Source organism: Hemicordylus capensis, chromosome 1 (assembly GCF_027244095.1).
Source record: "Hemicordylus capensis ecotype Gifberg chromosome 1, rHemCap1.1.pri, whole genome shotgun sequence".
Taxonomy (NCBI): Eukaryota; Metazoa; Chordata; class Lepidosauria; order Squamata; family Cordylidae; genus Hemicordylus; species Hemicordylus capensis.
In genome coordinates, this window is record NC_069657.1 from 177,729,996 (window position 1) to 177,802,084 (window position 72,089).

The following is a 72,089-nucleotide window of genomic DNA, read 5'->3' on the forward strand; positions in this document are numbered from 1 at the left end:
CATATATAAAGTGCATTACGTAGTAGAGTCTAGGGCTATTCTCATGAGCAGCAAAAATCGGGTTAGGAGAGCCTAGCCCGATTTTTGCTGCTCGTGTAAACCACTGGGCTCGCAGGCGAGCCCGGTGGCTTACAAGCGGCTAGCCCACTTTTGTAGCCCTCCTCTAAAACCATGTTTGTGGAGTGAGCGCTCCGCAAATCTGGTTTTACAGATCATGAGTAGCCGCGGCATGGCTCCGAGGTGTGGCTCCTCATGAGTAGACCCCCGGAGGGGAGGAGAAAAGCCGCCTCCTTCCCAGAATGTAGCAGGGAAGGATGTAACATCATGACAGCAGTTAATACTGGGTCTCCCCAGTATGCCCAATGCACTCGCGCAGGGCATACTGGAGCTTCCGGTGGCCGTGCAGCCCCTGAGCTCCGCAGCCCCTGCCAGCTCCGTCATGGAGCTGGTAATCATGTGGGCAGCTGATCCGGCCACCCAGGGCTCCCTCCCTGCTTGTGTGCGGGGAAAGCCAGCTTAGCCTGCTCTCCCCACGCACCCTCCAAAACTGGGTCTCACTGATTGTGAGACCTGGGCTCTCTGTAAAAAATAAACACGTCTCTGCATAACTTATTTCTCCATAAAAGATGTCAGAATAGGGTCCCATGTTATACCAGTGAAAGTGACTTGTCCTACTGTTGATTTTGCAAGATAAAGCACCAACACACAAACAGAGACACAGAATTCAACAAACTATTTCAATTGCTCAGAAAAAGACTATATTTCACCTAGAAGAATTCAACCCATTCTATGCTAGAAAATTAAAGAAAAATCACATCCTCAGGTGTAAAGTTCTCAGGTTTTCCCTTTTGGTCATTAGTGATGCAATGGTAAGGTAGAAATGCTATTTTATTCTAATCAAGTGGACTCTTTGCTCATCTAGTGTCTGGAATAAAAATGACTCACTTTCAAAGTAACCTCTTTTTATCATACCTTGAAAATTGATAATAGGGTTGCAAACTGACCAGGAAAAAAACACCAGAACTTGCCTGTTCATATGCACTTAGCAGCTTCATCAGCTTGATCTTAAAAAAAAACCAAAGGTAAAGCCTTTCATGTCATCATTGCTTGCTAACGTCTACAGATCATAGTGCTGTGCTGTACAGGGCACAGGAGCAGGGGCTGATTGTAAAAGGTGGCAACCCTAGCCTACAGCTATTCTGTAAAATTTCAATCTGATAAGTACCTTTGGTAAGATTCCAGTGGGCTTAACTGCTGTCATGATGTTACATCCTTCCCTGCTACATTCTGGGAAGGAAAAATGGTGGCTGGATGAGTGGCTAACAGACAAGCAGTGCTTCTAAGCACTTCTGTCACTGCCCACAGAGCCGTCAGCTTTTCCAAGTTTAAGGCAACAAAAATACATTGTGCTGTGATGTTAGGTAAGCTCTCTACCGGACCTAAATTTTCTGCTCCACCACCCAAAGTGACAGGGGTTTCAAACCCACGCTAAACATTAAATAATGGCAGCATTCCGGCAAAATGCTTCATTCTAAAATTTCAGCCCTAGGCCTATGTGAAGCCACATCACACAGTCAGACATTTATGGTAGCTAAGAAGAGAACAGGTGACTATATATTAAAAGTCAAAGTGAAATATTGGTGGAACACGACTTACAATGGTATGAAATTGGACAGCAAGTCCATGAATCTTTGCTCACTTTTCATCACCTGCCTCTCCCCCTTCCCCACTTTGCATGACAGCCTGACTAACCTGCAAAGCAGAGGTAGGCTTGTCAAGCTTTCCGAATGCAGAATACTGAAAAGGTCAGAGTAGTATAGTATGACAGGACATGTAAGTCATTATAATTCTGATACCTCATTTGTAATGAGAACGAGGGTGAGGGCAAATGATTGTAAAATGCATTTTAAAACCTGGGAAAACTTGGTCGTTCTGTTGAGAGCAAATTTCTCATCCCTGCCTATAGTGCCATTTCTAGGCAATTCGACTGTAGCACTACTGACCCTGCTGACCAGCTCTGCTCATGAGTAAGCCTAAGGAGTGCAAACCTGCTTATGTTGCCAACTGTTGTGTTTGTGCTTGTGAACATACATCATTGTTGCTTCCTTCTCGGGGAGCAAAGCACTTAATGCCAGTGCTGTCATCCCATTTCCCTCCTGCTTCCCAGGAGAGGGGAGCAAGGGACAGAATGAGAGGAGAGGAGAGCTGGTCTTGTGGTAGCAAGCATGACTTGTCCCCTTAGCTAAGCAGGGTCTGCCCTGGTTGAATCTGAATGGGAGACGTGATGTGTGAGCACTGCAAGATATTCCCCTCAGGGGATGAAGCTGCCCTGGGAAGAGCAGAAGGTTCCAAGTTCCCTCCCTGGCTTCTCCAAGATAGGGCTGAGAGAGATTCCTGCCTGCAACCTTGAAGAAGCCACTGCCAGTCTGTGAAGACAATACTGAGCTAGATGGACCAATGGTCTGACTCAGTATATGGCAGCTTCCTATGTTCCTAATGGGAAGAGGGAACGCCTCTGTGTGACTGTGCTGCTTGAGAGGCTGACAAATGGGATGGAACATGGTGGCGTTCCTGTTGCCGGGCAACTGCATTGCTGGATTGGAAACAGGAGGGGTGAGGCTGGTGCTCAGAGAGGTGCCCAGTGAGAAGTACAACAGGCATGGAGCAGGTATGATCCTGGGCGCATCTGCACCGCCTGTGATTGTGGTTTCAAACTGCAGTTATGGAGGCATCCTGGTTCGGACATAACTCTTCAGTGCCAAAATGGAGGTCTCAGCAGTGAACCTTTCCGAACCGAAGGAACAAATTGGATTTTGGTGAAGCTAATCACAGGTCACCTTTGCCCCGAAACCATGGTTTAACGAATTCAGAGGTACTGGAGTGCCACCCCTCTGCGGTTTCATATTACGTCTGAATCTGGCCATAGCTTCTCTTCTCTTCATCACAAATGATATGTGAAACTCAGAGGGTTAAAAAAAAAGTGTAGCAATTACTTTTAAAAAATGATACAAAGAGAATATGTATTGAGTTAGGAGGAAGTGAAATAGATCATCATAACCATTTTTATTTGTTAGCCTCCACATAACAAATTGTTCTCTGGGTGGCTCACAACAGAGGATTAAAACATACAATTAAAACACAACAGATTAAATCATAACAAACAAAAGAAGAAGAAAAGAAAACACAAAACACAGCATAAAACAGCTTAAAAACTCATTTTTAATATAGTTAAAAATCCCATCAAAATTGACAACCAAAATTTACAAGGTCTCAGTGAACAAAACGGTCTTTACCTGGCGTCTAAAAGAACAAAGTGATGAAGCCAGGCGAACCTAACTGGGGAGGCTATTCCATAATAGGGGTGCAATCACCAAATAGGCCCTCTCCCTGGTAGCCACCCACCTCACCTCATTTGGCAGGGGCATCCAAAGGAGGACCTCCAAAGAAGATCTTAAAGTTTGGGTAGGGACATGTGGGGCGAGGCACTCTCTCAGGTAACCTGGTCCAAAGCCAATTAGGGCTTTTAAAGGTTAAAACCAGCACTTTGGTTTTTGAATTGGGCCTACACTTTGAGGCTATTCACACAATGGGGCAAAATCGGGATAGCGGAGGCTAGCCCGATTTTGCCCTATCGTGTGAACCACTGGGCAAAGTTGTGAGACCGGGGGTTCCTAGGCAGGTAACCCGCCTAAGTACCCCTGCCCTTAAACCAGGTTTGCGGCGCAAGCGCTCCACAAACCTGGTTTTAATAATCGTGAGAAGCTGCGGCGCGGCATTGCGACGTGCCTACTCATGAGGAGACCCCCGGAAGGGAGGCGAAAAGCCACCTCCCGGCTCCGGGGGTCTCACCAGCATGCCCTGTGCACTCGCGCAGGGCATGCTGGAGCTTGAGGGGGTCAATTGGTCCCCGCTCCCCCCAGCCCCCCCTGGCTCCGTCACAGAGCTGACAATTGTGTGGGCGGCCGATCTGGCCACCCAGGGCTCCCTCTCCACTCGTGTGCGGGGAGAGTGGGCTTAGCCCGCTCTCCCCGCTCACTACCCCAAACCAGGTCTCACTGATCGTGAGACCCGGTCCTTTGAATTGGGCCTGGAAGTGGACTGGGAGCCAGTGCAGTTGATGAAGCACTGGTGTGATATGATCAAAAAGCCCAGTTAATAATCTTGCAGCCCTATTGTGTACCAGCTGTAGTTTTTGGACCATTTTCAAAGGCAGCCCCATGTACAACGCATTGCAGTAATCTAAGTGAGAGGTTACCAGAGCATGTGTAACTGTGGCCAAGCTATCTCTGTCCAGGTAAGGTCGCAGTTGGTGTATCAGCGGAGCTGATAAAAGGTGCTCCGAGCCACAGAGGCCACTTGAGACTGTAGAAGAGGGAGCATAAGTATGTTTTTTTTGTGTGTGTGTGGTTGGCCTAAATCTGACATATAGAGGTCATTCACACAATCGAAAACTGTGTTCTACCCAGGTTTGGGAGCTGTGTGTACTCCCAATTTTTGATTGTGTGGAAGCGAGGTAAGAGGAAAACCTGGGTAGAAGTGATTGTGTGGAAGCAAGGTGGGAGAAAAAGCTACCCAGGTTTTCCTCTAACCTTGCTTCCACACAAGCACTTCTACCCAGGCTTTCCTCTAACCTTGCTTCCACACAATCAAAAATTGGAAGTACACACAGCTCCCAAACCCGGGTAGAACACAGTTTTCGATTGTGTGAATGACCTCATAATGAGGCAGGTCTCACGATCCATGAGACCTGCTTCTGTAAGAACTGCGGGGAGAGCGGGCTAAGCCCGCTCTCCCCGCAGACAAGCAGGCAGGGAGCCCTGGGTGGCTGGATTGGCCGCCCACACAATGGCCGGCTCCGAGATGGAGCCGGTGGGGAATGGGGGGAGTGGGGGCCGCATGGCCCCCGCAAGCCCCAGTATGCCCTGCGCGAGCCGCTCAGGGCATACTGGGGAGATCCCCGACCCGGGAGGCTGCTTTTAAGCCTCCCGGACAGGGGTCTACTCATGAGTGGGCGCGGCGCGAAGGCGTGCCACGGCTACTCACTATAGCAAAAAGTAGGTTTGCAGGAGCGCTTGCTCCACAAACCTGCTTTTTATGAGGGGTTCTTGAGCAGGTTTGCCACTCCAGAACCACCAGGCTCGGCTGCGAGCCTGGTGGTTCTGACGATCAACAAAAATTGGGCTAGCCTCTGCTAGCTCGATTTTTGTTGATCGTGAGAAGCGCCCCAATGTGTTGTGAACAAGCAGTACCAACATACATCAAGCATGATTTGCTGCATGTTCTAGCAGTTCCTTGAAACAAATCTTGAATGAAAGAGATCAGTTTTCTCTCAGTGCTTATCAGTAATGTGTGAAGCAAAGCTATGACACTGGCAAGGGGCGGGTGGAAAAAAGAAATCGTTGCTGTGTTGTTCTAGAACTGGGGTTCCCAGCCAGTGCTACTCCAGATGTTACTGAACTACAACTCCCATAACCCCCCAGCTACAATTTATTGTGGCTGGGGATGATGGGTGTTGTAGTTGATTTTAAAATGGGCCCCTCGCTGCTATATATACACACACACACCAGGGGTGCACAACTCCGATGCCCTGGTGGGCCAAAACCAACCATGAATTGGCTTGTGGGGGCTGAGGTCAATTTTTAGGGTGTTGATTATTAGACACCCTAAACTGATATTAACACTTAATATCAGTTAGTTAATTAATTAAATTAATTAGAATTAGAGTGAAATTAATTAAAATGAATTTAATTAAAATTTAACTTTTGAAGTTCTGACAGGCCAAGATTAATTTAATTTAAATTGAATTAAATTAAAATGAATTCTAAAAACTCATAAATACAATATAATCTGTACAAAATATGTAACAATGTAAACTGCATTGCTCCTCCTTTCCACCTTTGCCAAATCATCCCACTTAACATGGGATGTTCAGTGGATCATAAGTGGGGGGGGGGAGGGAAGAGGAGTTTTTCTCTTAATTTTCCATTTAAAAAATTACACTTTGATTCTCCGCCACACACTTTTTGATTCTTCACAACAACCCCACCAGTGTGGAAGATGAGTGAGAAAGGGGATGGGGGAGGCAGGGGGTAGGGGGGAAAAGAGGGGATGGGGTAGGCTTGATGAGAGGGAGAGAGAAATAAAGAGGAAAAGGTGATGGGGCAGGCTAGAGAAGAGGGATGGAGGGAGAGAGAACCATTGGCAGCATTTCCTGAACTTTACCTGCCTTGCATGTGGAAGGAGCACTAATAAGAGAGAGAGAAAAGGAAAGAAAGAAGATGGAGCAGCAGGCTTTGAGGGAGTGAGGGAAAGGTTCAAGCTTTACGAGAGGTAGAGAGAGAAAGAAGGAAAGAAGATGGGGCAAGTTTGGTGAGACAAAAGAGAGCGGGGACGCAGTCTCAAAGGGGAGAGAGGTGTCAGTGAGAGATGTAGTTGGGGCCAGGGAAGAAATCAGTGTGGGTCTCCCCCCCTTCACTTTGGGGCTCTTTTCCCTCCACCCGCTCTCCTCCCCCTGCCCACTGGCCTCTCTGGCAGCTACAGCTGCCTTTAGCTCCCGAGCCCTCCTCGGGGCTCGCTTTCCCTCTTGCAGACCACTTCTCTCTCTACTTATCTCCGAGCACCTCCGCTCCTGCCGCTGGGGCAGGAGCTTCCTGGAAATGAGGGTGCATTCAGAGCAGGAGCCAAGGTGCTTGAAGAGCGGTAGAGAGAGAAGTAGTCTGCAAGAAGGAAAGCGAGCGCCAAGGAGGGCTTGGGAGCGAAAGGCAGCCGTAACTGCCAGAGAAGTGGGTGGGCGGGGGGAAGCGTTTTTCTTGCTCCTCAGAGCAGCCGAGGCTTGCTACTGGTCTGGAGCTTCTTCTCACCACTTCTCCTTGTCTCCTCCTTCTCTGTTCCTTCAAGTGCTTTTTTTTTTTGCAATGCCCCCCACTGGCACCACCAAGGTCACTGCTGCCTAGCTTCCCGCACCTCAGCATGCCTGCTACTCCTGTTGCTCACAGCGCACATGAGGCAGGCAGGTGGCTGATGACCCACCCCACCGGATCCCCACCTGGACCGGAAGCGACAGGGTGCGCAGGCACAGCTGGTCTGTTCTTGCCGTTTGAAGGCAGGGAAAGCCCTCTCCCATTGTGTCCTCACTACACCGAGGCCCTCAGCTATTGCGCAGCTCCCGGGCTGGCTGCAAATCAGGTGGGCACCGTGGGGTGTGTGTGCCCTACCCTGTCATGTGCCATGGGAACACTGGCCTCCTGGGGGGGGGGGGGCTTGAGGCAGTCAGGCCGGGAGCCAACTGTCTCCCTTTGCCTAATGAATAGTACGCCCCTGCTCCTGGTGATTGTTTGGCTTTGCCCCTTGGTGTGTTCTTGGTTTTCCTAGCCCTAGCTTTGGACTTGTGCGCCCTAGGGACTGCTGTCCATGGCTAAGCTGCTTGACAGTGGGCTTCTCAGAGGCATCTGTCTAGCCACTGTGGAAAGCAGGATCCTGGACTAGTTGAACTTTTGGTCTGATCCACCAGGGCTCTTTAGCGGATTTCTCATGGACAGAAATTTAGTGACATTTCCCCCACCATTTTAGCTTGGCCTGCTAATTTTCTGCTTGTCAGCTAGTTGTTAAGCATACAGGAGCCCCTGACAGGAACAGCAAGTAACTTTACAAGCAGACATATTCAGGTCTACTTCTAGTGAATAATCTTTTACTCAGAAGCAGATATTCCAGTATCGAACACATAGGTATCTTCTGTTATAAATCAATAATGTTAAAATTGCATTTCCCCCCCTCTTTAAAATCTGTGTGTGTGTGGACTGAGATTGGACGCTTGTGTGGAAAAAGCCATGATTTGCATGCACATGTGTCTTTTACAGCTGTCACAATACTCATGTGATGTTCATGAGCTGAAAACATCCCATCAGAAGTTACTCATACCAAATCAGGAGCCATACAAAGAAACTAGAACATGAAATTAGAAGCCTGGTACAAAGTCATCTGGGAGTCCACAGAAATCTAGCTGATCACCCATGTGTGTCTTAGGCGTGGCTTATTTATCCCAGCCTGGTTTCTAATGAAACACAAGACGCTTGGGGCTGCCTCACTGGCTGTGAAGCCAGGTGGGTGGAGTTTAACGAACCATTGCAGTTTGCACCTGCCTGGCTCTGCATCTCGCATCCAGGAAGTAACCCTTTACTCCCCACCCAGAGCACAGTGTGAATTTCAGCTGGACACCCGATTAGGAGCTGGGTAGGAATTTTTTGGCTTTCATTAAACTGGCCAGTGACAGAGCTCTTCTTTGCCTACCTCAGACTATGCTCTATAGGTAGCTTCTTTCCATGGCCACAATGGCAGGCACCGTGAGGAATGGGAAAATAGGATTATCATCGGTGAGACCCATGTTTGCTGTGATGAGGAATCCTGGGTCATCCCTGGATCAGGGCCTGCACAACTTTGGCCCTCCAGATGTTTTTGGACTATAACTCCCATCATCCTCAGCTACTGTGGCCAATAGAGATTATGGGAGTTGTAGAACTGCAGGAGGGCTGAAGTAGTGCAGCCCTGCTTTAGATGCTTGATGACTTAGGAAGTGCTGGTTGGGGGCTTCCTCCATTCTAGTGGGGCACTGCTAACATGAAAGGCTTGATGACTTGTGGTGGGGAGGATGCCTTCTGCACATACCTTGACTTTATCTGCCAAGAGGAACAGCAATCAGCCATAGGGTAACAATGCTGTTCTGAACAGGGTATGTTGCCCAGTATGATTTGGGTCTGGCCTTTTCCTGTAGGTGGCAAGTCACTAGTTTCCACACTGTAGAGCAGTGCAGAGCAAATCCCTTTGCTGTGTTTGTAAATAAAGTTATGGGCCTTTCCTCCAATTACACCTCATGTCTTCATTGGTCTCGGTGCAAGCTTGCTATACACTTGGGATAATCATAATCAGGCTGCAGCCAGACTAAGGGACAGCAAACAGGACCAAAGCAGTTTAAGACCTTGAGTGGGCCCCAAAAGATCTAGTCAGGTATTGGATCCTGGCTGGTCAGTTTATATCACTGAAGCAATGCAGGAAAAATTAAAATGTGAGGGCACTGAACACTTCATGTCTTGAAATGCAATCCTGTAAAATGTGAGGTGTTGGTGATGAGTGAGTTAATTGTAATTTCTGTTATTTATTTCCTTTTTCAGGCAAAATACAATAGAAAGCTGGGCCTAAATTTTGTTTCCAGCTAACCTCACAAGGATAGCTTGAACAGTCTTTTAAAAAGGAAAAAAAAACCCAATATGGTGCATTAATTATTCTTTCATTTTGCAAAATGTCAAACTCCCTGTGATCCTTTTAATTTCTATGGGTGTTCCAAACTGAAGAGCTGTCTAGATGTTCTTTTAATTGAGTAGTACACCGTGTGGTAAATGCAGATTTAAGTACGGCTAGTAAAAATGAAATAACACTTATGAAGTATAAATATTTTCAACTTCGACTCTTATTTAATATGATATACAGCATAAAATCTGTTTAATTCACTAACTATTTTAACTGGTGAGTTTTTTCTCCTTTCATCTGTACAGTTATTTTGTCATGATAGTGACATATTTGTGTCTCAGAGTTCAGGAAAGGTCACTGGCAGGTCAATCTCTTTAAAACCTGAGGAAGTAACATTAAGAGTTATTACTATGTGTAGGAGCAACAAGAATAAAAATATTAACAATGGTCACATCCTCACGACCACTTTTTTTGGTCCTGGAAGTAAGCTAGGATCGGTGGGTGCATCCAGATCAGACTATCACTAGCGCAGCTGTGTTCTTGCTGTGTGCTCTCCACATGGTCCCAGCGAATGTCTCTAGAAGAGTAGGCCACAGTAACCATTAGTCTCCAGGGTCCCACATGGAATCCCAGTTGCCCTTACTACTGCCCTCACCCTGGAAAGGCTTTAGTATATCATCAGTCAAGCTCCCAAAGTCGGAGTGGGTGGCTGAAGCAGCTCCAACCACACTTGGCTGCACTTGACACTCTCCAGAGAGCTTCAGCAACACTCGGCTCCACCACAGATATGAGGCAGCTGCCGAAGAGAGCCCCAGCCACCGTAATCCCTTCCTTGCCATGGGAGATCATCCCAGATCACCCTGGTAGGGAGTGGGGAGGCAGGCACACTGAAAGGGACTAGACTGACAGAAGGACTGTGCAATCATATGATTAAAATATCTCCCTCAAAGCATTTTTACACGTGCATTTATCATACTGGATGGAAAAGAAAACAAGAGAAGGGTCATTTACACAACAAACAGTTCATGGACAGCAAACAGCAGTGTAATATCACTTATCATCATTTATGTGGAGACTGCTCCATGCTGTGAACTGCTGACTTGTTCGGCACTAAAGACCAAACTAAACATGCTAGGGGAAATGTATGTTTCCATCCACAAGGTAAATTGCAGTTTCAGAGCATGATTCTGGGACAGGGAAAGGGCTAAACTCCGTCTAGTGCCATCATCCGATCTGATTGGCCTTTCCTGTGGATATTAATTTAAAAACAAACATGGAAGTTGCTATATACCGATCTCCCACATGGAGTTTCGTTTGGGCCTTACTGGATGCAGTTTGTGTCAAGGTGGGTGCGTGTCCTTTCTACCCTGCATGTGACATATGAGGTTGGCACTGTTGGTAACTGCCTGTACATGCAGAGGGCTAAATTGCACAGTCTTCCCTTCCATTTTTGTGAGGAAGAACAATCATGTAAATTGGCCTCACTGTATGAAAAGCTGGTCACTAATTAGATCCAATGAGCCCAAAATTGCAGGAACTTCCAATTGCAGGTGACCTGCTTCCCAGGAAGGGTTTCCATCTGAAGCACTATCTGTGCATGTGGTTTGAGTTAAAGATCAACTATTAGTATTGTGCTATATGTTGTTATAAAAGAACTGTGTGTGTGTGTGTGTGTGTGTGTGTGTGTGTGTGTGTGAGAGAGAGAGAGAGAGAGAGAGAGAGAATTTGGCCAAAGTTTCTTCATGAGAACAAAATAAGATATTGAGGCTCTTCTCAAGATCAGTGAGAAGAGCCTGGATGGGGTTTGTGGAGAGAGTGGGCTTAGCCCGCAGACAGTCAGCCATCCTTGGGTGACCGCAGCGGCTGCTAACTCAACTGCTAACACAACTGCTGGCTCCGTCACGGAGCCAGAGGGGGCTTGGGAATTCGGGGGCCGCACGCCTCCCAGTAGTTCCAGCATGCCCTGAGCGAGTGTGCAAGGCATGCTGGAGAGACCCCTGAGCTGGGAGGCTGCTTTTTAGCCTCTTGGTCGGGGGGCCTCCTCGTTAGTTGCCATGGCGCAGAGCCATGCCTCAGCAGCACATGATCCAGTAACCCCAGTTAGTGGAGCACTCGCTCTGCTAACCTGGGCTAAGGGAAGGGGAGGTTTGGGCAGTTTGCTGCCGGGAGCCACTTGGCTCCCATGGCAGCACATGGCCGCCAAAAAGCAGGCTAGGGCCCCTTAGCCCGCTTTTTGGTGGTCATGAGAATCGCCTCATTGTCAAAAGGCAGCAGGTTATGAGAGACCCACGTCTCACATGTGGACTACAAAAGTTTCCCTTCCATGTTGAGCGTTCAGTAGCAGGCTAGAAATTCAGAGGAAAGGGGAAGAAAGAGCATTTCTGGTATTGGGTGGGTGCAAACCTTATTATTGATTATCCTATCTATAATGATAGTAGGAACCATACTGCCGTATGAGTAAGTGGATGGAGGAAAGCAGTAAGGGGAAAACCCAAGAGAACTGAAACCTCGGGGAGTAAATTTAGTTATAAAATTTATGAAGTTTTGCAACTTCTGAAGAGGCAATTGTGGAATTCAGGGAGATTTTCTCCCCATGTTCTAGAAATCTGGTCAGCCTAGGAAAAGAGAAAATTTTCCCACATTCAGTGCTTGCCTCTTCACACAAGCACAGCATGTGGGGAGAACTAGGGAATGTGGATAGCTGGTGCATTAGCACAGTTGGCATTGTTAGCCAGTGTGCTTCAATCTCCCCCTGTACACATTCAGACATGAATGCCCGAAGAAAGCAAAACAGTTTCCTATACTGGTTGTGTGATGGAAGCAAGCATAACTAGCTTCTCTCTTCTCTCAATCAACTCAGCCCCCATTTTCCACCACAGGACTGACCTCCACTGCCAGCAATATCCCTAACATTGTGAGGGATGTGCACAGAACCATGAGGCAGGGTTGGGGAAAGGTGTTCCGATTCCTATTTCTCTGAACAGGTGGGGTCATGACAGACCACATCCTACCCTGCCTTATCCTCCTGGTTAGGTAGACCACAGCTGTTTACTAGGGTTGCACAAAACAGACCCCGTTCTGAATGAGTAGCCACCTTGGTGCTTTGGGGACCCCCTGTCTCATTTCAGGATAAGGAAGGGGGTAGTTCCACGACTTTGTCCAGGTTCAGAGCCAGCATTTCAGTCCATCTTCCTCTCCTTTCCTCCCTTGTAGGTACTGACCAGGCATAGGAAGAAAGCAGACTGACTGAATACAGAATTTCATCTGAATACAAGAAGGTAGCGGCATCAAAGTAGCAGCATTTTAAAATGATTTGTCGAAGTTGTTTGTTATTATTGTCATTATTCCCCGCAGTCCTGGGAAACCTGTCATTTTGAAGTGACTTTGAGGAACATCCCCCTACCCCACAAAAACAAAATCCTTAGAAAGGTGATTTTGGGGAAGTGGCCGAAAAAAGACAGGCATTCCCTGAAAATCCTGTGTCTTTCCAAGAACTGCAGTTGGTCGGGAGCGAGACAGACACTTCTGGAAATAATTTTTAAATGACATGGTGGAAGACACTGCTATCTTGCTGCAGTCAAATACAAAAGAAAACCAGCTTGTCTCCTGATCATCCCTGTTAAGAACATACAGGTGGGGGAGGGGTCAGGTGATGGAGGAAAGGAGGGGACAAATAGCTTTAGAAGTGAATTGATCTGGCCTGGGGTTGCTTTGTTTTGTTTTGGAATTCTAGTTTCAGTGGCCAAATCTGACCAAAAGTCTTCTAAATTGAATTGGTCATTGAAGCATCACACAGTCCTACTATCCACACACTACATTGTGTGTGTAGGCGTCTTTATATATGTGCATTTTTGTGCATGAATGAGTGCACTGGAGGCTCCTCTTTAGGGCCAAATGCAGCCAGGCCCTCACAAGAAAAAAAAAGGAAAGGAATTAAATTAAACTAGCTGACCCGAGTGCCGCCACCGCAGCCGGGCCGCCCCCACCCCACCACACCACCACTACCACGCTGTCGGGCGGGCTGGGGCCCGCCGCCGCGTGCCACTGCCGGGCCGAGTGCCGAGTCCCGCCGCCATGGCCAGGCCGCCCCCGCCCTGCCGCACCACCACTACTGCGCTGTCGGGCGGGGCGGGCCGCCCCTGCCACCTCACATCTGCGGCCGGGCTGGGGCCTGCCGCCTCCTGGCCCGCCGCCGCCTCCTGGGCCACCGCCTGGCCTGCGGTGCGGCCAGGCCCGCCGCCTCGCCTCCGCGGCCGGGCCCGCCTGGCTTCCCGGCCATGGCCGCCGCCGCTGTTCTCCTGGGTGCGCCAGCCAATCAGGCGCCCCGCAGCCCAGCCAATCAGCTGGGCTGCCAGGATGCATTTTTCCCTGGCACACCCAGGAGAATTAAATATATAGATATTTAATTGCATTAAATCAATTAAACAAAGACTTCTGTGTGACCTTAATCCTTGCTGACTATTTAGTTTTATTTTGGTTTTCCCATTGCTTCTCTTATGTCTGAATCATGAGTCTAAGCTCTTGCTGGCAGAGGAAGTTTGGACTTGCAGATTACAGATCACATGACAAGATTTGTCTTGTTCCAGACTGGCTTCTCTTGTCTTGGCCCCCATAGGCAGGAGAAGCCCCATGGAAACTGCTGAGTTTTCAAATGATCAGCCAACAGGATTTTTCAGTAAACAGGAATTCTCAGCCAATCACATAAAGCACAGTGTCATAAAAGCATAAAACCACCCAGAGATGAAAGTTTGGGCGATATAGAAGTTTGATAGATAGATAGATAGATAGATAGATAGATAGATAGATAGATAGATAGATAGATAATCTTGAGTAGGACTGGGCCCCAGGGCTGGCTCTAGGGGATCTGGCGCCCAGATGCAACACTCTGTTGAGCGCCCTTCGTTATCGTGAAAAATAAAAATTTGGAATACAATTAGTGTGTATTCAAAATTTAATACACAAAGATTTTATGTAATTATGTACATAATATTGTATATAATATAATTATGTATAATTATTTTTATTTTATTATTATTTTGCATTTATATCCCGCTCTTCGTCCAAGGAGCCCAGAGTGGTGTACTACATACTTAGGTTTCTCCTCACAACAAGCCTGTGAAGTAGGTTAGACTGAGAGAGAAGTTACTGGCCCAGAGTCACCCAGCTAGTTTCATGGCTGAATGGGGATTTGAACTCAGGTCTCCCCAGTCCTAGTCCAGCACTCTAACCACTACACCACGCTGGCTCAAATAGTCCCTACCTATGCCTGTAAATTCCACTCAATTAACTCAAAATAATCATACTGAAAATTAAATTGAACATTATACTGCATTAAGCAACTAAAACATACTGCATTTTTTGCATTTTTGCCCTGGATTTTACAGGCACTGCATGTTTTGCATTCAATACTCTGCTATCCCCAGAATCACAGACACAGAGTGATTCCATGCCTGGTATCTCCCCATTTCATAAAACACATCCCCCATAAGCACCCCCTCCATTTCTGCTTACTGTTTTTGAAATAGGAATGATAAAGGATGCTTCTTCTTTGAAATGAGACTGTGCCTGTGGTCTTGCTCACTCCCCATGTCTCCTTTCTCCTAGCCCAGAGCAAGCAAGGGGAGGAGGAGAGCCTCTGGTCAAGTTTGAGAGTCCCTTCGCAAAACAAAGAGAGTCCCTTTGTTTTGACTTGATGACTTGTTGACTCAGACTGAGCCAGAGCCCAGAGGGGGCAGCTGGGAGAACAAAGGGAAGCCACCCCACCCACCCCCACCTCTGTGAGTCTGTCGGTCTTTGCATTGCAATCCACTTCGGAATCCATTTAGCTGCTTGCAGAGGATTCCCTGTCCTGAAAGAGACAGAAAAGCCTGTTGCTTTTCTTCAAGTTCCATTGGCACCTTCCCAGACTCCAGTGGGTGGCGCTCCGATGCTACGCATCTCTTGCTTCATAGAAAAAGCCGGCCCTGCTGGGCCCTCAGACCAACTTCTGATTGGTCAACTTTCCACTGTGAGGACTCAGCCATGCATGCAGGGACCAATTGGCATTTTGGGAAGAAAAGGCACAGTTCTAAAGAATAGATTACAGTAGAACCTCATTATCTGCTAGTAGGCTTTTTTTTTTTTTTCCAAATTTGTGTTAGTATTGGCAACTCCTACAGAAGCTATTTCTGCAGAATTTTGCCCCACCCCCATGTTTTTCACATTATTAACCCAGGGGAAGGGCCTGTAACAGAAGGGCCTGTAACAGGAAGCCCAGTAGGTGAATTATTTAAGGTACTAGGCCTAGCATAGTCCACTCCGGACTTTATTTTCAAAGTTGTGTTCCATTTAGTGTTGCCAACTCCTACTTTAGCTATTCTTGGAGGATCCCTTCCCCCGCCAATGCTTTTCGCAATATTAACCCAGGGAAAGGGCCTGAATGCTTCTCAAAGCAGGTTACATAGCAAAAGGAATGATAAAATGGATCTCTGTGCCCCCAGATGGCTCTCCCCAAGAAAGACTGTATTATTAAAAAAAAAAAACCTGACCAATGCTTATAACAGCAGTGCATACAAATATCATTTACATATTGTCTGTTTTTATGAGCTTGCAGTAGAATAAAATATCCACCTTGTTTCGCTGTGTTGCAAAGGTGTTCAGACTCCAAAATGATAAATGCGCATTCTCCTGCCCTCAACAATAATACATTATTGTGTGGTCTGTTGTTCCTTCTGGTTGCATCAAAATAAGATCTTGTAAAATGAATCATGGGGAATTGTTTTAAATTATGCCCTTTTGGCCTGCCAATGAAGTGCTTACTAATTCTTAAATCCTAAAAAAATGGGGTAAATCCAAGTATGATTTGAAATCAGATTGATGTTCAATATGTATTTGAATATATTGTCTGCAATTTTGTGTATTTTCTGTCTTGATGTAGATCTTTTGGCAAGGTAATCCTAATCTAATTATTTGTGAGAAAGAAATTGTATTTGTCCACTTGTCTGAGAACTTGAATAGCTTCTTGAACACTCACATTATAGCCATTATGACTAACAGCTAGTGAGGTGGGTTCAAACTCGCTTTGAAAGGGTTTGCGGAGCCAGCGGGGGCTTAGGAGTTCGGGGCCCGTGTGGCTTCTGGAAGTTCCAGCATGCCCTGCGTGAGCACGCAGAGCATGCTGGAGAGACCCCCAAGCCCGGAGGCTGCTTTTTAGCCTCCCGGGTCAGGGGGTCTTCTCTTAAGTTACCGTGGTGCAGCAGCACACGATCCGTGAACCCTGGTTAGCAGAGTGCTTGTTCTGCTAACCTGGGCAAAGGGGAGGGCTTCTCAAGCAGCTTGGCCACTTGTAAACCACCGGGCTCACCTGCGAGCCTGGTGGTTTACACAAGCAGCAAAAATCAGGCTAGGCTCTCCGTGAGAATAGCCTCAGTTACATACTTCTCTCTCTCAATGAATTTGTCTAATCTGTGTTTATATTCTCTAAACTGTGCTAAATTGTTGTCTGTATATCCTTGGATGGACCTGCCAGTAGGGGAATTATGGGTCCTTGAGGGGGTGTTAGAGACCATAAGAAATTGCCTTCTACTTTGTCTATGTTTTTCTATTTGTGTGTAGTGTAGGAGAGGCTTTATCTTTGGGAAATATGGCAGCTGGTGTTCAATATTGTGAATAATAGTATTTACTAGCTAACCCCACATCTGTGCAGTTGTGCACTGAGCCTGTGGCATCCCCCCGCAACTATCTCGCTCGCTCGCTCCCCCGCAGCACTCTCGCTCGCTCGCTCACCCTCGCAGCGTGTTTGCTCACTCCCCCGTAGCGCTCTCGCTTGCTCGCACCCCCGTAGCGCTCTCGCTCGCTCGCACCCCCGTAGTGCTCTTGCTCGCTTGCACCCCCATAGCACTCTCGCTCGCTTGCACCCCTGCAGCGCTCTCGCTCTCTCACTCCCCCGCAGCGCTCTTGCTCACTCGCTCTCCCCCGCAGCTCGCTCACCAGTCACTCGCTCTCCCCCCCTCAGCTCGGTCACTCACTCTCCCCCCGCCAGCTCACTCGCTCGCTCTCCCTCACCAGCTCGCTCGCTCGCTCTCCCCCCAACACCTCGCTCGCTCGCTCTCCCCCGCCAGCTCGCTCGCTCGCTCTCCCCCGCCAGCTCGCTTGCTCACTCTCCCCCCGCAGCTCGCTCGCTCTCTCTCCCCTGCCAGCTCACTAGCTCTACCCCCACAGCTCGCTCGCTCTCCCCCCCAACTCTCTCCCCGTGCAGCTCTCCCCATCCCGCCGTCGCCTCCCACTTCCTCCTCCAGGCTTGTAGGGCTTTGCCCACCGTCTGCCCACCTCCTCGCTGCTGCCATTATTTCTCCCCACCACCGCCTCCTCTTCCTGGCCAACAAGCCTTCGCCCGCCATCCACCCACCTCTTCCAGCCAGAGGGGCTTCGGTTGCCTACCCTCCACCTCTGCATCCCGACCACCGCCGTTATTTCTCTCTGCTTCAATGCTGGAACTCTTACACGCTCTAGAGCATCTGCGCATTAGTACTTGATTGCTCCCATCACCTCAGAGATCTCCCCACCCTCACCTGGGCTGCGCTCCTGCTCCTCCTCCATCCCGTTGCTTCCATCCTCCTCACCCTTCTTGGTCGTGGCTGCAGCATTGCTGCGACCCAGAGGCATATCTAGGGAAAATAGTGCCTAGCGCAAGCACTGAAATTGCGCCCCCTGTCCAAGCATCTGACACCCATCTGATTGGTACATAGTGCCAAACCATCTGATTGGTACATAGTGACACCCATCTGATTGGTACATAGTGCCAAACTGAATATGTGTACAGTGACTTATATTATATTATTTTTTTTAAAAAAAAATTAAATTATTTTATTTTATTTTTTTAAATAATTTAAAAAAATTAGCTGTAGCCCCTTCGGGTGGCTTCCTAAAGGCTGTGGGGGGGTCTGCAAAGGTTTCCCCTCCCCTCTCTGGCCTCTAGGGCCTCGCAGGGACCATTTCAGCATGTGCGGTGGCCATTTTTAAAAAAAAAAATTTTTTTTTTAATGGCCACTGAAAACAAAATGGCGACTGTGCATGCTGAAATGGCCTCTGTGAGGCCGGGCATGGCCTAGGGCCTCACAGAGGCCATTTGAGCATGCGCGGTGGCCATTTTGTTTTCAACAGTCATTTTAATTTTTTTTTAATTTTAGAAAAATGGCGCCCCCCTTCAAGTGGTGCCCGGGGCACGTGCCCTGCCTGCCCTATCCCTAGATACGCCCCTGCTGTGACCTATTAGCCAAGCTGCAGCCCCCTATCCCCAGAGATCTCCCCACCCTCATCTGAACCCCACTCCTGCTCCTCCCTCCAGGAGCAGCAGCAGTGGTTGACCAGGCCGTTTCTCACTGCTGCCACCACCATGACTGCTCATTCCCCTCAGGCCGCTGACAGGCCCTAGGCCCATCCCTTGCCTGCCTGCCTGCCTCTGACAATGGCCTCGGTAGCCCCAAACAGCAGCAGTGGTTGACTGGGCCCTTCCTTGCTGCCAATAGGCACTGCCATGGCCATTTATTCCCCTCAGGCCGCTGACAGCCTTGGGCTCATCCCTCGTCCTTCCTTCTGTCTTTCTTCCCCTCCCTTCTCTCTCTCTCTCTCTCTCTCTCTCCCCCTCCCTGAGTTAACAGATCTTGTTCATCTCATTTCCTCATCTAATTCACACAACGGCAGCCTCCTTCTCCTGAAGGGGCTCTTTCCTCCCTCATGACTCCTCTCTTCACAGACCGCTGCCCACTATCCTTTTATATATAGACTAGCAATTTTCAGCCCATTAAATTAACGGGCGCTAATAGACTGCCCCCGCCCCGTCTCCCGCGGGGCCGAGTGCGGCCGCCAGTGGGCCCAGTCCTTCCCAGTGTGTGGTGTCCGCCGCCATCGGGGCCAGTCGCCCCGCAGCGACCGCTGCCGCCTCACCCGCACTCTCGCTGCGGCGGCTGTCACCGCCATCGGAGCCAGTCACCCCACCGCGGCCACCGCCACCTCTGGCCGAGGCCGCGGCTCCGCCGGCGCCTCGCCCGCACTCTCCTCCCGGCATTGGCGGCGGCCGCTTCTCCTCCGCCGCTTCTCCTCCTCCCGGCCCCAACATGGCCGCCCGTCTCTGGGCGGCCGAGAAAGACACGGGCCGGAAAGGACACGGGATCACGCTCAAGCTGATAATTATAGAGGATAGATTCATCTCTACAATCAATAGCAATAGCAATAGCAATAGCAATAGCAATAGCACTTACATTTATATACCGCTTTATAGCCAGAGCTCTCTAAGTGGTTTACAATGATTTTAGCATATTGCCCCCAACATTCTGGGTACTCATTTTACCGACCTCGGAAGGATGGAAGGCTGAGTCAACCTTGAGCCCCTGGTCAGGATCGAACTTGTAACCTTCTGGTTACAGGGCAGCAGTTTTACCACTGCGCCACCAGATCAAGAACATCTTCCAACCAGTAACAGTTGCATTCTAACTGACCTTAACCATCACAGGCTCCTCCTCCCTATCTGCATAGGGAATCTCCACTGCCCAATCACCACAGTGCCACAGGCTCCTCCTCCCTATCTGCATATGGAATCCCCACTGCCCAATCACCATGGTGCTTCTGCTCTCACAGGCTCCTTCTCCCTATCTGCTTATGGAATCCCCACTGCCCAATCAGGTGCTTCTGCTTGCAAACTCTGTCAGCCAATCGCCTTGTTTCTACCATGTCCCCACGCATGGCCCGTCTTGGAGAATTATTAATACAGATATTATGTTTCTGGGTGTTAAAAGTACCTCATAGATACAATTTTATGAACCATGACAACCTACTGTAAGGTATGTTAGTTGGAGCAATGGAATTAATCAATATCAGTTGGCTACCTACTAAGTTCACGCAGATGCTATACTATTACCCTTTGAATCTTTAATGGCTTCTCATTGGCATACAGTAGTTATCCAAAAATGTATAAGCACCACCATCACCCGCCCCAACGTATGGTGTGCTGTAGTGGCATGACAAAAAACGCAAATTGGCCCCACCAACTTCAGATTTCATAAGCCACCACTGGTACGGTCATTTGTTTCCTGGACTAGATCTCTCAAATGTAGCTTACAGATTGTGTATGAACATATTATGTGAATAACTAAATGTGTGTACACTTACACAGATTTCTAGTTCTACAAAATGTCACTTTGCTGTTATAGGGAGAGATATTGCAAATTTATGTCTGAGGTGCCTTACTTAAGGCTGCCTTCATACATAATGGCAAACGCAAGGCAAACATGCCATAGGTTAAAATTTTTGTTAGTGCAAAAATGCAGAAAACTATGGTTTCATCACTGAACCGCAGGTCAGTTTTAGCGCCGAAATCTGAATTGTCACCTTAGGTCTGTAGTGAGTTTTGCTGGCGAGACTTCAGGTTTGAAGGAAGCATCGTGTTGTCTGTATTCTGCCACCATGTTGTGCCGCCAGGGTTAAGGGTAGGAAGCTCCTCCTCCTCTCCCAATGAAATGGCTGTCGTGGCTGTCCTCATGGCCACGCATGCAGCCCGTGACTCCCCCTTTGTAGTCTCCCAGACTTCATATCGGATTGCCGGGGAGCACGCGCAGGGGAGGGAGGAGATGGAGGCAAACTGCAGGTCTATGGGGCCTGCAGTTTGGCTTTATGTGCAAAGATGACCTCATCCTAGGTAATATGCTCAAAACTGAGATGAGTGTTAGCATTTCCTGGCTCATAGCTTGCACTATTAACTACTACACTTTTCAAACTGCTCTTAATAAACATCAATATCATCCTAGGAAATCATGCAAAATGACCATCAGCAGTGGCTGAAGTGACACATGAGCCGCTGAACTCGTTGGGAAACTACCCCAGAATCCGGCCACTCTACAACTGGAGATAGAAACGAGACTATTTTTGTTTTGTGCAAAAATATTGTAAGTCCACAAGCTGTAAGTTCTACTTTGTTTTCATCACCAAGCATGTTGATTTTAGGCTTGTCATCTTGAGATCCTACCTTTTGCATCTAAAAGGTGGAATGCCTAAATATTAACCCATAATCCATCACTGTACACATACTAATTACTTTCTGTCCTCCCTTTCCCTTGTCATCCAGGTCCAACACAAGCTTTTTTTTTTTTTAGAGTTAGTACATTCATTTGTGCTGCTAGTTGCTATGCTCCACTGCGTCTTTGTATGATCTGCATGGTCTCTGTCCCCCAGAGAAAATTTGTGCATGCATACAGTATGTGAACTTTAGATAAATAAATAAACACATGAAACAGCTTCCAGATAATTGAAAGCGAGTGAAGGAGGGAAGCAGAAAAGAAAACAATTTCTCAGGGGAGAAGCAGGCTGAGGTGGCAGGTATGATTAAAATCCATATGATTTATGAGTAGGTGCATTACTAACATGACATCCTTTCCATTTTTGTTTGTTTTAGTGCATTTGACAATAAAGTTTCCATTTTTTCCTTCCTTTCCTATCGTTTCCTCCCACACACCCCTTGCTGCAGGTTTTGCTCAAGAGTTAGCCACTCAGGAATTCCTGGTGCCTGACTGAGCAGTAATTTAGCAAGCTCTCTTGTGCTCTTTTCCTGTCAGCATTAACATGTCAATTCATTTTAATAGTCTGGGCATGCTCAGTGGGCATGCATTTTTCTCAGTAGGTATCCCATGAGCCCACCCTGCAGTGCAGAAGTGTGTTATAGCTTGTCTCCGGTTGCAGAGACTTCGGCAGGTTTATTTTCGTTGTGGCCGAGTTTATTTGTTAAGACAAAGCATGGAACAAGGGAGAAAATAATGTAGAAAATTGAGCTCTTAAAATATTAACTGGGTTATTTATATATGTGTAATTGGTAATTTATGACGTGCGCAGAGTAGAAAATAAAGCCTATTTTAGCCTCATATTATCACATGGCACAGATTTAAACAATATGTTCTGTCACTTCCTCTGATTCTTTTTTTCAATTATATGATCTCATGCCACATTGGAAATTATCTGTAAACATGATTAATAGTTGAAGTGCCTCTTCTATTAAATCAGAATTTGGTTGCCATTATTTTCCAATAGAGTTGGATCTAATACGGTGCCTTTCAATTATTAAAAAAGAGATGATAGCATATTTGTTTTTAAGTGAAATATTCAGCTGCATTTGTTCATGCATAATAAGCTGCAGATAAAGAAAGTTTAGATTTAAAAGAAAGTAACCGAAATGATGCCCCCACAGCCCACTCTCTGTGCTACCAAAACTCCTGACACTTAAAATGGCATCTTTCCAGATGAACCACAATTAAACAAAGATATTTGGGATATACAGTAATTAAACTTTTGGCGTAATTAAACTCTTATAAACACTGTTATCATGCTCCTTGTGCCCTAAATACTTCTCAAGGGCAGCAGGACATTATCATGCTTAAACAGCCTCAAAAGGCTCTGATCTTAATTTCATTCTTTAAAGGGACCATGTTATTTTTAAGATGTTGCTGGTCTCAGTTGTTGGGTGTGTTGTTTTTTTTGCGGGTGGGGGGGCGGAGCTGTTGTCTGGTTTGGCATGCACTACAGAAAATATACACGGCAGTAAGCTCGTGTGAGAATACTTCAGAGTTTGGGCATAATTACAGAAGCGTAGGTAGGGAACAATGTTTGGAATGTGAAGTTTGACATGGGGATACCCTTTAGGTTGACCATATATGGTAGGAACTTGTTTCTTTTAAAATGTGGAATCTAGGAAGCATCTTAAAACAAAACAAAACACAAACACAAAAGCAACAGTTCGTATTTGACACAACATAATGAAAATATTTCTGGCAAATGTCTACACCAGAAATAAAGATATGGAACGGCATTAGCAAGATGCAAAGTCCCCCCAAACCCATGTGTTCTTACTTATTTATTTCATTTCCATACTGCCTCAATTCAAAGAACTAATCTCTAGGCAGTGCACAAATTTTAAAACAATACTTAAGAATATTAGGAACAGTTGAAGCAAGTAAAAACAATTCAAACATATCCAGAAGAATTAAAACACAGATTGGAGCTATGCTGTGCAGTGTACACCCATTCACATGAAGGCATGCTAGAGAGGCGATGCATCCACCCTCCCACTTGGAGACAATTTCTAGAGACTCTGGGGAGGGAGCTGAATCCTGAAGAATGACAATTCTAGCAACATGAATGTGGCGGGGGGTGGGGGGGACGGAACAAGGCATCCCCAAAAGGCAAAAACTGGGACAGTGATTTTCCAGGCACAGATTCCAGAAAATAGGGCCCATCCCTGGTAAACAGGGAGAGTTGGAACCTATGGACAAGGCCTTCTTGGTAGCAGCACCCAGATTAATTCCTTGTTGTGAGTGATTCAGCTGGCCCATGTACAAAGCATGCTGTTCACATGGCACACATTTGGTATGGGCAACTGGACAAACAAATGGTACTAGTTTGCTATAGGTAACAATGGCTGAAGTTGTGGTCCTTGCTTGGAATTAGGATGCCAGACTTACAAAGTGTTGGTGCTATATGAGAAGCACCGGTGCTGCTGTTGAGTTCCCAACTGGAGCAGCACTGGCTCTTGCACAAAGGGGGAGAAATTTGGTGGTTCCCCTTCCCCCGGAAAGCACTCTGAGCAACCTATGTATATGCCCCTGCTCTGGGTGATTCCTGCTCCTTATGTAGAACCTGCATTTTGTTAGTCTAGGTGTCTATTTAAATCTGTCTTGTATGCAATTATGAAATGTGAAATGGTGCTCAGAGGCGAATATGAGTGTGATAAAGACACTTCCTATTTTTAAGACTGGTATTATATAGAAATAAGCCAAAATGATACCCCTTGCTTCATAAATTGATAAGTTGGCAGTCATTCCAGTGATTTTCAGAAAGACACAAAAGACATGAAGCTGGCAAGGAACTTATTGTCAGCAGTTATTATGCACTAGTTTACAATCAACTCGAAGTCCCATACACTCATTATGTTCAATGCATGTATAGGCTATATACACCATATGCACGTACGGATCTGTATGCACATACAGTTATTCATGAGTTAAACACTTGTATAGCAGTACAAATCCTATCTGGGTACAGACCCCCCCACACTGTGACATCACCCTCTTCCCAGGGGGGAAGAACCTCATCAAAAGGGCTTGGGAGCACCACCAGGGAGTATGGAACCACCAAACTTGGGGACCAATAGAACAGGCAACAGACCATAAGTATAGATTTGGTTTCTTTTATTTTCATGTACAAGAAGTAGGTTCTTGTCAACACTCCCTGTCTTTTTAAAATTTAATTAATTAATTAATTAATTAATTAGAAACATTTAATATACTGCCCACTCCAAAGACTCCGGGCAGTGTACAAAAACTTGCAAAACAAGACAACATTAAAATTACATTCTAAATTAAAAACTAAAGTAACTAACAAAAAAGAAAATGCCAAATAGGTAAACTACAGGGCAAAAGCCTGGCAAAAAAGAAAAGTCTTCAATAGAGACTAAAAATCAGTAAGGAAGGGGCTAAATGAATCTGAAGGGGAAGAGAGTTCCAAAGAAGTGGGGCAGCAACCGAAAAGGCCCTTTCACGGGTCCTAGTGCCCCGAACCTCTCAGAAATCAGAGACTGACAAAAGGGCCATTTGAGATGATCTAACAAGATGGGATGTAACTGGGTGGGAGAGGTAGGTCCGTAGGTAGACAGGCGCCAAACCCCTCAAGGCTTTGAAGGTCAGAATCAGGACCTAAAATTGAACTCGGAAGCAAATAGGCAACCAGTGCAATGACTGCAGGAGAGGTGTTACCCTGTCATATTTTCTGGCACCCATGAGTAGGTGAGCTGCTGCATTCTGGACCTGTTGTAGCTTCCTGATCATCCTCAAAGGTAACCCTTCTTAGTCTCTCAACCTTGCCTACCTTCTTGCTTCAGAGGCAGATGGTTCCCGGTTCTCTTCCCTTCAGAGCAGTTGTGTAACTCCCTCAGGTAGGGCCAGCATCCTCACCGGGACACCCTCCATCCTCAGTATCTTACCACCAGTCATGGGGTCCAGTTGTCCCAGAGCCATTGGCTTATGGCCACCTCCAACATGAAATGGTCCCCCTCCTCCTTCCTTCTCTCTTCTTGATCCAATTGATCCTCTTGAAATAGGCCACCCCCTTCCTGTGGGTGTGATTCCTGCTTCCACAGCAATTGTCTCAATTGTGGCTTGTCATTTCATCTGTCAGCTCCTCACCCGACAGCCAAACCTCTGAATGGGGTGGGGGAGTTGCTCTTGTGAGGAGCTGTCTTGAGGCACTATTGCTTCTCAAGCCATTCATCTGAGGTCTCTGTTGGGGATGTCATCTCACACTCCCCCTGCATCTGAGGGGATCTGTAACTGGTTTGGAGGCCCTTTATGGGCCTCTGAACCGGTTCGACAGCAGGGGGTGTCTAACTTTAAGAACTGGCAACGGTGCACTTACCTCTCCCACTGCTTTCCCGCTGCCGGCACACTCAGGCGCATTGGAGACTTCCGGACATATCCGGACAACAGGGCAACAGGAAGGTATGCTGCCGTCCCCATGGGCTTTGAAAAAAATGATGCCGGCGGAGTGGGGGGGGGGGAGAAGCAGTGGGAGGGGTAAGTGCAGCCTCCCCCACTCTTAAAGTAGCACCCACACACACACCTTCAAGCGTCCCCTGCATGGTCCTGTGCACATCCCTAGTACAGTCATTCACACAAAAACATGTACATGGGCTGGTTTCAACAAGATGGCTGCCAGGACACATGAGAAAGATGGGCGTGCACCATACAGGTACAACATAATTGTATCTGTACATGCTGGACAAGCACACCCTACCCATATTCCATCCCCAGCATTTTACCAAAGAAGGAGGACCAACATATCAAGCTGTCCTACCCAGCTGCCGCCTCACACACTCGCACACTCGCTGCCTCCTGCCTTGACGTTTGCAAATACATGGCCACCAATTGGGAGCGTGCCCAGCTCTCCTATCCAAATTGGATGCTTCTCCTACTCTGATGGCAATTGTGTGAATGAGCCTACTGTCTGAACAGGGCTAGTCTTCCTCTCTTCTCTTCCCATTTGCAGTTGAGAGAAGGGATGTGGATGTTAGCAGCAGTTACCATGTCCTGGTCATCTTTAAAATTTATTAAAGTTGACAGAGTCATAACTCCAGTGAAACCCAGAATTATATTAAAATCCCCCCCCCCCGTGAAAGTCAACAACTTCTATATACAGTATGCCATTTGGCTATCTGAAATAATCTATGAACTGTTCAATAATGGCATTGGCATCTGTGTGGATCTTTTGAAATATGGCTTTTGTGGGCTCAGGTGGTTGAAATCAACATGGAAAATACACACTGTGATCTCCCCCTTAAATGCAACTATGTAATCAGATTTCAGGTCATCTTGTCTACCTTAGTTACAGCTTTATGGAGATTAATTAGTTTTTTAGCCCCCAGTCACATGATCTTTTCTGACTGCTACTTAGCTACACTTGGAAAATGCCCCCTGCCCCAGAGGACAGATTAAATTTTAGTATTGGTTGCCTTCTTTCTTTGATTTAAAGGTAGATTGTTATAGTCAGAGTTCAATTATTGTGTTGTTAATTATCCATGTACCATTATCCTGCCTCTGGAAAAAAAATAAAGTTAATGTTTGAAGAAAGTGTAAGAGGAAGCAAATGATGAAAGTGATTTAAAAACAGAAAGAATGTCTCCAACTTTATTCAGCTGCACACCCTTTTTCTCCTTTTAAGATATTGGCTGTAGGTCTACTTTTTAATGTACAGCTGCATCATTTCATTACATTGTTAATGTATTCTTCGTTTTTATATACTATATACCATCACTACACACACACACTCACTTTTGATCCCTTTCTTCTCTTTCAGAGAGATAGCAGAGAGATATGACTTTGTGTGCAAATGATTAATTTTTAATATTATATATCTATTATTACTAGTGCTTAGTTTTATTGAGTGACATTAATCTCTGTCAAAAGACATGTCTTTACATCTATCCCTCAGAAAATAACACAATATCCAAAGATGTTAAACAGTGTAGATCTGTCTTCTGTCTTTTTCAGTGTGTGTTGTAGTTATGAGAGGATGCAGGAAAGCTTGAGGCACTGAAACTATTGATACCACCTCAGTTTGGAAACAGCAAGCTCAAAATATTAATTTTCCCAGCTTATGCCATCTGAAAGAAATCATAACAAGTGTCCTTGCCCTAAAATTCTTACTATGGGTGGAATGCAAAAGAAGACTATGATGACCTTTATCTTCTTGGTCTCCATTCATTAGGTCAAGAAGTGTATAAAGTTTTGTAATGTTTGTGCATCCACCATCTTGAATCGGGATGGATGGCATCATCACAAACTGCACCGTTGAGGTGTCCCTATGTGCAGAGGTGCTCTTACCCTGGAATTTGGGGCCAATGTCCAGGGCCTCCACAGCTCCTGGGGGCTCCCAAATCCTCTTTAGTCTGTCCAAGGTGGTGTGGTCTCCTGGCAGAGCATGATGATGCTTAATTTGCAGGGGACGGGGGCCTCCAAAGGCCTTTAGGTACAGGCTCCAAAATTACCTGGGTGCCCATCTGCCTATGTGTCCCCTACAACAAGGAGAGCTGGTCTTGTGGTAGCAAGCATGACTTGTCCCCAGGGTCCACCCTGGTTGCATATGAATGAGAGACTTGATGTATGAGCACTGTGAGATATTACCCTTAGGGGATGGAGCCACTCTGGAAAGAGCATCTAGGTTCCAAGTTCCCTCTCTGGCATCTCCAAGATAGGGCTGAGAGAGATTCCTGCCTGCAACTTTGGAGAAGCCACTGCCAGTCTGTGTAGACAATACTGAGCTAGATGGACCTAATGTCTGACTCAGTATATGGCAGCTTCCTATGTTCTACGTTCTATGTTCTTGGTACCCAATTTTGTTCATATTGGTTGAGGAATTGCAAAGTTGACAGGGGACACACACACACACGGACACATGAAGTGCCGTGTGATCTCATAAGCCTGCTGGAATGTCGGCTAAAAATGGAATTAGATCTGACATCCAATACATTGATGAAGTTGGGGACATGTCCCCTTATTAAAATATTATAAATGGATGCTCACACCATTCACACATTTCTTGCTTTGAGCCAAATGGACAGCTTTCTGCCAACACAGAGGCATTATCAGAGGACAAATTGCCAACTGATTGGTAGAGCCATTGTGCCAGCTATATATTTGGGTTGGTGGTTATTACTGCTGATATGTAATTTCCAGTAGAGCCCATATAACAATTTGCTTTAATGAACTAGACTCTGTTTAGTGAGGTATGATAAAATGTATGGGACAGGCCAACATAGCTCTTCAGGCTGTTCAGTGCTCAGGTGTTCCAAACTCTTAATACTTACTCAGAAATCAAAATTATCATTTTGCCTTGCCTGTGGAGCTTGGATTTTTGTCTTTGGCTGTAACCCCAGACTTCTGCCAATGAAGACATCCCTCCATGCCTATACATGGAAAGAAGCCAACATTGATGCTATCATAAGGGATTCAGCTGAGCATATGCTGAGAAAATTGTGGCATCCATACTGCACATGGGGTAGGGCTGACTGAACACACTGGTACATTGAAGATAATGGTCGTGAAAAGGAAACATAGGGTTGCTGAAAATGTCATTCAGGGATGTGCTAATGGTTATTTCCTGGCTCAGGTTTTCAACACATTCTGTTCCTCTACTTCTGTTGCTTGGCTGCCTGGCTATAAGTAAAACAGAAGCTGTTCTATATCCTCTCCCCCACCCGCCCCATCTTTCCAAACCAGAGGGAGACAGGAGAGATACATTCAAAAGGAAACATGTCCGACTGATAAGGTTATCCATTTTAAAAATCCCATCTCCATCTTGGGACAAATTTATCAGTTTGTTTGATCTCCATTAGGATAGGAGATTAAACAAATGCAGGAAAAGGAAATCAGACTTGAAATAGGACATATAAATGCCAAGAGGCAGAACTCCACAGAAATAAAAAGAAAACAGATTTTGTATTTTGCAGCTAAAGCTCAAGTTTTGGCATACATTCTGAATTCTGGTGTCAGGTTTTGTGAAGAGAAACTGAAATTTGAAGTCCTAAAATACAGTCTCCATATAAAACTTGTTTTCCAACCCTAAAAAAGAATGTTTTGTGTTTAGAAGTGAATTCCCCAGTTTTGATCATAGAAAATTCAGTTCATGTGTATAAAGTTTCGGAATATAGATAAAACAGGTGGGGTACGCTTTATGTAGTGCTCATGGAAGCAGATTTTGTGGCTCTAGTACTCTGTGAAGTTGCACTACCGTGCAGGCGCGTAACAATGATAGGGCAAGGGGAGACAGTTGTCTGGGGGCCCCACTGCCTGGAGGGGCCCCCCAGAGGCACCTCAAGTGACTCCCCATTGCCCCCTGCCCAGCCCCAAGGCCCCTCAGCCACTTGCCCTCTTCTCCGTCTCTCCTGCTTGTTCTGCTGGCCGCAATCGAAGCAGCAGGCAAGCTGCCAAGAGCTCCTTTTCTCCCGCCTCTCAGCTGATCGGCGGGTGGGCGGGGCTTCCACGGAGGCCTCCGTGTAGGCCGCAGTGAAGCCTGAACTCGAGTAGGGCCCAAGCAAGCCAGGAAGGAGGAGGCAGCCAGAGTGTTCTCTGCAGCAGAAGACCACTTGCGGCCCTGCTTAACCCAGACCAGCATTTGCCAGGTAGAGTGTGAACTCCTTTTTGTGGTTACCTTTCCCGCCCCCCCCCCCCCCATATATAGGGATCTGCTTGCCATAGGGCTTGGATAGGGGGGAGGAGGGACCGAGAAGTCTCTGAATATTTATTTTGAAACAGCTTGGAAAATTTGCTGGCTTAAAAAAAACTATCTAAAAAGTCCTATAAGTGGCTTGTTTCATGGCAGAAAATTGCAAAAACTTCTGGAACAGTATTTTATTAATTTTATTTATTCATTCATTCATTTATAAATGCACTTATGTTCAAGTTGTTTTGCAACCCAGAAGGTCTGAGTGAGAACTGTGAAGCATGTGTGGTGCTTTTATTTTATTTTTCTTGTGTGTGAACTGCTCCCCAATAACTTGCAGGGACTTCAGGGTCAATCTGGCCAACATGTGAATGCAGCACCTCCATTCCAGAGGAGATGTGTCTTAAGGGGCTTTAAAAGCCTCCTGTGAAAAACCTCCTGCAATCAAACTTGACTGAATTTGTTCAGAATTCTGGGAAAACAAACATAGGCTCACCCTGCATGGTTGAAAATCTCCTTTGCTAATCTGCAGTGAGGGGCCCATTTTAATAATTCATCTTTCTAGTGTGTTCTAGGCATTAAAAGTAATACAAATGTATAGTACTCAATGTATATCACTATATATTGTGACGTGTGTGTGTGTATTCAGTGAAATGTATTTGCAGGCAGCATACTTATTTTGGAATATCAGACTTAAATCCTTGGGGGCCTGGGGTGTGCGGAGGCCCTGGACTTTGGTGGGGGGGCCCATTTTAAAATCTTGTCTCTGGGCCCACTCCAACCTTGCTACGCCCCTGCTACCGTTAGCAGAAACATAACAAACAGAATGCATATTGCACAAGGAACTCCTCATTAGTACATATATGGGCTGGGGCAAGAGGGTTAAGAACTAGTTTGGAACAGTTTTCCCTCTAATTTTTTTCATTTGTGTGTGGAATGAGTTTTCTTCTGGGTGGCAGTATCAAGGCAGTGTGTGTGCACATGTGCATTCAGAGTGGGGCCTTCCTGATTCAACCTGAGTGGGATCCAAAATTAACTGAGTGGATATCAAAAAAAAACTTGTGAGTGGGCACATGTGCACATGCCTTAGAGGGAACACTGGTCTGGAACAGAGGCCAGTTATTTGGCACAGCAACTGTAACGACATCCCTCTGCTAGTATAGGAGCATTTATTCTAGCTCAAGACTAGTTTGGATGCTACCCACAACACAGAAATCACAGAAATGATGTCAGAAATGAAACCAAGCAAGGGGGAAAAAGGGGGGGGGAACACCTAAGGTAAGAGCTAAATGGGAGTTAGTGAACTTGTTTGGACAATATGTGTGACTTGTCCCAGCCACCATGCGATGAGAGAGATAAGTATATATGTCCAGATCATCCTGGCATTCTGTTCCGCATTGTGTAAATTGCCCCTAACACACAATAAATAACAGTATAACGTAGTATTTGAATCTACATTTAAATACTAAATGTAGGGTTATAATGATAAATCTTCCCCCAGACAATTATGTGGTTATGGAATGATGCAAGGGGAGAGGGTGGAATGTACAAACTCACACCCTACATTGTGCGGTACACAGAGCTGGTTGGATAGAACATGAATTGTCCTCTTTGCTAAGCAGGTTCCACCTTGGTTTGCATTTAGATGGGAGACTACAGGTGAATGCTGTAAGATATTCCCCCTAGGGGATGGGGCCATAGCTCAGTGGAAGAGCATCTACATGCTTGCATTCAGGAGGTACCAAGTTCTATCCTTAGCATCTCCAGGGAGGACTGGGAGAGACTCCTGCTTAAAATCTCAGAGAACTGCTGCCAATCAGTGAAGACAATACTGAGCTAGATGACCAAGGGTTTAGAACATAACAACATAAGAACAACCTTGCTGGATCAGGCCCAAGGCCTATCTAGTCCAGCATCCTGTTTCACAGAGTGGCCCACCAGATACCTCTGGGAAGCCCACAGGCAAGAGGTGAGCGCATGCCCTCTCTCTTGCTGTTGCTCCCCTGCAACTGGTATTGAGAGCCATCTTGCGTTTGAGGCTGGAGGTAGGCAGCCTATAATCACTAGACTAGTAGCCATTGATGGAACTGTCCTCCATGAACTTGTCTAAGCTCCTTTTAAAGCCATCCAAACTAGTGGCCATCACCGCATCTCGTGGAAGAGAATCCCATAGATTAATTATGTGCTGTGTGAAAAAGTACTTCCTTTTGTTGGTCATACATTTCCTGGTCTTACATTTCATGGTTCTAGAGCACTGAGACAGGGAGAAAAATTTCTTTCTCTCCACTCTCTACTCGATACATTTTTTATACACCTCTCTCATATCTCCCCATAGTCGCCTCTTTTCCAAACTAAAAAGCCCCAGATGCTGTAGCTTTGCCTCATAAGGAAGGTGCTCCAGGCCCCTGATCATTTTGGTTGCCCTCTTCTGTACCTCTTCTGGTTCTGTGATATCTTTTTTGTGGTATGGGGACCAGACCTGTACACAGAACTCCAAATGTGGCTGCACCATAGATTTATATAAGGGCATTATAATGTTAGTATTTTTATTTTCAATGCCCTTCCTAAGATCCCTAGCATGGAATTTGCCTTTTTTTTACAGCTGCCAAGCACTGAGTTGACACTTTCAACAAGCTGTTGACCAGGACCCCAAGATCTCTCTCCTGGTCAGTAAATGACAGCTCAGACACTCCAAATGCATATATGTGAAATTGGGCTTTTTGCTCCAGTATGCTTCACTTTACATTAGCTTATACTGAACCACATTTACCATTTTGTCACACACTCACCCAGTTTGAGAGATCCTTTTAGAGCTCCTCACAATCTGGTTTTTTTCTATTCATTTTGACTGTGAATAGAAATGCACAGAAATTCATTTTTTCCTATTCACTCCATCCCAATAAGGGATGGAAAAAGAGAGTTTGAGGAGCATATAGCTTGAAGTGTTAAGGGGAATAACAAAAACTTCCCTAAATATATCAGAAGCAGAAAATTTGCCAGGGAGGCAGTTGGACCATTAGATGATGAGAGCATGAAAGGAAGATAAGGAGATTGCAGAGAAGCTGAATTAGTTTTTTGCATCTGTCTTCACGGTGGAGATTACTAGACCTTTATACCCACTCCAGAACTGAGCTTCTTCAGATTGGAGGCTGAAGAACTGGGCCAATTTGAGGTGATGAGAGAGAATGTTCTAAACTATCTTGAAAAACTGAAAAGTAACAAATTGCATCCACCCAAGAATTCTGTAGGAACTCATATGTGAAATTGCTGATCTAGCAAAAATATGGTACTTTCCCCTACCATCAGGCTCTCTACCAGAGGACTGGAAAGTAGCTCATGTCAGTCCGATTTTCAAAAAGGGATCCAGAGGGGATCTAGTTAGCTTAACTTCTGCACCAGGTAAATTGGTGAAAAGCCTACTTAAGGACAAAATTGTTAAACATATAGAAGAACAGGCCTTGCTGAAGGAGAACCAACATGGCTTCTGCAAGGGCAAGTCTTGCCTCATTAACATTTTGGAGTTATTTGAGAATGTCCAGGCCTGTGGATAAAGGTGATCCAGTTGACATAGTATTCTTAGACTTCCAAAAAATATTTTACAATCTTTACCTCCAAAGGCTCTTGAATAATCTTACGTGTCATGGGATAAGAAGACAGCTGTGGTTGTCAGCTAATTAAAGTTTTTAAGCTCTGTCCTCCAAGAAATTACTTGTTCTATGGGGGTTTCAATGAAAGGTTAAAAAATTGATTAAAATTCACCTGCTTGTCCATTTCTTTTGTGGGTTAAGTAGTAGGAAGCACCCATCATGCCCTACCATTCCACCCACATTGATGTCCCTAGGAGCTCCCCATGGGGAACAATGGGGTGCTTTGAGTTTTCTCATTCTTTCCCCCCATATACCAATAGGGATGTGCATGAACATGTTTGGAGGCCCTTTTATGGGCCTCAGAACAGGTTCAAACACCAGGCAGTTCAAAGTGTTCAATGGCGGGGGGGGGGTGCTTTAAGGGCAGGGAAGGATGCACTTACTCCCTCCCCCCACATTTCCCCCTCTGGCACTTGCTGAAAAACCTGTCCAGTGGGGCAAAAGCATACCTCCCTGTCTCCCCGTCCACTCCTCGGACCGAAAGTAACAGGAAGTAGCGTGTGCACTCTGGTCCGAGGAGCGGACAGGGTGGCAGGGAGGTATGCTGCTGTTCCTCTGGACCAGTTTTTCAGTGAGCACTGATGGGGGAAATGCGGCCGGGCGGGGGATAAGTGCATCCTCCTCTGCCCTTAAAGTTATCACCCCACACCGTTGAACCAGCCCCCGCCGGTTCCGTGCACATCCCTATATACTAATGGCTGGAACAAGCTGCATTCACAGAGTGCACACACAGATTTTGCATTGTAATTTGCAATGCATTTTGAAACCCTGCCTTGAAAAACACTGCAGAAGCACACAGCAGAAGGGATTATGTCCCTCCCAACACAGAACACACATTTCAAACACAGTGCAAAAATGGCCAGAAAAGAATTACTGATCCAGAATCCACTGCCAGCCACAGTGCCTGCACTGCAGTAACATCATTGGCACAAGTTGCTCTCTCACTCCTTACTTCCTAGCATTGAAACACCTGCCACAGCAGCACACTTAGCTAGCAGAAAGCATAGTCATAAACTCAACTATAGCAACTTAAGCCACATTTTGACTGAGTACACCTTGCAGTGTAGATTGCAGAGCAGACCAGAGCAGTGAGTGAAGCTCACTGTCTCGAGGCAAGACATGGAGCTCATCACAGCAATCACCAAGAAATATTACAGAGACAGAGAGCTGTCACTGCCCATTTCTCATCTCACAAACAAAACAAGCCACAACTCAAGGAAAGAAGGCACACAAGTTCTGCCTTTGTCAATCTGAGATCCAGCAAAACCGGTTAGTTATAGCATCAACAGTACAGCATATTATACTTGATGCTTTAAAAACCACAAAATTAAACCTTCCTTGATTCCTTCCTCCCATCTTGATGTATCTTCTTCAAGAGAGGCACACTATAAGGGCTCTCTCCACCTCCCAGTACCTTTGAATACATTTTGAAACTTCCTCCTTTTGTGATCCTCATTCCCTTCAATGAGGGCACAGTTGTACATGACAACACTTGATTTGTATGATAACAAGCCACCCAAGAAGCAAGGAGATCGCAAGCCAATCGGAAGCCAGTGCCAGAAAACCAATCAACAAGGGAAAGACAGACCTCCAAAATGACACTTGAAACATCAAAACGTTTTGACCATGGTTGTTCTGTTCTGAGCTCAAAACAGGCCCTTTATTTAAAGGGCATTTTGTTTCCAGCTCAACACACTTGAAATGGCCCGTTTTGAAATGTTTTGACATCAAAATCTTCTGCACATCCTTAAGTCCTCTTTCTTGTCATCAAAACATACCTGGTAGCAGTAGTAGGGGACTTACAGTAAGGATGGCCAGTACCAGTTTCCCACCAGCAAGTGCCAAGATGCCAATGACACAGTGAGGATGTCCTCGCAAGCAGCCAACACCGGGCTAGAGCAGCTAAGTCTGGGCTTGGCTGTCCATCAGAACCACCGGCAGCTGTGTGGCTCCTGGTGGTGTGTTGGCAGCAAATCTGCTGAGGGAACCTGCTGGTTAGCTGAGGTTAAGGGCTCGAGCCTGCCCTTAATCCCGGCTAACTACTTGTGTGTCAGCACCGGCTGCTCCCAGCCAGCACTGACACAGGCTCTCGGCCATCACCGGGGGGATCCCCACAATACACTTGTGGGAATTCCAGGGGCCAGGATGATGCACCCCAGCCCACAAATCTCTGCACTACCTGGGGCAGCAGTGGCTCATCTGGGCACATGATCCACATGACCAGCAACTCTTCTGGATCAGCTGCAAGGACGTTAAGCTGCTGCAGCCTTCCCCGCCGCCCACCCTCAAGCCTGCTCACGGGATCATGAGAAGGGACTCAATAGTTTTCAGGGCCTGCAAGTGTCTAGGATGCTGTTGTGGAAATGTTTAGCAGCACTGCAGCCACCAGGAGCCCAGGTATCATTAGTAAGGGGCCCTTGGAAACTACATATTAAGGGGTTCTGGTGTCCTGGACCATAGAGGTGCTGACACTTGCTCTTTCAGTTGCCACTGTCACATATGTTTGAATGGGAAAGGGAAAGGACTGTGAAGATGAAGGGCTGGTCCTGGGGCAGGTGAGAATCTGTGATGTAATTGTCTCCACATGTGGAGGGGTTTGAACTTGGCTTGCAATGAGCCCAGGAATTCCAAAATGGGAGAGCTCATTTCTGCTTCTCCATTATGAAATTCAGTGCCATCCCTACAGAGTTATGAGAGATACAAAACCAGATCAGACACCAGTTGGCCAATCCTTTCCCTTTGTTCTCTCCAGTATTTACTTATATGAAAATTCTGCACTTTAAATGACAGGCTGGGTGATGCTGCAGATTTCAAATAATCTTACAATTTTGCTCATTTGAAATAAGGTAAATAATAATAGGAACCCTGCGAAGAAAAGTCTATTGAGTAGAATAACTGATGCTTTTTAAGAGTGCATCCTTTGATGATACCTGTTAGCTACTAATGTGGTCAAGCTAACAATGTTTCATTGATACTGGGCCCAGTTCACTAATATTTATTGCTGTCTTTAATGTGGAGTCAGCCCTTTACCAAAGCAGAAGACACAAGTATTTATGATTATTAGTACAATATTGAAGCATCCTGAACCAATTACTGATCCAATTAACTGTGTCATTATTATCTTCTGAATAGAGCTTGATTTGTCAGTGATAAATATGAAGCAATTAAACCACCTTTTTACATAATAAAACACTGCAGGTGTTTATTCTTAAGGCTTTATGGATACCAACAACCAATAGATTTAATTAAAAATCCCTTGCAATAAATGGGAATTTCATTAAATTGTTCTAACATTAGTGTATCTTTGTAGTCAGTGCTGCTGAAAGATATGATTAGACTTCCTTTTGCTTAAAAGCTGCACTAAGTGACCAAACAATATGACTCCAGTGTCCTAATCTTCCAAATAATTAACAAGTCTTCTTTAAGGAACATTTGATTGGCTTGTAAGATTATTACTTTGATCTAGAGGGAAAACTGGTTTACTTTAATGTTTTTTGGAAGAAAATGAATGTTCTTATTAACAAAAATATGCAGATTACAGCACATTTTATACACACATTTACTAGAAAATAAGTCCCATTGAATCTATGGGGATTTACTTTTGCAAATATATTGGCTGACATCCTGCACAGCCTTATGAGGGTAGAATTAGAGCTTCATCCTCGGAAGGAGTGACTAAACTAATGGCACACGAGGCTTGCTTTACAGCACAGGGGAGGTGGGAGCAGAGGGGGAATTTGATTTTCACTTCTCTCCCCCTCCACAAAAGCCCTTTTCACATCTAGCAATATGTCCATATATCTGTAAAGTAGTATTTGTTACATCAAAGAAATCCTGATCATCACAGTCTGGGCTGCCAAAATGCTTCATTTCAGAATAATGCTATTGAACTGGAACTCCTCCTTATAGCAGCCTGTCTTCATTCCCTACAAGGTAAAAGTAGTACTAGAGAAAGTTGCATTGCAATGGATCTTTGGAGACATTTAAGATGTCCTTGTAGTGGTTCAAAGTTCTCATAATGTAAACATATTTTCTTTTGATGGAAGTTAACACGTGCAGATTGCCTCACCCCATTGCAAAGAATGGCAAAACTATTCTGGGGAGCTCTGAGTGTGCACTGAAGTTCCATATTGGAAACAGTTTTGTTAATTAATTTATTTATTTTAGTGAATATACACAGAAGAGCACATAATTTTGCTTCAGGCTGACTATTAATTTGCATATTCCCACTACCGGTGCCCATATAAACACACTCTATTAATCATCAGCCCTTATTGAAAAAGAAGGAAAAGTGCAAGTGGAGTGATACACATGGAAACTATTATCTTGAACTGGGAAATCTACATAAGATTTTCTAGAAAGATGCATGTATTTATCTATGGTCAGACTAGTGCTGTGGAGTTAGAGAACACGCTGGCTTCAAAATATATATATTGATACCAGCAGCAATCCTTATGGTTACATAGGATGCATGTTGCCAATATGATATATAGCTTCACAATCCATCCTAAAACATGGAGTAGAGGATGAAATACAGATGTTACCAGGACCAGCATGGAAGTGTTCCTAGATGAGCAGCAACCATACCACCAGGGATTAGATGAATGGGGCCTGAGCGACATCTTTTGAGACCCAATGAAGATCCTAGGACCCTGAATCTAGAAGACAACCTCCCCACCCCCATACCTACACACACCTCTATGAACCTGAAGTCTTATACATTAATCTCAAACTGAAATTACATGGAACAAGACAAGACAATATGAAAAAAAATTGGTCAAGCAAGCATCTTCAATCTTCATCTGAGGGTCAACATACACGTGCTGCTTGATTATGTGCAGTTTATAAAATGCAGTCTTAGAAATCCTTTAATTTAAAGCATAAGATCTGTGTGTGTGCTAGGGGAAAGCTTCTCCAAGTGTCCCTTTTATGTCACTTCTCTCCTGACAATTGTCCTTCCCAGCTACATTTACCTGCTGAGTATCAATGCCTGTATTTTCCCCTGTGTGACATTGATTTTTTTCTTCTTACGTGCAGAAACGTAATGAAAAGCACAGCTACATCCTGTTTGACCATGACATATAGAACAATGTAGTTGAGATGCCCGGTTTGAAAGCATTATGCAAATTCAGATTTGATTATTTTGACTATTGACACCCTGGTCTCAAACATGTTTCCATAGAACGTTGGTGTCACTTAGACTTACTTCCAAGAAACTATGCTTAGGATTTCCTGACTGGATCAGGGAAGTCCAGAAGGTGAAACTTTGATCATTCAGGACTTTTAGAAAAATACATAGTGGAGGTGACAAGATTTTGGCAAAGTCTCTTGTTCGGCTGATTCTATTGTCTACTTTCAATGGCACCTGAGTATTAGGTAGCTCATTAGACTGGTGTCTGAATATATACTGTAGAAAATAGCAGCTGTGAAGAAGAAAAATATAATTCACTAATATAATATAATATAATATAATATAATATAATATAATATAATATAATATAATATAATATAATACAATATAAGGAAGTGAACACATGTGTCATATATTGATAGGCATTTACCTTCAAAGTCTGAAGCAGGAACCAGTAAAATTTATGACTCACACATGTATGCAGTGTGAACGTGTTTGTGTTGACACAGAAAAAATATGGTTGTTTCGGAATTGTTAGTTTTTCATTCTGCAAGTGGTGCCTATATTTTTTGGTCTTAATTGGACTAAAGTTAATTGGACTAAAATTGGACTTAATTGGAAGAACAGGCATTCCCATTCTTCTAATAAGAACATGCTGCTGTAGAATTTGTAAAGTGGAGCACACAATTCATAAAATTACTGGCATAGTGTTTCTTAACCTTGGGCCCCCAGATGTTGTTGGACTACAACTCCCAGAATCCCCAGACATGGCCTTTGTGGCTGGGGATTCTGGGAGTTGTAGTCCAACATCTGGGGGCCCAAGGTTAAGAAACCATCTACTTTATTTTACTTGGGAATGCTTGAAAGCTACATACCAGCAAGGACATCTGAGTATACCTGCTGATACCATTGACAACTCCCCACCTGACTTGTTTTTCCTTCTTTTTTCCATTGCTGGTGATGCAAAAGAAACTTCTGTGCTTGCTTAAGGCATCTTTATGATTAAAAAGTGCACTTTTGACAATATAAAACAAATGTTAGTGTGTTAACATATATATTAGAAAGAAATTCATTTTTTAAACACAGAAAAATGAGAACTTGGTTCCAGATAACAATTAATTCAAACTAAGTGAAGCAATAACCCCAGGAATACATTCATGAAGTACAATTAAATATATTAACAATAAGTGGCTTGGTTGGAAACACCTATTCCCTTCACGGATAAAATAAAACCTGCCTTCTGCAAATGCCAAAATAAGTTAAATGAAGATGCTTTTAACAAGGTTATTACTTAAGCAATGACAGGTTTACAGATTTTAGCACCACTGGGTTTTCACAGGAGCTGCAGCAAGTGCTAAAATAACACACACCTTCAGGTTCATTAAATTCACCCGCATGATGAAAGAACTGATATTTTGCTATATTACTATTGTGCCTCAAAGAACTGTCTATAAATAAGGCACACTAATAACAACTATTTTAAGTGCCCAAAACAACAATATAATTCTTCTGAGCTTATCTGCTCAGAGAATGGGGCAGATGAAGATGTGTATAAGCCAAAATATTAATTCTACAGCATTTTATTTAATTGCTACCAAGTGTTTAGTCATTCATTTATCATGGAGATGCTCTATAGCTCCATCCTACATGGTTTTGTTTTTTGTTTTGGTTAAAAAAAGAAGTAGAAATCTGGATAAAATAAAAGGAACATGATAAAGGAATGACATCTGTGGGTTTTCACCCTCTAAATATTTACTTTTAATTTAAACAAACAAACAAACAAAAACCCCTGAAATATACAGCTATTTTAATATGAACTGGATTTATTAGTAGTAATAAACTATGTGGTGGTAATAATAGTATAAGCAGTACCTTGTGATTGGTATTCTCATAATTGAGAATTGCCATGAAAACCAACACATATAGTCTGTTTGGGAGAGGACCAGTGCTGGCGAAAAAGCAGAATTTCTAATAAATCAATAGAGCATGGCCTTTAGAGACCTAGAAGACATATGGATGGTAATAGAGTATCTCAGGTTGTCTTGTGAATGATTCCATCTGGATGAGGGCTTGGTGTTATTCACAGCCTTCTTCTCCCCTAAAACACCTTCAATCTTATCCACAGCCTCGATCTCAAATGTCAGACCACCTGGGATATGCAGCTGTCAGGCTGAAAGGGGAGCTGCCTGGGAGTAGCCCAAGCCTCGCTCATCAAGCAGATACTGTCACTGACAAGCAGGCAAGGCGAGGTGCATGAGGGTGACAGGAGTATCAAGGGCAGGGAAAAGTGCATGACTTTGGATTTCAGATGCAACAGAAAATATACATGCAGATATATAAATATATATACGATACTTGAACTATGTGTTCCTGTAAACATGGTGACATCTAATAGATTTAGTGCTTTCATGCACATCAGTATTTCTAAGCCTCTGACATTTGTCAGCCAACATTTATTTCTATGTGAGGGGACTGATTCTGCTTGCCTTGACACCTTAGTAAGTCTGCAGCGAACTCACTGCAGTCCCACTAGCAGAAAAGGGAGATAAGGGTAGGTTCGTGTTTTTCATTTTGGTTTAAAACATTCTGTGACCCTATCACAATGACAGGCCTTTCTCTACAGTAATAAATACTATTCCAGGAATAAACGTCGCTTCAATTCAAATTCAGCGTAAGATGTCTTTTTCTATTACTTTTGTGATTTGCATAGAAATAGAATGGGCCCTCTCTTGGCGTGCTAACTGTGCACACCTGACTGTTCTAAATTAGTCAGGTTCAACAGGAACCTTCATTAGTAAGGGTGCAAGCAAAGACACAATCACCCATTGTCAGGTACACTGGCCAAAGCCAGACAGGCATGTCAGAGGCTGTCCAGAAGCAGGTCAGAGAAACAACGCATGGTGGAGGGCTGTCTCCTAATACCATGGAAAATATCGCAACAATGGTGGTTTCACTTGAACCACTGCTCCTCCACACAACGGCCCTGGCACTAATGGATTGCAACATTTATGTGTTACATAAGGGACTAAACCTGACTGAGAAAACCTGATCAGTATTATAACTCCTGGCTTTTATTCTCCAAAAGGGGGAAAAAATGGTCATGAGCTTCCAGGGAACAACATAACAAGCTGTTTCATGACAAGAATGAAAAAAACTGCCCCTGCCTTGCGCTCATACTCTATGTATGTCACTGATGAAGGGGGTAGGATTACAAATCATGAGCATAAAAATGGTCTCCTAAAATTTCCGATACATCATAAGTTAGGCACCAAGACACATTTTGAAATATAACATAGATGAACATTTCACCATGTACTGTAATGGTGATGGATTTTGTCTATGACAAAGCAGATCAGGTCCCGGTCTGCTGCCTGTGGAGCAAGCCGTATCTTCTTGGGAGGTTTGTTATCATACAAATCAAGTGTTGTCATGGGGGGGGAGGGAGGGGGAATACAAAAGGAGGGAGTTTTGAAATGTATTCAATGGGACTGGGAGGCAGAGAGAGAGAGCTCTTATAGTGTGCCTCTCTTGAAGAGGATACAACAGGAGAGGAAGAAGAAAGCTTTGATTTTGTGGTTTTCTTTTCTCAATACTTAGTATAATATGCTGTGCTATTGCTGCTATAACGATCTGGTTTTGCTGGATCTCAGATTGACAGAGACAGAACTTGTGTGGCTGCCTTCCTTGAGTTGTGGTTTGTTTTGGAGTGTGAAATAGTGAGGCTCTCCACACGAGCAGTGTGGAGAGCTGAGGAAGGTTTGGCAGGGAGAACGAGCTTGGCCCGCTCTCCTCACACACGAGCACTCCACCCTCCCTGGGTGGCCGGATCAGCCACCCACATGATTACTGGCTCTGTCACAGAGCCAGTAGGGGTGGTGGGGATCAGGGGCCACCTGGCCCCAGGAATTCCCAGGATTCCCCACGTGAGTACATAGGGCATCCTGGGGAGCCCCCAATGCTGGGAGGCTTGTTGTTGCCTCCTGGTCAAGGGTCTCCTCATGAGTTGCCATGCCGTGGAGCTGCACCACAGCAACTCATGATCAGGAAAATGGGGTTAGTGGAGCACTTTGCTCCGCTAACCTCATTTTAGAGGAGGGGGAATTAAGCGGGCTAACCACCGGGCTCGCCTGCAGGTTCTCACGACCACTGGACAGCTCCTCCCAAAACTGTCGTAAATCTGTTAGTTCAGCTCACCCAACAGGATTTACAACCCCCTTCAGCACTCGCCCTGTGAGTTAACAGAAAGTAGCAGCGAAGCTACGCGAAGAGAAGAAAAGGCTCACAAAGAAAATAGTAAATGAATTAAGTCCTCCTGAACGGAACTAGGTACCCCCCTCCAACAATAACTGAGTAATAACTGAAAAGAAAACACAGAGCAAAGAATGAAAAGAGCGAAGGACACCAGAAACAAGGAATTATCGTAACAAAGCAGGAAAGCATAAACAAGGGCAAACTAGAATTCGGAAAAGTTTGGAATTCAGGATAGCACACGGACTGCGGTCAGCGACATTGCTAACAGCATCTGAGCAATTGACAGACTGCTAAATATATAAGTTGCAAGAGAAACAGCAGCCAATCAGGGTTCCCTGAGTCAGCACTTCCGCTTCCTCTCTTGTTATCTCCTGCGCCTGCATGACTCCCACTGAGCTTACCTCTTGAGACGTCTTCTCAAGACAGGTGAAATCCCAGGCTCCTCCCCATCAGAAATCATGTCTGGCAGCTGTTGCGAATCCTCAGCTCCAGAGTCTGGTCTCCCTGCCAAATCCTGTTGCTGTGCCTCTGAGCCCTCACTAGCAGGCAAATCCTCCTGCTCTGACTCTTCTGAGTCAGAAGTCTGAGCCATGACAAAAACCCCGATAGGATCCTTTTTGGGTTGAGTGGTAGGTAGCATCCATCATACCCTACCACACAACCAACTTTGGTGTCCCTAGGATCTGTCTATGGGGAACAATGGGTTATTTCAGGTTTCCCCAATCTTCCCTATGGTTGAAACACTCGAAAAGTTTTGCGTCCACTGTTATTTCGATGAAAAGTTTTGTCCACTTGCCTTTTGTTTTGAGCATGAAACAAAATGCAAAATCTGTTTCGTGCACATCCCTACTGGTCCCTGAAATGCTGCTACTTTTGCTCCTTTTTATATTGTTTGTATTTCCTCCTAATTCTAAACAGAAGCCCTGTTCAGAGTGTTTTGAAAAAAGGACACTGTATACATGTACAGCATCCAGAGCACAACTGGAATTCTGCCCTCGGTGCATCACCTCGGTTTTAAGATTTTTGTCTATGTTTTAACTTGTTTTATGTTATTGTTAACTGCCCAAAGATGAACATTTGGGCTGGTGTACAAATTTGATAAATAAATAAAATAAAATAAAATAAATCACTCACCTTCCTGCTCATGCTCTTCAATTATGGCATTTGTCTGAAGAGGGCAAATGCCATAAGCAGGATGTTTCCATGATTTCAAGAATCTTGATCCCTGAAATCTACTGTCTGCTCTGCTCCTAACCACTGTTTGCATTTCTACTGGCCTGCATTCAAAGAAGCTATTTGAAACAATTCCTGAGTTTTACTCCTAGGCCTGGATACCCAACCTTGTTACTGCTCTTCCACTTTGTTTTGTTTCTTTTTCAGCTTACTCCTGATCTCACAGCCTGTATCACAAATGGAATCTGTTTTTATTTTTTTTTAGTAATTTTCACCACACACATTCATGTTCACACACACACTAAACAAACACACCACTCTCTTCTGCCTGATAGTAGATAGATACATCACCCTTCAGTATATTTTGTTGCTGTAAAATCCATTATATGGATCAAAGTACTTCCATTGGTTCAGAATTGAAATAGCACACATATTTGATACTCAGAGCACCATTCTGTACAGTTCCTTGTCATAATTCCTGAAATATTCTGGTGATGTTCTCAATGGGAAAATAACAGTACCATCTAGAATATATTGTTTAGAATGTCATCTTTCCAGGTGTGACTGCCCCTAGCTATTTGCTAGAGCTGCTATATTAGGCTCCTTCTCTTGTGGTTGGACAGTCCCTTGGTTCTGTTCAAAACGAACACAGCTGTTCGAAGAGGTCATGATTCCATATAGCAGGGCCATATATCTTTTGTTAACATTGGACTCAGATCAACTTGCCTCATATATACTGGATATCTCATCAGGAGGAAGATAACTGCTTAACTGGGAATCATTTTTATTGAAATCTACCCCATGTCCTTCATGCAATCCTATGTATAGCATGCAATAATAAAATCTAGGGATGGACAGATTTCCCTATTCCATTTGATTATTATTTCACAAGTTCCTCTAAACTGCTTTCTACTCCACATAGCTTCCAGTTTAACCTAGAGAATTTCTAAAATTTATTTTGGAATTGGTGAAAGTGCAGTTGCTGTTTTATTCTCTTATACATTAACAGTTTATTTGAATTAATTAAATCACAGCACAAGCAAAAAAGGAATCTTGATGCCCTCTTGCCATTGTTTCAAGATATATTTTTTTTGCCCTATGATTTAATTAAAATTCATTGCATAAGTTCTAGTACACATCTGTAACCTGTAAGGGGGAGAAAAGAGGCATACTAAATGTCACAGAAATGCGGCAAAGTGTGCATCTGCAACCGTCTGAACCAAGCATGGAAATAATTATTTTTAAAAGGCAGAATGTCAAATTGCTAACTCATAGTGCTGCTGCAGAAAAATGACCAGGTCATTCATAACTCGAATATCCAGAAGAAAATTAGGATGGATATAGTTTTGTAAGCATACTCAAGATTAATGCTTTGCCAACTACACTCAAAATTAATGCTTTGCCAAATTGTTGTAGAGTTTGATTTTCAATATGAAAGTTGCTTTTTCAGAAGATGGCCAGCTTATACCATCAGAATGTTTTTGTACAGTAGCATAGCCCAGGGTTTCCCAGCCTTGCATTCCCTGGTGTTATTGGAATAGAACTCCCTCATCCCCCGATGGCCAAAACCATTGTGGCTGGGAGCTGTAGTCCAACAACATAGGATGATGGAAACTGTAGTCCAACAGTATCTGGCGACCCAAGGTTGGGAACTCCTAGACTAGCCTGATGGTCATGGCTGTAATTCAGAAGCACACAGCACAGCTTTCCCCCACATGACAGTAATTCAGGATAAATTCTTGAATAAGGAACATTAAGTTGCATTTGGATAAATGATTCCACATGTGCAAGCTTTTCCACATGTAGAACTATTAAGTAAGTAACTTCATATTAACCATCATCCATGCTATCTGTTTTGGGTCTTCCTTTTATGTTACGTTACTAGTTGCCTTGATTAACTATTGATGGAATTTGCTATTTGGAACAAAGAATGCACAAATCATTTTGATCATCCCTCTGTAAACTTTCTATTCATTCTGTTACTTCTGACACAAACTTTTCCTCTGTACAGACTTTTTGAGATTATTCCTATAGAAATAAAATTTTAGGATGATGCCTCTATCAGGTATCCTAGTCACAGATTTTTCACATGCACATCATTAAAACAAGCATTCCAACAGATTCTTATGGACACATACATAGATGGGAACTATTATATATCCTCACACCATCATGGATGGAAAACAAAGTTTCCCTCCATGGTCTAATAGTGAATGTCATTCCTACATAAAAGGAAGGAGCTGCCTTTTAGAAAGCAGAGAAGAAGTGATGCAAAGGCAAAAGCTGTGCAATGGAAGCCCAGGGAAGAAGCAATGCATTCTCAAGCTGGTATCCCTCTGCCAACAGCTTATCTGAAGCCTTTGCACATCGCCAAAGCTGCTTCAAGCTTCCACAGTTTGCAAAGTGGAAAGAAAAGGAATTGAAGAAGCAAAAATAAATATTAAAGTGCGTAAGAATTAAATATTACCTACTTAAATAGCAATTATGCTGCTGAAAACAAGATCATCACACCTGTACAAGAAAAGACATGCAAGCACCCAACATCTGTTTGGATCCACCTGCCAGGCACCTGTTTTGCTATTTCAATGCCATTTGATTGCTAGAGATGTAGAGGCTCTTGTGAGGTAATGAGTGATTTTACATTATGCATGATTGAAAACAGGTGTTGTAATGCTGTACGATTCTACGCATGAATAATTCAGTTTGTTTCAAGCAACATATTTAAAATTATGCAACTGTATTTCTATATTTATTAATAAATATGTTCTTTAACGTACATAGGTTATTTTTCTTTTCTTTTCTTCAGCAGGAACATCCATAACCATTCTGGTTTGGTTTGATGGAACTACCCTGGAAAGCATTCAAATGTCTATAGTGAATATAGAAAACCAAAAGGCCTTTAACAAGGGGAGTAAACCAATTCTCTCCATGTTCTATAGGGGGGAAGCTGAATTATTTCCTCCAGTATTTTGCAAAACTGATGAAAGATAGGTGCATTCCACTGCTTGATCCCAAAATAAATCAAACATTGTGCCCATAGAAGGGTTTTGATCATTTCTAATTGTTATCACATGCTTCTGCTTATCCAAAACATAGTATACTAACACAGAGAAAGTATTCTAAATGGACCATAGTATAAAGAAGCAATAGACAGCTGGATGATGACAACTATCTATAATTTTCATTCAAGTTTTCACCAGATCAGTTTCACTAGCTGATAGACAAAGCTTCTTTTAAGTAAGGGAAGGGTGGCTTGCCTCTTTTGCAGTGGGAACTGCTGTGGTGAAAATGAAATTTCCATTTGTGGTATTCTTGCCCAAACGTGAATATAGACTCTTTTCTTCATAGCCATGATGCCATATTGAAGGATCTGAAAAAAGAAGTATAATTACGTGCATTAACTCCTTGGGGAATGAAAATCTACACAGCAACAGAAGTATCAACTGTGCCATGTGACCTCTTCTAAATCCCACGGCAAAAGAACTTGCATGTATTTGAACTTAGTTTTTCCTTTGTGCTCCTCCTGCCATAGATGAGGCAGCCAGAACTGAGCTCTGTAAGCTCTTTTAAATGCCCACTCAGCCGAAGTTCCCTTTACTTCGCTGCCAGTAGCAATGTATTTAGTGCCAGCTGTGGTGATTTTTGACGTGTGTCCACTAGGATCAGGATTTGAACCTTTAATTGTATTTCAAATAGAGATTCATTTGCCTTTGATGGCTCCCTACAACATCTAGCACAGCATGTCAGAAGATCTGGCACCTTGTTCTGGGCTCAGCAGCACACTTAATATCTTGGCACACAATATGGCTTCCTTGAGTCACAGTTGCTGCCAGAATGTTCTTCACACCTTTCATACCAGGTATGACAGCTCCCCAAACGCACAAGATTTGAAAACAACGTCTGTCGAAAAATGCAGTTGCCAGACTCACTTAGACTTTGTAAAAAAAAAAAACCAACTAGAGATCAGGTGGGTAGACTGGAGAATGTAGGAATGGCTATTATCACTGCTTGGAAATAGTTTCATCGCCATGTGGTCAGCCCAACCCAACAAATAATGGCCTTAGCAGAGAAAAGCATTCTTCTTGTGTAATTTTTAATTTTTAAGGAGTCCCACTAGAAGAAATTTGAACAACATAGACATGGCCCTTACTATGTAATCGTACATTGGCTTTTATTACTGTATCGATTTTGGATTAACAGGGGACGTCCGTAGCTACTAAATATGTAATATTCAGATATACTAATATTTACTTTGTTTTTATGTTCCAGACATGTTGGAGATGTTGAATGATTTAGAGAAGAGTTGTACTGAAGTCACTTGTACAGCTTTGGTTTTGTGTAAGATTATTTCAGCTCTTCGTGGATTCTCTCACTCTCTCTCTCTGCATTCTCCATCAGCTCCTGCCTTCCTAAGGCTTCTCTGGTGATTTTATGATTCCAGACTGAGAAGCAGCTTCTTTTGGAAAAGCCTCAATGACTATGTTTTTGCATTAATTGCCTAATTTATCCTTTTCACTAATAAAAATGATAACTACTTTTAAACTCAGTTGCCAGAAGCCTTGCAAGGAGGAGGAGGCTTTAACATCTGCTTCCCAGAGACAGCTGCCGCCCAGTGATGAGAGCCTGTGTGGTTGCTGTCTGCTGTTGTCAGCCTGCCAGCCTGTGTGCCCCCTAATGTGTGGGGCTGTGGCTGCTGCCCTGTGGGTGAGTCTGTGTGGGATCAGGGCCAGAGGAAGTGAGTCAGCAGTTCTTGATGGTCAGCTGCCCAGATTAGCCATCTTTCTGGGCTTATAAAAGGGCTGTTGCCCTGTGGTGGAGGGCCCGCCACCAAAGGGGTGACATCAAAGGGGGTTGCCCCTTTGGGGGAGCCACTTCGGGGGCCAACGAGGGTGAGGGCCTGGTGGTATCTTTGGCTTCTTTTGTTTTGGGGTCCTATGTGTTTCAGATGTGTCTTGATTTGTCTGGGGATGGTAGAGAGGGGGTGTGTCCACTTACTCTGGGGTGGCTATTTCGGTGCTGGTGGGGAATAAAGAAAATAAAGTTTGCAAGTCAGTACATCATTACAGGGGAAGGGAAGTCAGAAATCTATTAGCTGTTTCCCCTTCTGGCTGCCCTGCCAGCTCTTTGACCTTGGGGAGCAGTGCCAACATCCCACAGACTCTCACCTTGCTCCTCTGTAATGCCAGGTCTCTCCAGAATAAGTCAAAAACCATCCATGATCTGATTATGGATGAAGGGGCCGATCTGGTATGCATTATGGGGACCTGGTTGGGGGAGGCTGGTGGCCCAATCTGGTCCCAGCTTCTCCCTCCAGGGTATCCTGTTGAGGAGCAGGGGAGGGGACGTTGGTGGGGAGATGGAGTGGCTGTGGTCTATAAAAATAACTTCTCCCTGACCAGAATCCCTGTGGAAGTGTCTGACCATATTAAATGTGTGTACCTAAATTTGGGGACCAGGGATAAACTGGGACTTCTTATGGTGTACCAATCGTTCCGCTGCCCGATGGAGTCCCTAACTGAGCTGACGGACTTGGTCTCAGGTTTAGCATTGGAGTCTCCCAAGCTTGTGGTGCTGGGGGACTTCAGTGTCCACTTTGGGGCCAATTTGTCTGTGGCGGCTCGGGAGTTCATAGTGGCCATGACAACTATGGGCCTATCCCAAAGGGTCTTGGGACCAACACAGATTGCAGGTCACATGCTTGATCTGGTCTTTCACTCTGATCAGGGTGGTATTCTGTGGGTGGGCACTCCTATGATTTCCTCATTGTCATGGACGGACCACCAAGTGCTTAAGGTTGAACTCACAGTCACACCTCACCTTTGCAGGGTCTGCCGAAGAAGGTTATTGGATCCAATAGGGTTCCAGGAAGCTTGGAGGGATTTAGTGTTGGCCCTGCCGGTGATCCTGTTGATGCCCTTGTGGAGAATTCAAACAACAAGCTCACCAGGGCAGTAGACATGATCGCACCTAAGCGTCCTCTCTGACCTGCTTCAAAATTGGCCCTTTGGTATACAGAACAACTATGGGGGCTGAAGCGGCGAGGTTGACAACTGGAGCGCAAGTCGACTTGAATCTGACATATTACAACATATAGCAATAGCAATAGCAATAGCACTTACATTTTATATACCACTCTATAGCCAGAGCTCTCTAAGCGGTTTACAATGATTTAGCATATTGCCCCCAACATTCTGGGTACTCATTTTACCGACCTTGGAAGGATGGAAGGCTGAGTCAACCTTGAGCCCCTGGTCAGGATCGAACTTGTAACCTTCTGGTTACAGGGCGGCAGTTTTACCACTGTGCCACCAGGGGCTCATATAGCCCATTTGAAGATCTATGCTCTGGCAATACAGGCAGCAAAGAAGCAGTTCTTTTTGGCCCGTATTTCATCTGCAAGTTCACATCCAGTGGAGTTGTTCAGGGTTAGGAGAGGGCTAGTGAGTGCCCCTCCTCCCTTGAATCAGAATTTGGAATTGTCTATTACCCACTGTGATGTGCTTAATGATTTTTTTGTGGGTAAAATCTCTGGTATTCGGGCTGACAGATTTAGACCCCACAATTACTGTAGTATCTGAATCGGAGGTGTCCAGCGACTCCTCTTATGTGGTTAGGCTGGATCAGTTTCAGTTTGTGACTTGTGAGGATGTGGACAAGCTGCTTGGAGCGATGCGGCCTACCACCTGTTCTCTTGACCCTTCCCCGACATGGCTAATACTATCTGGCAGGGAGGTTGTTGTAGAAGGCCTAGTAGAGATCATAAATGCTTCTCTGAGAGAGGGCAGGATGCCTCCTTGCCTTAAAAAGGCAATTATTAGACCACTTCTGAAGAAGCCTGCCCTGGATTCCTCAGAGTTGAGCCACTATAGGCCTGTCTCCAACCTTCCATGATTGGGCAAGGTAAGAACATAAGAACAGCCCTGTTGGATCAGGCCCAAGGCCCATCTAGTCCAGCATCCTGTTTCACACAATGGCTCACCAGATGCCGCTGGAAGCCACAGGAAGGAGTTGAGTGCATGCACTCTCTCTTGCTGCTACTCCCCTGCAAATGGTAATTGAGAGGGTGGTGGCCTCCCATCTCCAGGCAGTCTTGGATGAAACTGATTATCTAGACCCGTTTCAGACCGGCTTTTGGGAGGGCTATGGGGTGGAGACTGCCTTGGTCGGCCTGATGGATGATCTCCAATTGGGAAGTGACAGAGGAAGTGTCACTCTGTTGGTCCTTTTGGACCTCTCAGCAGCTTTCGATACTATAGACCATAGTATCCTTCTGGAACGTTTGAGGGGGTTGGGGTGGGAGGCACTGCTTTCCAGTGGTTCCACTCTTACCTTCCGGGCAGATTCCAGATGGTGTCCCTTGGGGAGTATTGTTCTTCAAAAACTGAACGTCAGTATGGTGTTCCTCAGGTCTCCATATTGTCTCTGATCTTGTTTAACATCTACACGAAACTGCTGGGAGACAACATCAGGAGATTTGGTTCAGGGTGTTATCAGTATGCTGATGACACCCAAATCTATTTCTCCATGTCAGCATCATCAGGAGAAGGCATAACCTCCCTAAATGCCTGCCTGGAGGCAGTGATGGTATGGATGAGAGGTAACAGGCTGAGTCTGAATCCAGATAAGACGAAGGTACTTATTGTGTGGGGTTGGAACTTGGGAGATGATTTTGATCTGCCCATTCTGGATGGGGTCACACTTCCCCGGAAAGAACAGGGATGCAGTCTGGGGGTGCTTCTGGACACAAAACTCTCCCTGGTGACCTAGGTTGAGGCAGTGACCAGAGGTGCTTTTTATCAGCTTTGGCTGATATCCCAGCTGCATCTGTTTGTTGAGATAAATGACCTCAGAACAGTAGTACATCTGCTGGTCACCTCCAGACCACCTGCCTTTGTACATAGTCCGTAAACTGTAGTTAGTGCAGAATGAGGCAGCCAGGTTGGTCTCTGGGTCATCTCGGAGAGACAATATCACTCCTATCTTAAAAGATCTAAACTGGCTGCTGATAAGTTTCTGGGCAACATACAAGGTTTTGGTTATAACCTATAAAGGCTTAAACAGCTTAAGCCCTGGGTATTTAAGATAATGTCTTCTTTGCTATGAACCACACCGCCCATTGAGATCATCTGGAGAGGTTCATCTGCAGTTGCCACCGGCTTGTCTGGTGGCTACTCGGGGACAGGCCTTCTCCATTGCTGCCCCGAGGCTTTGGAATACACTTCCTGCTGAATTAAGAGCCTCCCCATCTCTTGCAACTTTTAAAAAGGCAGTCAAGACAAGTTTTTCACCCAGGCATTTAATTAGATATTGTTTTAATTGTGTTTTAATAGTTTTAATTGTTGAAATGTTTTAATCTTTTTATTGGTTGTTTTTATTGTTTTGTTGTAAATCGCCCAGAGAATTTGCGTTTATATATTTATAAACACAAGTTAAATATTTTAGCAAGGAGGTCAGCAATTTCACATTTGAGTTCTTTGAGGACTCTTTGATGGATGCCATCCAGCCCTGGTGATTTGTTAGTTTTCAGTTTTTCCAGACAGTTTAGAACATCATCTATTGTCACTTCTATCTGACTCAGTTCTTTAGCCGCCATCCCCGAAAAGCCTGGTTCAGGAACAGGTATATGCTCAGTATCCTCTGCCGTGAAGACGGATGCAAAGAACTCATTTAGCTTCTCTGCAACCTCCATATCCTCCTTAATAATCCCTTTCACTCCCTCATTGTCTAATGGTCCAACTGCCTCCCTGGCAGGTTTCCTGCTTCTGATATATTTAAAGAAGTTGTTGTTATTCCCTTTGATGCTTTTAGCTAAATGTTCCTCAAACTCTCTTTTCGCCTCCTTTATTGTTGCCTTGCATTCCTACCCTCTGTTTCCTGTCCTTTAACCAGTTACCAATCCACAAATGAACTTGTCCCCTTATCTCCTTCTAAGTTTACTCAAGAGCCTTTGGTGGGGAAATTTGTCAAAAAGGTTTTGGAACTCCAAGTATACTATGTTAACCAGATAACCTTTATCCACAGGCCTGTTGACACCCTCAAAGAACTCCAAAAGGTTAGTGAGGCAAGATTTCTCCTTGCAGAAACCATGTTGGTTCTCCTTCAGCAAGGCCTGTTCTTCTATATTTTTAACAATTTTGTCCTTAAGTATGCTTTCCATCAATTTACCCGGCACCATAGTTAAGCTAACTGCCCTTTAGTTTCCCAGATCCCCACTACATCCCATTTTTGAAAATTGGAGTTACATTAGCTACTTTCCAGTCCTCAGGTACAGAGGCTGATTAGGGACAAGTTACATAATTTTTCTAGGAGATCAGCAATTTCGCATTTAAGTTACTTCAGAACTCTTGGGTGGATGTCATTTGGCACTGGTGATTTGTTAATTTTTAGTTTATTAAGATAGTTTAGAACATCCTCTCTCATCACCTCACATTGGCCCAGTTCTTCAGCCTCCAAGCCTGAGAAGCTCAGTTCTATAGCAGGTATATGGTCAGTGCCCTCCACTGTGAAATCAAATGCAAAGAACTCATTCCATTTCTCAGCAATCTCCTTGTCCTCCTCAATAATCCCTTTCACACTCTCATCATCTAAGGGTCCAACAGTCTCTCTCTCTAAACACTCCTGACTTCCAAGGCTTCCGTACCACACCTTGTATCCAAGCAGCTTCACATAAGCATATCAGGAAAGACCGGGAATGGGTTCTATATTTGTGGGCTATTTAGGCGTGACTAGGCTTGATATTGCAGACTCAAATTAGCTGCAGTGGGGAATTCTGGGGCAGGGTACATGAGGGATGAAGCGGTTCCTGGCGAGCCAGGTGAGCACCATCAGCAGAACTTGCACCATGGAACTGTGCTAACCAAAGAAAGGACTCTTAAAGGGGGGCATTTAAAGTTTTGGTCCACTGCACCCACTAGGATCAGTATGGCTGTTTCTTGCTGAACCATCCCCGGGGCTTGGAAGGAACTCTCAACTGGGCCAGGCAGTAAAAGCCCTCTAGCCCACATGCATCTCTTTATGAAGCTCATGAAAGAGTGGGGAATCAGATTGCACAGTCAACATATTAGCCATGATTACCCTCCCATGATTTTGGCTGAGACCAAGCATGCTTTCACCCCTGAGGAAGGGGCTGGCTTCCTCTTCCACAACAAAATTGGTTAAAAGGTGGAACAAGATTTGAACCATCAAACCAAAATGGCAAATCCTAAGACATTCTAACATAGGTCTAATAGTCACAGTCCTATACATTCATACACAGTCATTCATACATGGGATAGGGAATGGGGTCTAGGGGGAGGAAAATAATAATAACTAGCTGGGCCGGGCTCAGAGCATATGTGCCTCTAGCCACCTGCCCTGCTGCCGCCTCCCTCTACCACCACCTGCCCGCTGCCGTTTCCCCTGTCACCATTGTTTTCTCTCCCATGCACCCACCCCGCCCACCCAGCCTCTTCCTTCCCCTGCCCACTGGCCTGCCCACTGGCTGGCCACTATCACCGCCATCTTCCCCAGCTGCTGTCACCACCCGTCTTCCCACCCATCCCCCACCATTTTGCCCACCTGTGCAGGACGTATCCCACCGCCATTTTGTCCTCCCACTCATCCGACTCTACCCACCACAGTTTTCTTCGGCCGCTGCTGCCACCACCAGTTTTCCCTCTCCCACCCATCCCATGGCTAGCCTATCCAGCAGCCCTCCCAACTCTTGCAAGACCTGCCACACATGGGATTAGCCATGGGTATGCCTTAGAGAATTAAATATATAGATTCCCAGAGACATGGGAAGGATTGTGCATCTCCTGACATACCTGCTGGATATATGGGGATGGTCCAGGAAGTGAGTGAGTTCCAGAGGCAAGTGATGCCCCTCTTTTATAGGGCAAAATCATGTGCTTGGAAATTTCCTGAGTATCATTGGCTGAACAAAAGGTTTGGACTACTGGTAGGGAATATGTAAAAATGCCCACCTGGGCACAGGCGATGGGGCTTAGTCTGCTGGAACCATCACCCTGATGGATTGGAAGGGGAACCTTAGGAGCATAGGAAACTGACATATACCGAGTGAGACCTTTGGTCTATCTAGCTCAGTATTGTCTACACACACTGGCAGCAGCTTCTCCAAGGCTGCAGGCAGGAATCTCTCTCAGCCCTATCTTGGAGATGCCAAGGAGGGAACCTGGGACCTTCTGCATGCAAATATGCAGATACTCTTCCCTGAGCGGTTCCATCCCCTCACACATGTAGTCACCTACAGTGCTCACACATGTAGTCTCCCATTCAAATGCAACCAGGGTGGACCCTGCTTCGCTAAGGGGACAAGTCATACTTGCTACCTTAAGACCAGCTCTCCTCTCTCAAACCAGCTCTCCTCTCTCCCTTCTGTGAACCTAGGGACTGAGCAATCACATGAGCTCCAGGTTAGTTAGCCTTTAATGGGCTTTTGGAGGAAGGCAGGAAGGGATGCAATTAAAATGTGTTTCTGAGCAAACCAAAACAGGCTGTGGGGATTTCAATCCCTTAATCTTAGAAGGGTTTGGGAGATTCTGATATGGAATCTGATATGGAAAGTCAATTCCCGGGTATCAGGGTTGTGCAGCATGGCCCATAAGCGCCGCTGGACCTTGGCTAGGTTCTTTGCATACGTTACTTTTCCAATGTCTCCCTTGCCAGTGCATACATGCATCTTTCTTGAACTTGAAAATACAGGTCTTCCATGCCAGGCACCATGTGAAGGGGTGCCAGGGAGTGCCCAGGGATCCTAAAATAGTTTACTCCCATAAGACCACTACTGACAAGCTGCCAACCAGTCTGGGAGGAAATGGGAAATTTTGTCGCTCCTTGACAGAGATGAATGCCCCACATCTTCACTGCCTTTGAAAACACGGGCAAAAATGGGGGTGGGTTGTTGGGGCGGCAGGCAGAACTTTCACCTCTATCTTAACTGAAAGTGTGAGCTGAGCCCAAGCTAGAGAACTGGAAGCAGCTGATCTTCCTCACCAGCCCCACTACTGAGACAGTGCACTACAGCTCGGGGCGGCTCACAACAGCACCCAGTACCCTTGCTGTGGCACTGACACCATGTTGCATCCTTGGTCTGACTTAAATTGGATTGGCTTAAAATCAGCTGAGGTAGTTTCCATTCTGTTTGTACAGAGGGAAGAGCTTGGCTTACAGGAGAGTCTGCCAAAATGTTCCATGTAGCCATAGCTTAATTCTCATGCGAGCGAAACACACCTTTATCTCCATTGTCAGGCTCTTCCAGTCTTTCATTCACCAGCAATTATACAATCATAATTTCGAACCTTCTCCCATTTCCTTTAATTGGCCACAGAGCGTCATGCTTAATGCCAGTGTGCTGCTGTCATGGTAGTTCCTCTAACTCTGGCTAGGCACTCCTGTGGTGAGAACAAAAAGTCCTAGGAGGTGGACTAGGCTTCCAGATAAGCTCTTTACATTCTAACCCAAAGCCTGGCCCTAACCAGGGTGACTTGGGAGTAAAACATTGCGTATGTTCTCCTTAAAGCATAATTAGTGTGGATTCCTTTCAGAGTCCTCCATGCACTTGAATTTCTGTGTATTAAACCACTACAAAAGAAAAGGGGGGAATTTGAGATCATGATAGACTGGAGAGGAGGGCTGGAACTTGTTTGTATACTAGTGCATCATCCTTTAATATTGTCTTTGAAGTTTCTTCTGCTCTTGTTTTCTTGACCATCTCTAGGAGCATAGAATTGCAGTCTTAAAATAGCAGAAGCATATACAATGGCAACAATTCTGTGCTGCGAATCTGGAAAGCAAACCAGCCTCTCACACAGCCAAGGTATCTGTGAGCATCTTCTGCCAGGTACCTGTAATCGGATTTTCTAGAACAGTAGTGCATTCCTTGTTATTCGCAGCTGTAATCATGTTGAAGCTGTCAAGTGTTGTCTCCACATCTTCAATTTACTTCTCAAACTAAATCCCTCACTCCTTTGTATGCCGAGGCTGCTATGGCCTGGAACTCATCGAGTCTTTTAGTAACATCTTCCAGATTTGTTTTAAACTGATTAGACACTGCTGAAGAATCAAATTCTCTCCCCCGGATAGTACAAAGCCATGTGTTGACAGACCTGGCTCCCAGCCATCAGCCACGTGATGATGCCGCACTGCATCTTTTGACAGCCCAAGTTTTGCAGTGGCCTTCCTGAATGCTCACACAACCTGAAAAAATTAAACTAAAATAAACTATAGTGTGACAGGATGGATGGTGTAATTAAAGAGAGAGAGGCAGAATGAGAGTGAGCAGAGAGAGAGAGAGAGAGAGAGAGAGAGATGCTTTAATTAAAGGCCTCTTTGTGCTGGCTGTGTGGATCCTGTGGAATGCTCACATTGTCAGAATGGGCAACAGTAAGCATTTTTAATGCAGTGACCGAAGATGACTGAATTAAAAAATAGCATCAAAGCCATCCAAAGAGAACCAAATAATTTCTAGTTGAGTTTTGATCCAAAGTTGAGGGGGGAAAGTCAATTACTCACATGGCCACTGTAGCAAGAGGTGCCAATCAAGCCTATCTGTCATCTCTTAGGAACATAGAGAGCAATAAAGGACATCTTTCTTCACTCCCATATGTGGAGAAAGGGTTCTCTTCCTTTTGTTGCTAACCATGCAATTATCTTCCCGTTATGGGCTGAGGAATAAAGAAGAAGGTCGCACAAAATGTGGTTTCCACCCTTCCATTTAGTCCTGTCTGTTTCACAGTACAGAATAACTTATATAAGCAACTTTCAGAGATCACAGCTCTTCTGCTGCCTACTGGATTCTATTCTTCCTTTGAAAATTCTCAAGGAATGCCATATGGCAGCAAATTTATATCAGTCAGTTCTCATCTGAGCTACTCCTCAACTGCAATTCATAACCTAGGTATAACAAGGGAAGTAAAAATACTGGGAGTGAGAGGGACCCTTAAAAAAAACCCCTTAAACTTTTTTTTTAAAGGTGAGTGAGTGTTTGCATCATGGCCCAATTGACCAACCCTGTAGTTAATTATCATGGCAGAAAACAACACTGGTGGTTAACGCCTTTCAGAGATGTTGAGGCTCACACATTCCTAAGAAGGTTCTCACCTCAGAAGATAATGCAATGCTAACTTCCATACAAGAAGACTGTGCTTTTTTGGGAAACTTTTTATTGCCATCATGCTAAAGTGTTATGTCTGTAAGGTGCATTAAATATGAATGGCATATTTAAGTAATGCTCTCAAATACCGTAAACAAACAGAAAATATCTTCTACTACTACTACCATGGATATTTATATACCGCTCTTCAACCAAAGTTGAACAGCTCCCTGTCTCCAAAGGGCTCACAATCTTAATCTAAAAAGAAACATAAGATCGACACCAGCAACAGCCACAGGAGGGATGCTGTCCTAGAGGAGGATAGGGCCAATTCCTCTCCTCCTGCTAAATATCAGAGGATCGCCACTTTAAAAGGTGTCTCTTTGCTCAGTAAGCAGTGGTATGTTCTCCAGAACATACCATTGGCTTGCATTTTTTAGCCACTCTTTTGGTGCCCTGCATGGTGTTCGGGAGGGCAGAATTGCACCTGGCCTCATGAGGGGTTGGACATGTCATCTGCTATCCATGCGGCATGTTATGGATGTCTAATCAGCTGCAGGCTTTATAGGCAAGTCCCACCCACAGACCCCTCAGTTCACATGGAGCTTCGCACTCAACCGCCCACCTGTCTCTCAGTGGGATCATAGCCCACTGGCTTCAAGGGACCAAGCAGGAACATCCCTCCCCCCTGTTTTCTTTGTCTGTTAGTGGTTTATTTTTAATTTTAATTTTACCTGCTTCTTACTGAACTTGGTTTGGGCTTTAGGTTAGGGGTGGGTGCTGCTAAATAGGTTAGCCCTGTCACACTGGTCAGTGCGTGTTTACATCAATGATGTTCAGCTGAAGGCACTATTATTGCGAGGGTGGATTTCTATGGATCAGCCTCTCAGGGTTTTGTGGCTTAGAGGTGTCTGGGAATACATTCTGGCGGGGGGGGGGTGTTAGTGGTTTGGGTAACTGTCCCTTGGCACAGAAAAATGTGTGGTAAAGAGGAAGGCATAGCTGTCAGCTGATTACTGGCAGCCTCCAAATGTGGTCGGTTCACCCAGCAGTGAGAAAGGCAGTTCTTTTAGTGAGTCTGCTTCCTGTGGTGTGGGGAGGATTTTCTTGCTCTCTAGAAATTAATAGGGATGTGCATGAACTGGTTTGGTGCTCCTTTCCTGGAGTGCCAAACCAGTTTGAAAGTCCGGCATTCAAGCCGGTTTGGAGATAGACGGTCATTTAAGGGCAGGGAGGGTGCCCTTACCTGCCCCACCGCTCCCCCCCCCCGGCACGCTCCTCAAAATCATTGGCGTGGGACTGCAGTGTACTTCCCTGCAGCCCCAGTCAGCATTGTACCAGAAATGGTTGGTCCTGCAGGTACATTGAAGCCCCGCACCAAGACTTTTGGGGAGAACGCCAGCAGGGGGAAAGCGGCGAGTCAGTAAGGGCACGTTCCCTGCTCCTGAAAGGACCCCCTTTTCCTCCCAGGAGTGCACAAACCAGTTCATGCACATCCCTAGTAATTAAGTTATTTATTGCATCACTACAGATCCTTGTAGATAGTGAATGAAGCATGGACCAAGTTTCAATCCATCATGCACGTTCTGTCTCTTTTTGGGGTTCGGAGGCAACAGCTACAGAATATGGCAAAATAGATATATGTAATTTTAAATACAGTCCAGACTTCCATCTCTATGTGTTTGTAGATCTATGAGGGGAAAAATAACAGGTGTGAAGTGGGCCTTTGCACATTTCTCTGGTGAACATGCCGTGAAATAAACATATAGCCATTGCACTGTGGATCACTCATATGTACCTGATAAAAGTACAATTTTGAAGCTATTAAAAATGATACAAGTAAAGCACCAGTATTTATAACTCTAAATGGAATAAAACACAGCTAAAAGCGAAGAGGCTGCCAGGTCAGTGCTTGAAATTAAAAGTTAAGAGCTAAAGCAAGGAGCTTCAAGTTAGACTGGCATGGAACTTAGTCAGTCACTTGACAGCTAAAGCTATAATGAATAGTTGCTCATCAGGCTTCCATGGAGGAGGAAGTTCCACAGCCAGTGTGACTGAGTGAGAGCAAATGTGACAGAAATCTCAGTTAAAATCCTGGTTTATTCAAAGAGCTTATTGATTGATGATGCACCAGTCACTAGGGATGTGCATGAACTGAGATTCATGCAGGGATTCGGAGCCAAACTGGTTCATGGGGTTGCCAAACCGACTTGACTGGTGGAGGATGGCACCAGATGGGATGGTGAGTGGCACCTTTAAAAGTGAGGACAGCAGGTCCTTATCTCTTCCTCCGCCACTCCACACAGCTTCCTACTGCAGTGGTGCATCCCCCAGCAGCCCGCATGCACTGGTGGCACTCCTCCCCAGCAGCCCTCACATGGAGGCATGCACATAGCCACTGCACATGTGCTGAGGCAGGCAATTTGTGTGCCACTGCACGAGGGCTGCTGGGTGGGGAAGCGCCGCCACAGCAGGAACTGCTTGGAGTGGAAGAGGAGAAGGTAAGGACCTGCTGTCCTTACTTTTAAAGGTGCCGCTCGTCTCCCCATTCAGCGCTGCCCTCCACTAGTCAAATCGGTTCTGCAGCCCCACAAACTAGTTTGGCTTCAAATCTGTGCATTAATCTCAATTTGTGCACATCCCTACCAGTCACTCTCTCTCAGCCTACCCTGCTTTACAGGATTGATCTAAAGATAAAAAGGTCATGTACACCCAAAGATCACTTACACCCCATTAGGTTCTTTGGGGGAAGGGTTATACAAAGATGACAATAAATTGGAGGCCATGACACCTCCCACCTGCGCGCTCTCTCTCTCTCTCTCTCTCTCTCTCTCTCTCTCTCTCTCTCTCTCTCTATATATATATATATATATATGTGTGTGTGTGTGTGTGTGTGTGTATGTATTTTATACTGCCCAAAACTTACATCTCTGGGCGGTTTACAACAGAATAAAGTAAAGACAAAAATGGGGGGGGACACACACATTACAACAATTTAAAAATTTTAAAATAATATTTTAAAACAGCATTAAAACCATTAAAACAAAATTAATTAAAAGCCTGAGTGAAGAAATGTGTTTTTAAAGACTTTTTAAAAGCTGTCAGAGATGGGGAGGCTTATTTCACTAGGGAGCACATTCAAAAGCCTCGGGGCAGCAATGGACATGGCCCGTGCGTGAGTGGCCACCAGATGAGCACAGTGGCAGCTGCAGACGGACCTCTCCAGCAGATCTCAGTGAGCGGTGGGGTTCATGCAGAAGAAGGCATTCCCTTAAATACCCAGGGCCCAAGCTGTTTAGGGCTTTAGAGGTTACAACCAGCACCTTGTATTTTGCCCGGAAACATATCAGCAGCCAGTGTAGCTCCTTCAATACAGGAGTAATATGGTCTCTCCGAGATGACCCAGAGACCAGCCTGGCTACCGCATTCTGGACCAGCTGCAGTTTCCAGACTATGTACAAGGGCAGCCCCACATAGACCGCATTACAGTAATCCAGTCTGGAGGTTACCAGCAGATGTACCACTGCTTTGAGGTCATTCACTTCAAGAAACGGACGCAGCTGGCGTATCAGCCAAAGTTGATAGAGGGCACTTCTGGCCTCCGCCTCAACCTGGGACACCAGGGAGAGGCTCAGATCCAGAAGCACCCCTAGACTGAATACCTGTTCTTTCTGGGGAAGTGTGACCCCATCCAGAACAGGCAGATCAAAATCATCTCTCGAGTTCCAACCCTGGACAATGAGTACCTCCGGCTTATCTGGATTCAGTCTCAATTTGTTATCCCTCATCCAGCCCATCACCGAATTCAGGCAGGCATTTAGGGAGGTTATGCCCTCTCCCGATGATGCTGACATGGAGAAATAGATTTGGGTGTCATCAGCATACTGGTAGCACCCTGCACCAAATCTCCTGATGATCTCTCCCAATGGTTTCATGTAGATATTAAACAACATTGGAAACAATATGGAGCCCTGGGGAACACCATACAAAAGTTCAGATTTTGAAGAACAGCAGTCTCCAAGGGACACCATCTGGAACCTGCCTGAGAGGTAGGAGCGGAACCACTGCAAAGCAGTGCCTCCAGCTCCCAACCCCCTCAGACGCTCCAGAAGGATACTATGGTTGATAGTATCGAAAGCCGCCGAGAGGTCTAGAAGGACCAACAGAGTGACACTTCCTCTGTCTATTGCCAATTGGAGATCATCCATCAGGCCGACCAAGGCAGTCTCCACCCCATAGCCAGCCCAAAAGCCAGTTTGAAATGGGTCAAGATAATCAGTTTCATCCAAGACTGTCTGAACCTGTGAGTCCACCACCTTCTCAATTACCTTGCCCAGCCACGGAAGGTTGGAGACAGGCTTGTAGTTGTTCAAGTCTGAGGGATACAGGGTAGGCTTCTTCAGAAGCGGTCTAATAATTACCTCCTTAAGACAAGGAGGCATCCTACCTTCCCTCAGAGACACATTTATAATCTCTACCAGGCCTTCTACAACAACCCCCCTGCCAGATAATATAAGCCATGTTGGACAAGGGTCAAGAGAACAGGTGGTAGGTCGCACCATTCCAATCAGCTTGTCCACATCCTCAGGAGTCACAAACTGGAACCGATCCAACCTAATCACAGAAGAAGAGTTGCCTGACACCTCCACATCAGACACTGAGGTAATTGTGGAGACAGAATCTAAGTTGGCCCGAATACGAGAGATTTCCCCCCACAAAGAATTCATTAAACACATCACAGCGGGTAATCGATGGTTCCAGATTCTGATTCAAGGGAGGAGGGGCACTCACTAGCCCTCTCACAACCCTGAACAACTCCGCCGGACGTGAACTTGCGGATGCAATACAGGCAGAAAAGAATCACTTCTTTGCCGCACGTATTGCCTGAGCATAGGTCTTCAAATGAGCTCTATGTTGCAATCTGTCAGATTCAAGCCAAGTCTTACTCCACTTGCGCTCCAGTCATCTACCTCGCCGCTTCAGCCCCCATAGTTCTTCCGTATACTAAGGGGCCAGTTTTGAAGCAGCTCGGAGAGGACACTTAGGAGCAATCATGTCTACTGCCCCAGTGAATTTGCTGTTCCAATTCTCCACCAAGGCATCAACAGGATCACCAGCAGAGCCAACACTAAATCCCTCCAAGGCTTCTTGAAATCCTATTGGATCCAATAACCTTCTCAGGTGGATCATCCTAATAGGTCCCTCGCCCCTGTGAAGGTGGGAAGCGATTGTGAGTCCGACCTTAACCAGATGGTGGTCCGTCCATGACAATGGGGAAATCACAGGATTCCCCATCCACGGAACACCACCCTGATCAGAGTGAAAGACCAAATCAAGCGTGTGACCAGCAATGTGCATCGGCCCCGAGACTGCTTGGGATAGTCCCATAGTCGTCATGGCCGCTATGAACTCCTCAGCTGCCCCAGACAAATCGGTCCCAAAGTGAACATTGAAGTCCCCCAGCCCCACAAGCCTGGGGGACTCCAACACCAAGTCCGAGACCAAGTCCGTCAGCTCAGTTAGGGACTCTGTTGAGCAGCGGGGTGATCGGTACACCAACACAAGTCCCAGTCTATCCCTGGTCCCCAGACTTAAGTACACACATTCAATATGGTCCGACACTCTAACAGGGATCCTGGTAAGGGAAAGGTTATTTGTATAGACCACAGCCACTCCACCTCCCCCGCCCACGGTCCCTCACCCGCTCCTCAACAGAGTAGCCTGGAGGAAGAAGCCGGGACCACACTGGGCCCCCAGCCTCCCCCAGCCAGGTCTCTGTAATACATACCAGGTCGGCACCTTCATCCAGAATCAAATCATGGATGGTTTCTGATTTGTTCTGGACTTACCTGGCATTACAGAGGAGCAAGGTGATGTTCCAAGGATGATCGGCACTGCTCCCCAAGGTCAAAGAGCTGGCAGGACAGCCGGAAGGGGAAACAGCTATTAGATTTCCAAGTCCCCTTCCCCTGTAATGGCCTGCTGACATGCCAACATTCCTTTTTCTGTTCCCCACCATGAGCGGAATGGCCGCCCCACAGTCAGTGGACATGCCCCCTGTCTCCCCATCTCCAGTTAAGCCCAGACACATTCTAAGAATGTCTCACCCAGGACAAATTAAAACAGAAGCTCCACTATTAAATGCCCCCCCTACAAATACCTAGGCCAAGAGACCTGGCCCTCGCTGTCTCACAAAGTGACTCCCCCAAAGGGGCGACCCCACCGGTGGCAGGCCCGCCGCCACTGGCAGAAGCCTATATAGCCCTGAGCAGGCAGCTCTAGGCAGCTGGAATGCAGGAAACTGCCAAGTCACCCTCCTCTCCGGCCCCAATCCTGCAAGGCCTCTCCTCAGCACAACAACCAGTCCGGGGGGGGGGGCAGATAACAGACAGGGGGGCAGCAGGACAAGCAAACAGGCAGGCAGGCACCCAGTCTCACACCATTGGGTCTATCTGGGAGCAGATGTTGTCTCTCCTCGTCTCTCCTGCGAGATAAACCCAACCTTGTGCAGAGGACAGAATCCAAAGCAGAAGCGCAATAATCTGAGGACTGCACAGAGGAGACAGTATTGCTGTTGTGTTCAGTCATGGGGCTTCTTCTTGGAATGTGCTCTGTTTTCCTATACAAAACATAAGAATTTGGGGCAGGTTGGACAGGGCAGAGCAGACATGAGAGAGGTTTGCATGGCACAGCCAACTTGCCCAGTTGACCTTACATGAATCTGCCACCACCTGCCATGATGGTCATTCCACCATTTTTGCTTCTCCATCACTCCATACTAGGTCCTCAAATTGCTTTTATTGAAGTCTAGTTCTCTTTTGACAGTCTTGCTTAACTCCAGTAAATTATTCATTCCACAGAGGTGAGCTTGGAGGTAACCCGAAGACTTCTACAATACAAGAGCTTCCCACTGTATTTCATGAAAGAAAAACCTCCATATCTTTATAATTTCCAATGAGCCAGCTGTTTTCTGCCTAATAATCTAGAACTGAGAAGCATGGGAAGAACATTATCTCCAGGTGCATTTGAGCTGATGTCTGCCTGAAGCCTCTTAGCTCCAGGAAGTCTTGGATGATGCAGAATATCTAGACCCATTTCAAACTGGCTTTCATGTGGGCTATGGGGTTGAACCTGCCTTGGTCAGTCTGATGGATGATCTCCAACTGGCTATCGACACAGGGAGTGTGACTCTGCTGGTCCTTTTGGATCTCTTGGCAGCTTTCAATACCATCGACTATGGTAACCTTCTGGGTAGTTTACATAAAAACAAATAAAACAATGTTGTTGAAAACCACAACACACCTCAAGACTCTCCTGTTTTCACAGGCTTTTAATTAGAATTAATTTTAATAATTTTAAAACTTGTTTTAATATCTATTTTATTCTATTGTTTTGATTATGTATTTTAATTTGTAACTACTAAATATTTTAAATTTTGTACACTGCCTAGAGATGTACATATCAGGCGGTATAGAAATATGATAGATAGATAAATAAATATCCAAGCCCTGAATTATAGTACCATGAAACTTCCATTTAGCTGTTATAACTAATAGTCATTGATAGACGTCTCTTGCATGAATTGCCCTAATCATTTTAAAAATCAATCATCACATCTTGAGTTGAATGTCTGCTTGAAAAGCAGAAACAACATATTGTAGAAGTGAAGTGCATTGTATTACTATTATTCAACAGGGTCCATTTATGTGAGTTCTATTTTCCTTTAAATAGAGAACACTCCTTTAAATGCACTTAAAACTTCTTTGCAGTAATAAGGTGGGTAACTACAAGGATTTATGCACCTATTGATTTATTCAAGCTATTATTTATAAGAGCTGTGCAGTCGGATGGGTCTGACGGACATGTCAGACCTGATATGCCCTATGTCCACCCAAAAAACTACCATTCCCACAATTACCATGCAGGCTGTGGTTTCAAGGACCTTGAAGAAAAGAAGTGTACCTTTTGAAACAGAAACTGTGGCAAGAGCCACAGCTCTCATCCTCAGGTGCAGACAAGGGAAGGGAAAGGAAAGGGAGAGGGCAGGAGAAGTCAGGAGAAGGAGGTGGCATGGAGAGAGGGGTGTCTGAGAGAGGAGAAGGGTCTGAGAAATGTTGTATGCAATCCAATCTGACTCCCACCGATTTTGGGGGGCCATTTCGGACTTCGTGGTCATATATCTGTTGGGTCAGAGTGGATAGAGTGGATACTGGATCTGATATTTTTCACTGTGCACAGGCTTACTATTTATATCTCAAATGTTGAAAACCACAACACAGTTACATAGAAACAAATAAAACAATAAGTCCTTAAAAAAACCACTGTCAAAAATATGAAAAACAGCAGAACAGGGCCTTTTATTCGTTTTCTCCTCCTTCTGCCATTGGCTCCCTAGAAAAGCTGACTGGCACAGTATGGTTAAATATCAGAAACAAAAACAAATTGTTTAAAAAACACACCCACATTTTTGACTATGAGACTAATGGGCCTTGCTTTGGACTACAGCAAAAGCTCTGCTGATATTGCTGATCCCAGCCTCAAACAACATGACTGGTGGAGAAAACTGGACAGAGATCACTGTTCATGCTAGTTGCCTTCCTTCATTTTTCTATGCCATGCCAAGCCAGAGTTGTTACTTGCTTGGTTTTGACCAGTTGAACCAGGTATTTGTGCCTATTCCTTTGAGCTTTTTTAAAAAGGTGGTATCTATATACAGTACTATGCTCATCTTTGCTCTTCATTCACTTAACTCTTCATCTTTATTCTTTCTAAAACTAATTCCTGCCATTTCTTTTTAGATTGTGAGCCCTTTGGGGACAGGGTTCCATCTTATTTGTTTGTTATTTCTCTGTGCAAACCGCCCTGAGCCATTTTTGGAAGGGCAGTATAGAAATCGAATGAATGAATGAATGAATGAATATCATTCCTGTGGCAGTGAGTTCCACATGTTAAATATCTGTGTGAGAAGAAGTAGCAACATCTTGTGTAAGCTCTGGACACTTTGTATTACACACTACAGGGATTATTTTCCTGGGATCCCTTCCCCACCCTTTTGAACAGAGACCACTCCTTACTAGGGGACCCTATATACATTTAAAATGCCTTTCCGATAATATCTGCACAAATTTAGGTATAGAAACAATGGTCTTTATTTTGATGACATTTTGTTTCCCAAGAACAGACATCCTCAGAGTGGGGAAATGTTGCCAGCCCTGAAATGATTGACATTTGTTTACTTAACTCTCTCTTCTTGAAAGTCTGCACACCTATTTCAGCCTTGAACAGTTTCCAACTGTGGTATACTGGAACATTTTTTTCATTTATTAAGTTCAGTGTTGCCAACCCAAACAAAGAGTAATCAGTGATGATCCAAGCAGACCAAGCTGTCTAGCACCATACAATGTATCTGCATACTAATTTTCAAATTCCCTCACATTTCCAGAGAACTAATGGGATCATTTTCATTCTGTTACAGCAACTCAACAGTTACAGAATCACCATCTGTGTTTTCGTTAACCTGAATCAGATATGAATTCTGTTATTGCAAGGTAGAGCAGCTTGTTTAATGATTCTTAATCTTTTCTTTAATTAAATCATGCAGCCAACCTGAAAAATCTATCTTAATGCAAATTAGGAGCTTTTTTGGCATTCGCTTACAGTAATGCACTAATAAGGTTAATTTATGAAGGTTCTCTTCCAGTCTGTACAGATGATATTTGTTCACTGCATATTTTTAGCATATTGTCTCTTTTTGTGATTTTTAATTTTTTTAAAAAACCCTAAAATAAGAAAAAACATAGTTATCTTTTGTTAACACAAAGGAGGGAGGTTCTGATGTTAAAAAATGAAAAAAATAATCCTGCATTCATGTGTTCTGCACCCATCCCATCCCCGCCCCCCCATCCCCAGTTGTATGAATATCATGCTGATACAATTCATGGGCATCTACAAATATCAAGTTGCCCTTTTCCAAACACGGAAATAGAAATAAAATACTCAACTTTGGATGTCTTCACATATACACCCTCTCCAGATTGGTAAAGCAAAAGATGGCAGCAATCAGAGAACCATTGTACATTGTGCACTATTTACCATTTCTGCCCCACACAGACTGCCTTGTGGTTTGTGATCCTATCTAACACAGTTGGTAAACTGAACCTTTTTGCCAAGACATTAAATGGTATTGGAAAGAGCCAACAGTAAACAAAGGGCATCCCTTTTGAATCTGCACTTTAGACCTGATTCACACATGAAAACAGTGATGGTGGCCTGGTAACCACATAAGAATGGAAGAAGAACAGTGGTGCAGACTAAGGAAAAGCTTGAGGAGAAACTCCTCATATAAATTTATTTTGAGGGGAGGAAAGACATTTGGGTTATTAGCAGAGGCGTAACTAGGGAAAACGGCGCCCGGGGCAAGCATTGGAATGGCGCCCCCCACGCCCCCAACATGCTACATTATACTTAGGTTTTTCCTCACAAGCGCCCGCCGCCGCCGCCAAGCCAGGCCACTGACTGGCCGCCAGGCGCCAGCAAAGCAATGGGGGGGGTTTGCGGGCGGCGCGGAAGGGACCGTTCGTGGGGGAGGGGGTGCCGACGCGCTCCCTTGACTGCTGCAGCGCTGCTGCACTGAGCAGGAAACATTTGTATTAACAAAAAATTAAAAAAAATTAAAAAATAATTTTTTGTCATGGCGGCGCCCCCCATGTGACCAAAAAAGATGGCGCCCGGGGCACGTGCCCCCCCTGCCCCCCCTATAGTTACGCCTCTGGTTATTAGGTTTGGTGGGGGGAGTTCAGGAAAATGAGGAAGAAGGATCTGCACCCCTGAAGAAGAGCCCTGCTAGATCAGTCTAAAACCTCATCTAGGCTACCATCTGGTGGCCAATCAGAAGCCCACAAGCAGTATATGAAGAGGTAAGAACCCTCTCCTGCTGTTGCTCCCCAGCTTTCCCAAATGCTGGCCTAGGGGGCCTCCAAATGCTGAGCGGTCCACTAATTTAAGCCGCAGGATTGTCCATGCAAAATGTGGTATCTCTCTGCAAGTCAGTGGGAAACATCTTATTCAGAATATCTTCTTTTTTTAAAAAAATCCAGCTTTCCCTGAACATGTTCTGGTGTAAAAAATAATGCATTGCAGCTTATCTGTTGGCAGCGGCAGGAGCAGTAGTGGGGGGCCCAAAGGCCCTTTAGGTCCAGGCTCCAAAATTACCTAGGTGCACCTCTGCTTGGAATGTAATGATGCAGATATTGCCCGACATGACACATTGTTAATGTCAAGGGGATTGTCATATGATGATTGAGAACTGATCTAGCAGAGTGGCTAAGAGACTGAGCTACAATGCAAAAATTTCCCATTTCCAGTTTCTGTTGTGAGGCCACTAGATGACATTAGGCAAGTTCCTCTGCCTCCACCCACACTGTCTGCAATGTGGAGATGATAAGACTGATCTCTCTTACAGAGTTCCAAGATACTCTATCTGAAGTGTTTTAAACACTTAAAAGCACTGAATAAATGCTACATTTTATGCAAAATATTATATTTCAACTCTTCCACCACAAACCAAAAGGGAAAATAATCAGAACTGCTTAGAGAGACACTTCATCCCAAGATCTTGCCATGTGGAACAGACTCTACATGGTTGTGTTTCATGGAGCACTGTGAGCTGTTCTTTGTATGTATCTGTCAAAACTTCAATATGCAAGCACTGGAGTCCTATACTGTGATGATCCCGGAATAAATTCATGTGTCCACTTTTAAGGGTTAATGTTCCTATCATAGTGGGGGTTTTTTACTGCCTTGCTTAGATGTGATCATAATGAAGGGGTCACTGGACTACTTTATCATGGAGCCAGATCTCCATTCACCATACCACTGTTTGCAATGGTGCACTAAATCTGGATCGCTGCCTGTGGCAAAGTTGCTCTGAAAACAGTTTCATAATGTCTGTATTAAGTGGTGAATTGGCTGATAGGGGTGTGCACAGAACCGGCTGATCTGGTTTGGTTCGAGGCCAGACAGGCCTCGAACCCAACCGGGCCAGTTCGGTCCGGCACCCCCGTGAATTGCCCCCCTCCCCCCGGTTCGGCTTCATCGAGGGTGGTGGTTTTGCGAGCCTTTTGTTATATATATATATATATATATATATATATATATATATATATATTTATTTATTTATTTATTTATTTATTTATTTATTTACTTTAACCCCCCTCTGGGGGGGTGCCGAAGGTGGCGGGGGGGTCTGCGGAAGTTCCCCTTCCCCCTGCTTGCCTTAATAATAACTGCCACGGCTGGGTCTATAGCCCTTCTGGGCCTGTTCGGGCCTCCGTAGCGCAGTGCAGTGGCCATTTTGGTGCGGCGGTGGACAAAATAGCCACTGTGCTGCACTATGGCACAGTGGTGGACAAAATGGCCACCATCCTGCACTACGGATGCCCGAATGGGCCAAAAAAGGCTATAGAACCAGCCATGGTGGTGATTATTAAGGCCTGTGGGAGGAGGGGGAACCTCTGAGGACCCCCCCACCACCACCTTCTGCAACTCCCCGGAGGGGGGATAAGGTAAAAAATTTTTTTACAAAAGGCTCGCAAACTACCACCCCCGAACCGCCGGGAGGGGTTCGGCTCCACGTTGAGCTGAACTGGGGTGGGGGAGTTCGGCTCGATGGTGAACTGTTGAACCAGTTTGCACATCCCTATTGGCTGAATCTAGAAAGTAAAATAAATAACTGTATGAACTCCACTTGCAACAACTTTGTTAAGTATATTTTGTTTTTCAACAATTACAAGGATGAAGTTGCTACTGGAATGTTTGGGATGGAATACCAGTAAAAATGTTGATGCATTGACAAGAAATATTTGGTATCCTGGAAGAACTAGGTGGTATATGCATCTGAATTCATACACTGATAATTCTGCTGAATTGTGACCAGGGACAACTGGATGCAAAGTAATTTCACAGAGATTTAGAAACACCTTTAAGTTGCAAGAATTGTGCATTATTTCCAATGGCCATCAATTGCACAATCACGGTTGCCAAGATCTTATGATTGGAGTAATAGCAGTCTTGCACAACTGTGCAAACATTACATTGCAAGGTGCACTTAACACTGCACGGTATATCAGCTATTGTTTTTAATCAATGTTTAGCAGCTATCCTTTGAACTTTTTCATTCACTTCTCTAGTTAGGCATTGTTTCTGCTGTGCAGTCACTGGTCAGGTCTTAAATGAATACCTATATGAGGAAGCTGCCCAATGTGAAAATATGGGAAAAGATTAAAAAACATTGTGTTGTGGGGTTTTTCACATGATTTCCATGATTTTCCCATGAGAACCTGAACCTTGTTGAAAGGGTAAGTTTTAATGTGAAAACTAGAAGCATACAGATTCAGATAGGCCATATTTAATAACCGCTTCATACATCATAGCTTATATGAATACGCCGAATATTTATATACTGCTTTTTTAAAAAGTTCCCAAAGATGTTTACACAGATATAAATAAATAAATAAAATCGCTCTCCATCCCCAAAGGGCTCACAATCTTAAAAAGAAACACAAGATAGATACTAGCAGCAACAGCCACTGGAGGGATGCTGTGCTGGGGATGGATATGGCCAGTTGCTCCCTCCCTGCTAAATAAAGAGAATCACCACTTTTAAAAACTGGCTCTTTGCTCAGTTAGCAGGGGATACGGTCAGTGGGCTGATTCACAAATGTGCAACATTTGATTTTCTTACCTGTGATTTGTATACCCTTAAAGACTGGCTGCTGCATTGTCTCCATTGTGTCTGAGGTGATGAAATAATTGTACCTGTGGAGCT

General features: G+C 45.0%; 1 long non-coding RNA gene across 1 annotated transcript; it reads left to right on the forward strand.

Moving 5' to 3' along the window:
* The first annotated feature begins 29,826 nt into the window (after positions 1 to 29,826).
* On the forward strand, positions 29,827 to 49,339 carry LOC128341189 (uncharacterized). Its single transcript, XR_008314254.1, has 3 exons — positions 29,827 to 29,929; positions 46,979 to 47,662; positions 48,442 to 49,339. It is a non-coding gene; the product is annotated as an uncharacterized LOC128341189 (long non-coding RNA).
* The last annotated feature ends 22,750 nt before the right edge of the window (positions 49,340 to 72,089 follow it).